This window comes from Cannabis sativa, chromosome 6 (genome assembly GCF_029168945.1).
Source record: "Cannabis sativa cultivar Pink pepper isolate KNU-18-1 chromosome 6, ASM2916894v1, whole genome shotgun sequence".
Classification (NCBI taxonomy): Eukaryota; Viridiplantae; Streptophyta; class Magnoliopsida; order Rosales; family Cannabaceae; genus Cannabis; species Cannabis sativa.
In genome coordinates this window covers 13800400-13872488 of record NC_083606.1, presented here as the reverse complement: position 1 = coordinate 13872488, position 72089 = coordinate 13800400, and the positions used below count along the sequence as shown (strand labels likewise).

General features: G+C 33.9%; 5 protein-coding genes and 1 long non-coding RNA gene across 10 annotated transcripts in view; 1 reads left to right on the top strand and 5 right to left on the bottom strand.

Annotated features, from left to right (window-relative positions):
* The window catches only part of LOC115724852 (RNA-directed DNA methylation 4), an 8180-nt gene extending 5433 nt beyond the window's left edge, over positions 1-2747 (bottom strand). For 2 of the 4 annotated variants that reach the window (XM_061117105.1, XM_061117104.1), the window contains exon 1: positions 2124-2725. The gene's annotated coding sequence lies outside the window, so the exon portion shown is untranslated. Of the gene's footprint in view, positions 1-2123 lie in introns of all 4 variants that reach the window. The other 2 variants (XM_061117103.1, XM_030654213.2) reach the window with 2 other exon arrangements.
* On the top strand, positions 694-1495 carry LOC133038791 (uncharacterized). The gene is made up of 2 exons (XR_009688303.1): positions 694-963; positions 1084-1495. It is a non-coding gene; the product is annotated as an uncharacterized LOC133038791 (long non-coding RNA).
* A 21289-nt stretch (positions 2748-24036) lies between the features above and the next one.
* On the bottom strand, positions 24037-24867 carry LOC115694944 (uncharacterized). Its single transcript, XM_030622046.1, has one exon. It carries the CDS (start codon positions 24865-24867, stop codon positions 24037-24039), a length of 831 nt encoding a protein of 276 aa, XP_030477906.1.
* Positions 24868-38250: 13383 nt separating this feature from the next.
* LOC115724853 (uncharacterized) lies at positions 38251-40383 on the bottom strand. Its single transcript, XM_030654215.2, has 3 exons — positions 39582-40383; positions 38778-39075; positions 38251-38508 (listed from the first exon to the last, which is right to left on the bottom strand). Exons 1-3 carry the CDS (start codon positions 40236-40238, stop codon positions 38432-38434), a joined length of 1032 nt encoding a protein of 343 aa, XP_030510075.1. The 5' UTR covers positions 40239-40383; the 3' UTR covers positions 38251-38431.
* Positions 40384-40805: 422 nt separating this feature from the next.
* LOC115724848 (uncharacterized) lies at positions 40806-44161 on the bottom strand. Its single transcript, XM_030654207.2, has 3 exons — positions 43224-44161; positions 41946-42130; positions 40806-41483 (listed from the first exon to the last, which is right to left on the bottom strand). Exons 1-3 carry the CDS (start codon positions 43717-43719, stop codon positions 40998-41000), a joined length of 1167 nt encoding a protein of 388 aa, XP_030510067.1. The 5' UTR covers positions 43720-44161; the 3' UTR covers positions 40806-40997.
* A 3995-nt stretch (positions 44162-48156) lies between these two features.
* Positions 48157-53666, bottom strand: LOC115724839 (putative clathrin assembly protein At5g35200). Of its 2 annotated transcripts, none has more exons than XM_030654195.2 (16): positions 53349-53666; positions 52675-52802; positions 52531-52600; positions 52297-52394; positions 51924-52065; positions 51733-51833; positions 51394-51477; positions 51224-51274; positions 51046-51111; positions 50900-50965; positions 50709-50789; positions 50532-50609; positions 49665-49820; positions 49476-49551; positions 49180-49292; positions 48157-49012 (listed from the first exon to the last, which is right to left on the bottom strand). In XM_030654195.2, exons 2-16 carry the CDS (start codon positions 52771-52773, stop codon positions 48632-48634), a joined length of 1662 nt encoding a protein of 553 aa, XP_030510055.1. In that variant the 5' UTR covers positions 52774-52802; positions 53349-53666; the 3' UTR covers positions 48157-48631. The 2 variants fall into 2 exon arrangements, with proteins under 2 accessions (XP_030510055.1, XP_030510056.1); XM_030654196.2 differs by having other exon boundaries at positions 53275-53601.
* Between the last annotated feature and the right edge of the window lie 18423 nt (positions 53667-72089).

Here is a 72089-nt window from a genome sequence, read left to right as displayed (position 1 = left end):
CTTAATAAAAGATATATCCAGCCCCCCTCAAGGCCACTAGAGGCCAAAAAGATTAAACAAGGAAAAGACCTTTTTTGCCCCCATCACCAATTAAAGTAATTAAAACATCTCAAGGGTAAAATGGTCATTAACTAAACCCCGAAAATACCAATACCGCTAAAACTTAACAATGATATCCCGAAAATATTCCAAACCATATAAAATGCGACTCTCTAAAGGCCCAACGTCGCTTCCCACAGCTTCCGAACACAGTCACAGAAATTGAGAAATTACATAAATAGCATGATAAATATATATATGCACTCAAATAAATTCCCATAATCACAATATTATTGATAATAATAAAATCTCATACATAAACTTTAATTATTAAATAATTCAACGTATTATTCATATGCGGTCTTTACAACTTTGTTGTGTATTTAACACTTTGTTGTGCTCGGGAAATTTAATTTTCTATACTTAAAAATTTTTTAAAAAAAAATTCTAAATCAATACATTTTACACTACAAAAAATATGATACTTTTTTCAAAATCTCAAACCCCCTTCTATCTACTTTGTCTCTCTCTCGGACCGAACAAACAAAAAATACACATGGTCTGATGGGGTCCGACCAATCGGACCCATCGAACCATATGCTTTTTTTTTTATTTCTGTTCTGTCCGAGAGAGAGACGAAGAGAGTGAGGTTACTGTCCCTCGTTTTCTTCCACCAAATCTCTTCCCGTTCATTGAGTTTCAATTTTTCGGTCTGATTTTATCTGGGTTGTTCTCCTTATAGGCTGAGGTTGCTGTTTTATTTTTCTTGATCGAGTTATAAAAAAAAAAAAGGAGATGTTTTTGGTTGATTGGTTTTATGGGGTTCTAGCATCACTTGGTCTTTGACAAAAGGAAGCTAAAATCTTGTTTTTGGGGCTTGATAATGCTGGAAAGACCACCTTGCTTCACATGTTAAAGGATGAGGTATTCATTTTTAACCTTTTTTTTTTTTTGTATTCCATGTAAAATCTAAGTAGAAGAAGGAGCATAATATGTTGTTTTGATTGAATATAAGATTAATAGTTTTTCTTTTTTTAAACACAGAGATTAGTTCAGCATCAACCAACGCAATACCCAACTTCAGAAGAATTGAGTATTGGGCAAATCAAGTTCAAAGCTTTTGATTTGGGTGGTCATCAGATCGCTCACAGAGTGTGGAAGGACTATTACGCTAAGGTATATAATCAAACTCTATGAGGTTGATCAATGGTGGTGGTGGTGACACTTGTGGGTTTTACTTATAAAATTCTAACTCTAGTTTTGCTGTTTTTTTTTTTTTTTTTTTCAATTTTAGGAAAACGAAGAGAGAGAGGCACATTGGTCCGATGGTCGAACCACATGGTCTGATGGGGTCCGACCCGATGGTCGGACACATGGTCCGACCATCGGACCATGTGCATTTTTTTTTTGTTCGGTCCGAGAGAGAGAGACAAAGTAGATAGAGGAGGTATTTTTGGGGTTTTGAAAAAAAGGTCATATTTTCTGTAGTGTAAAATGTATTGGTTTAAAAAAAAAATTAAAATTTTTAAGTATAGAAAATCAAATTTTCCTTGTACTTTTAACAGAATATTCCCAGTGAAAAAGTAAATTTTAACAGAAGTCTGTTAATACAAAAGAATTGTATTGCATCTGTTCATTGCATCCGGTCATATGAATAGACACCCATAAAAAAATAAATTACATCTGTTCTAAAAGTTGTCATTAAGCACATTAATACGGGTAACAATTTACAGTAAGAGGGGAGGCATATCGATCTCCACTCAAATTAAATTAGACTTTTATTGATCCAGCCTATGAATTTCTAGAAGAAAGAATGTAATTTGTATCAACAATGATTATGATTTTTGCCAATTGCAGTGGCAATCTATTCTGATTCCATTATCTCCCAACTCCCATTCTGCATTTTCCCTTTCTATTAAGCATTTATGTATCAATCTCATTTAGCAAATTGGTCACACTCACCATTATAGAAATTTCCTCACTCCGGCAGTCTTCTTTTTTTTTCAGTAATTTTTATCTGTAAAATTACTTTTTGTTTAATTTTACTTTGATAGTATCAATGAGCAAATGAGTAAAAGATTTACCCTGAGTTGTTGCCGTTTGCTGTCTTCGATCGTCTGCGAGTGGGGAGTTTCCGTCTTCTTCGATCGCCGTCGACAGCGAGCAGGGCGGCTACGACTTAGGCTTCAACTTCAACAGAGTATAAGAGAGAGAGAGAGAGAGAGATGACTATTTCTAGCTAGGTTTAAATAACAAGTATCCAACTTTACTTCCTCATGCTTGGAGTAAAGTGTTTATATAAGACTATCTAACGTTAACAGTTGCATCAATTTCATGTAAATGTCAAAATAAGAAATTCTTGTCAATTGGTTCGACTCTGAATAAAAGATGATTACATCATTACACCATAAAAAAAATCAAATCAGTATATTTCAAAAACTACTAACTATTATCACCTAATGCTGTTCTTCTCAATTATATAGGTTGATTTAATAATAATCATAATAATAAGATTAAAGAAAGACCTGTTGTTACCTAACCACTCCTCAAAATCCTAAAACCCATTCCCGTGAGAATAACAGTGAGACTCAAAAGACCAACTGAGACAAAAGTCGAAAGATCTTACCAATGCGAACAGGAACAGGACAGCTGAGTGAGAGAGAGAAAGAGAGAGGAAAGGCGAGGAGGTGAGCCAACCACACTTTAATGGGTTTCAGTTTCAGGGTTCAGAGAGAGAGAAAGTTAATTAGGTTTGAGAAATTTACAAAAAAAAAATACTGGAATTTAGGTTAATTTTTACAAAAATACTGTCATACGGAAATCTTTACAAAAATACTGTGTTTTTATAAAACACTAGTAAAACACAAAGCAGAACAGCTCAAAATAACAGTTGAACACCAGTAAAACACCAGTAGAACACCAGTAAAAATATAACACAGGATACTGCAGTATGAAACTTATAAAAAAATACAGTAAAAAAGTAAAAAATACTGTCTGGCAGTATTTTTGTAAAAAAATGACAAAAGTTAATATACCATGTAAATTTTCCTTAGGTTTTTGGGGAAGATGAGTGGACTAGGGGCCTGGGCTTGGTGTCTAAAGCCCATTAATAGTATAGCCCAATTCTGAACCTATTTAAATGGGTTGGTATTTTTATAAACCCATGACTTTTTCGCACAATAATTTTAGGAATTATTTCACAAATACATAAAAATAATTACAAAAATTACAAAAATACCAATTTTAAATATTTTTGCGATTTTTATGATTTTATTTACAAAAAAAAATACAGTTTTTTGATATAATTTTATGTTGTACTCTTGTTAATTTATTGTTGATTTTTTGTTATTTATATGTTATTTTTGTTTAATTTTTATAGAACACTGTAAAAATATAGAAAAAATATTTAAATGTAAAAATGTAAATTTTTTTTTTAAAAAAAATAATGTTTTATGCAATTATTTCGTAAATTACGAGTTCATTGCATATTTTCGTGCTGATCAGTTTTTGAGGTAAATGTGTATAACAAATATTAGATGGGAGAAACCTATTCAACTAAAACTTTCTATATATATGTATAGAAAGGGATTCTAAGGCCTAAAACCCAAATAATTAGGATTAATTCTACTTCCATCTACCAAAAGACTCAACTTTTATTATTGTTGAATCAAAAACTAAATCTTCAAAACTCAAAACAATAAACCCAAAACAATTGAATCAAATTGAACAAACCCAATACAGAAATAAACCTCTACTTCACAACCCCATAATCATATTACAACCAAGAAACTCTGATAAAAAGTTCAAGACAAATCAAGAATAAAGCATCAAACTTAGAGCAAAACTACACTTAAATTACTAAGTAAATGAATAAAGAAGACTTACCCAAGTCAAGGTGAGGCGACAAAACGCGGCGAAAGGCGATGAGTCACGGCGGAGAATCTATGAGACACAACGAGAAAAAGAAAGAGAAGAGAGATATGAGGAGAAAGGGGCTTAGGGTTTAAGATCTTACCCGTAAACTCATCCCCGAAACTACGTCGTTTTAAATATGCAAAATCATTATTACTTTATTTGTTTTTCTAAAAGAAGATTGATTATTACTTTCCTTATAATAAAAAGAATGCTAATTAGTAATTTTTCCCTTGAACTTTGACATGTAGTAAATCATGCCCCTGAACTTTTTTCGCCGTTATAAATTTCCCCTGAACTATTGAAATTGTTAATTTAAGGACTTTTGTCTAATGTCATTCAATTTTATTGTTTCAGTGATTGTTTATGTACTAAACCATGCTCCCCAGACTTTGATATCTACCAAATCATGCCCCTCAAACTTTGATATGTACTAAATCATCCCCTTGAACTTTCATCCATATTAGAATTTTTTTACTAAAATTAGACAAAAGTCCTTAAATTTAACAATCTCAATAGTTTGGGGGGAATTTTTAACGGCCAAAAAGTTCAGGTGACACGATTTACTACATGTGAAAGTTTAAGAGGAAAAATTATTAATTAGCCTAAAAACAATACTACTTTCTTAAAAAAAAAAATACTACTTTCCTTAGTTAAAACAAATACCAATTTATCATTCTACTCCATAAAAGAAAGTATGAAAAAAAATGCCAACTTAAAAAAAAAATAGAGATAAAAAATTATTAGATTTTTCTTTGTGTTATTCTTCATCATTTATTTTATTTATTGAGATTTTTAGAAACCAAAAATACACAAACTTTCCCCTTATCAACAACTCTGATCAGCACCATAAACATAAATCAAAACATGTTCTTGTTATAATAAATAATCTTAAATTAATCGCAAATTCCATACTTAATCAATAGTAAAAATAGAGAGCTTTTTCGTAAAGTAGTAATAATCATCAATAAAATAACGATCATATCATCATCAACATCGTATTCAGGGATAATATATATAAAATAAAATAAAGAACGAATCCCTAAATAGTTATTTAAATAAGATGATCATAATAAAAAAAAAACAAATGAAAAAATGAATTCAAAGGAAGAATCAGATGATGATCAAAAGAAAGAAAGAGAGAAACCTGAATTGGAATTGGTAGGGTTTTCAGTAATGAAATCAAACAGAGAAAGCCAAAGCGTTCGAAGGAAATAAACCTTACTGATTTGTTACAATCATAACTATCTCGCTCTCTATATATATATACACACATATATATATACACTCTTTCACTCTTACACACGTGGCAGTGTAATGTATGCCCATGCAGATACCAAAGTCTTTTTTCTTTATATTTTTTAATGTTATTTTAAATTGGAAAAAAATTAGGGCTTCTCTTTCTTAAATTTATAGCTACGTTTCGTTTAGGTCTGCAAGATTTAGGTGTAGCTTGGTCGAAGTTGTATTTTGCTATTGCGATTTAATTTTCGCAACTGACATAGTTTTAGATGTTTCGGTCTTATCTCTGTGACGTTGTTTTGAGTGTTTTAGTTTTGTTTAGATGATATGGTTTTGTTTTATTTTGTTTTGTTTCGTTGTTGCTTTTTTTTTTTTTTTTGATGATTCGCCATCAAATCGTTGTTTGTGGTTAGGAATAACAAGCTCTTTACGATTGAATGAGTTATTAATAGTGCAGTTACGTACCTTGCATAATAGTTGAGTGTTCAAGCTACGAGGTTGAATGAAACTGCTGCAACAGTTTTTACTGTTGCGTAGTCTGAGCTGTGGATGAAACTAAATATAGATGTTCTTAAGGTTGATTGTGATGCTGCAATATTTTTCATCTGATTTTATTTTAGTTTTTTTTGTCAATAAATTTGGGAATCAGACGTCTGATTATTTGACTCATTTTTTTAGAGCCCAAATCAAAGAATTTTCGAACGAATGTGAGAGGATCAAAAGGAGACTCGAGCAAAAATACAAGTTTCCTATATCGAAAGCGAAAGAACCCTTTATCTAGGCCTAGGTCAAGGAATCAGAAACCAACTCTAGAGTGAAACCATTTGTTGACTCTCGAGCTTCTCGCAAACACACATCGATGCGATGTAAAACACATTACATCTGACTTGAGATGTTTTGAATAGATTGTATGCTATTATTTTAAAAAATACGAAGGGGTCGGGACACCTTATAGTGCTTGGTACCAAGTGTCATATTGTTATTGATACAAATTAATATCAGGTTCTTCATAATTTGATCGCTACACATTGATATGGTGATGGACACTATTATTTTAACTTATTGCTATTAATAATATTACATGATTTATTAAAAAAATAATAATAAATTCCAAACTACGTCGTTTTGATAATATATTTCTTCATCTTTTTCGTCTATTTTTTTCTGGTTCAAAATCGAGACGAGAGGGGACACTTTGATTCGATTTCACTCTAGTATTACAATAGTGCCACTGTGTTTGATATACAATAGAATTTTTTCGGTTCAATCCTCTCAATTATCATTTCACCTGTACTTAACTTTTAAGTTTAAATTTTGGTAGTAAAAATTTCGAAATTATTAAACTGTTAGTAAATTTAAATTCTCATTTATTTTCCACACTTAACTGCTAACATGAACTACTTATGCGTACACTCTTGTCAACCTAGGCACCTAGAGTTTCACCTAGCACCCAGGTTAATATCCTCAACTAGAGTGTCAGTTTTTGAAACCGTCTTAGTACAAATGAGTCAAACTTTACATTGAAACATGAACTAGACATACCACTGATATATTTGAGGCATCAAAATCATATTCGAAGAAAGTTCATTTTTGAGCACCCACTGCCCAGGTTGAGAATCTGTCAATCTGGGCGACGTACAAGTATCAATTCGGCAATCCGACTTTTGCATCTTCTTTGTATTCATAAAAAATGAGAAAGTAGGTATTTTTAAGGAAGCAACAACATTTCCTGGGTGCTAGAAGTAAGGCCCAGTGCCAAGGTTAACACTTGGGGCTGGCCTAGTGCCGAGGTTATATTTTGTCAAACTGGGCCAATTTCGAGGATGTTTTTTGAGAGCTCTTCTGCTTTTGTAAACTCCTTCAGTTGCTGTGGAAGTCCCTATCGCCCACAGGAGAGAAAGCGACATATTCTTATTTTTCATCAAAGATTAAGAGTCAACTATTTCTGGGAAATAAACGGAACTTCCAGGAAGCCAAAATTGGGACCCAACGCGCATGTTGACACCTGGCACTGGGTCCAGCGCCCAAGTTGATGTCAACATGGGCTAGGTCCAATCAGTTTCTTGAAAAAGTGTTCCAATTTTTTTTCCTGTCATTAGAAATAATGAAGATGCAAGCAAACTTAAGGGCCTCAAAGCTGAGCCCAGCTCTCAAGTTGACAATCAACCTGGTGCGCTAGTATGAATATAAAAATGAATATGAGTTTGGTTTGTTTATCATAAGTTTAAGAAAGAAGGAAGTCGAGTTGTTTTGCTGAATATTTTGAGACAAATGAATGAACGTATAAACTAAAACTAAACACAATGAGAACAATGGCGATAAGAACGCTGATAAGAACAATGGGAGGTTGAAGGCAAACTCAAAGCGGAAGTCGAAGACGAAACCGAGGTTAGTCGAAGTCGAAACAGAGGAGAGCCAAAGCAGATTTCAGCGGAAGTCGAAGCAGAGGTTGTTAGGTTTTATGCCCTAAATAAAACTCCATTTCAATGTAATCTATTTTATTCAACATCAATAAAGAAACAGAAGTATTTTTCATTCATTTCTGTATGTTTTGGTTCACTTTATCAATTGCTTGTCTATTTGATTTATTAATTCATCTTAAACCCTTTTCACATACGTGATCCTGTTTATTGTGTTGTCATCACATTGGAAAGTAAACATGACTATGTGAATAAAGTTTCCTAGATTTATTAGACACAGGGTTTTACTGATATGATAATCTACAACGAGAGTTTACTTGCATTTTGAGAAATGCTATGTTCTTTCCAGAACATTGGTTAAAGTAAAGCTCAGGTTGGATGCATGGAGTATGCATCGGAAGGGACCGATATTGAACTTTGACTTAGATTTAATTAAACTTACCGTAAAATCTATTCAAGTCAATATCGCCAAGTTGATCCTAGATCAAATGTTCTTAATCCTGTTATGATTAGGCTCAATCTTGAAAGGCTATTCGTGTTCTTTGATTTGTTAGTTAAGCCTACTTTTAGGTCAGGGTGATACGTACATTTTGGGAACACGGTAGTGCAATTGAGTGGGAGCGCTAGCATAAACATGGAATATATAGCTTCTATCTGGTGAATAGTAAGCAAAGGATGATCTCCTTTTAGCCTTACCAAACGAACATAAATGGTGGAGTACTCATTTCACATAAGCTGAAATATCATTTATACTGGGTCAAGTGTTTTAAGGATAAAATACATAGTAGGGTGTTATGGTAATCTAATCCATTTACAGTGTAGATCATTCATATAGAGGATCATTGATCACATTAGGATTATAACAATGGATAACTAATGATGCGTCTATATGGTGGAACATATAGAGCATTCTATATACTGAGAGTGCAATTCTGAGTTCTATGCGTGGATTCAACGAAGAATTAATAAGTTAGTGAATTTTAGTGCTCAATTCTTGATCTACTTATTGGAAGCTCGGTTATATAGACCCATGGTCCCCACACTAGTTGAGTTAATATTGTTTGTAAGACTCATGTAATTGGTTTTGATTAATCAATTATAATTCACAAATTAGACAATGTCTATTTGTGAAATTTTCACTAAGTAAGGACGAAATTGTAAAGAAAGAGTTAATAGGGGCATATTTGTTAATTATGATACTTTGTATGGTTCAATTAATAAATATGATAAATGACAATATTATTTAATAATTATTTATAGTTATTAAATAGTTAGAATTGGCATTTAAATGGTTGAATTAGAAAATTGGCATTTTTGAGAAAATTAGATACAAAAGTGTTAAAATTGCAAAATTGCAAAAAGCAAGGCCCAAATCCACCAAGCCATGGCCGGCCACTTTTGTAGGCATTTTAAACTGATATTTTCATTATTTTAATGCCAAATAATTCAAACCTAACCCTAGTGGAATGCTATAAATAGATAGTGAAGGCTTCAGGAAAATTACACTTCTGAATCAGAAAACCTGAGCCTTCTCTCTCTTCCTTGGCCGCCACTCTCTCTCTCTCGTCTTCCTTCATATTTCGAAATTACCTTAGTGATTAGAGTAGTGCCCACACACAGCAAGCAATACCTCAATCATAGTGAGGAAGATCGTGAAGAAAGATCATCAGCAAAGGAGTTTCAGCATGAAGGATTCAGAGAAAGAGATCCAGGTTCAGATCTTGATAATACTCTGTTACAGAAAGGATACAAGGGTTAGAGATCTGAACGGAAGGAGTCATTTAATTCCGCTGCACCCAATGTAAGGTTTCTTAAACTTTATACGTGTTTACTTCATCGTTTTAGAAAGTTCTTATTTAGGATGTTAATAAACATACTTGTGAGTAGATCTAAGATCCTGGTAAAATAAATTCCAACAACTAGTATCAGAGCCAGGTTAATTGATTTACTTGCAAGAAATTTGGACTTTAAAACGATTGTTTGTTTGTTTGTTTTTGGATGGTATCATGTTGCATTGTGTGTTATTTGATGATTGATTGGTGTTTCTGAATTTTCGTGAAAAATAATTGAATATCTATTTCTTGAATTATTTTTATTGGATAGTATGGAAAAAATTAAGCAATTTACTTTTTTACAGAACTCAATTTTGATTTAATTTGAATCAGTTATGATTTTTTGAAGTTTCGAAAAAATCGGGGTTGAGCTAAAACCCCCGTGCGCGCGCGGAAATCCTGCCAGAACCCACCAGCGCCGAGTTTTCAGCCCCATGCACCCCTCATGCGCGCGCGGACGGGTATGCACACCATCCCGTCCGTACAGCTCGCAATTTTTTCGTTTTTCTTCGTTTTTTCATGGAATTAACTTCCGATTTTTTGTGCAGTTCTGTATTTATACTATTACTATTCCTAATTCAATTCTAATTATCATTATGAATTAATTTAATATTTTTTAAATTTAATTCAAGATATTAGTGTAATTTGAATTTAAAAATAGTTAGTATCTATCTTTTTTGCTTAATAATCTATCTTATTTTTAAATTTGATTATATCTTATCTTATTTTTAAATTTAAGGTTAGATTTTAAATTTTTTAAATTAAATCTTTTTTTAAATAATTTGACCTTATTTAAAATTTAAAATAAGATAACTATAATCATGTAATTTTAAAAAGATGTAAGATATTTTGCTAACTTTTAAATTTTGTTATTTTATTTATTTAAATTACATTTAAAATCTGAAAAAGATATTCATTTATCTTTTTTTAATTTTTTATTTAATTTTTATTTATAAAATAACATTTAAATTTTAAAAGTAGTTAGCAAATTTTGAAATGATATTTAGGTTGGTTGAAACCTAATTTTTCAAAATTGTAGGTTTAATTTTAAATTTAAATTTTAATTTAATTTCGAATTTTTTTATTTCAATTTTTTTTTTTAAATTTTCGAAAATTATTTTTTTTAATTAATTATTTAATTTCAAAATTAATTATTTAATTTAAAATTAAATAAATCCTACATCCAACTATCCAGCTAACCTTGTTGCAGGAGTGTGTGTTTTGCCAGATCTAATGATCTGACGGCTCCCTTGGTCAAGTAAATAATTTGTAACAGGTATATTTACAATCTTCTTTCATCTGCGTATGACCTAGCAACATGATAGGACCCATCCAAAGTGTGCCTGTGTGAGCCTATGTGTTTAATTTCATTATAGATGCATATAGGTTAATGTTGCTAAAATAAATGTCATAGTTCTTGATAGATTTTATTTAGGCCAATTTAGTTTTTGGGCTTATTCAATTAATAACAGTTGTTCATTTTAAGGTTAAATTCCTCTCTTTTGGGCCTTGTGTGAGAGTTGGGAGCCATAGAAGTGGGTACGACATACTGAACCCAGCACCCCCTCACATGAACCACCCCAATTGTGAAGGCCCATTTGCCTGATTTGAACAACTGTACTAGGTTAATTACACTAGTTTAACCTAATAAAATTGATTAACAACATAATTAATTTCATTTATTTTGAAATTAATTTAAGAAAACCATAGTTTAAAGAATTTTATATTCTAAGCTAAACTATATGTATTTTCTTGTATTTAATTAAATATAGAATTATAACCATCTAGATTCTTTCTGAAGCTTAATTTAAATTTTTCATTAAATATTCCTATTTAAGTTGATATTTAGTTATCTACAACTAACCAACTTAACTCTGAATATCTTTTGGATTTAAAATTTCAAAATTAAGTTGAGGAATTTTAGGCATTGGTTATTAAGATTCTTTAAGATATTTTTTTAAGTTAATATCTTTTCGAATATTAAATAAAATAGAATATTTTAGATATTTTTTAGGTTAATATCTTTTCGAATATTAACTTAAAATGGAATATAGTAAAATTAAGTGGTTACAACTTAATTTTAATTTAATTAAATCTGATTTGAAAGATATTTAAGTTGAATTTTTAGATTCTTCTAAAACAACTTAAACAAGATATTTTCAAATTTGTTCCATTTAAATATTCGAATTTATTTTTTGAATTTAATTAATAATTGAAAATTAATTAAAGTTGATTTTTTATTTAAACCAACTTTGATTTGTAATTTTTCATTATTATATTATGGAACTTGTTCGATATTTATTTGAATTTATTTTTCAAATTTAAATAATAATTGAAAATTAATTAAAGTTGATTTTTTTTATTTAAACCAACTTTAGTTTGTAATTTTTCATTATTATAATATCGAATTAAAATGATTATACAAAATACATATAATATTTTCAAATAATGAGCTTTTAATCAAGAGACATTCGATCTCCATTGTGGGTTTTACACCGCGTTTGTTTTAGTGAGTAATCCTCCCTAATGGAGGAACGTTCATTAGCAATTTTGCACCGTTTAACCTCGCATGATAAGTAGTTTGTAAGTGTTTTGTATGGTATGGATCACCCTAATGGTGGCGACCATACTTGACTTGCAAATTATGAAACAATGGTAGAAGCTCATAAGATAGAATTGCCTTGACTCTCGCCTAAACGAGACAACGCTGAATTCCAATCTTAATCGAATAAAAGGTTGCTAGAATGGTTATCATTTTAGATGAGCTGACAACTCTATTCAATGGATGATGCTTTGACTCTCGCCTAAACGGGACACTGTATCAGTTTGTTGAAATACCTTGGAAAATAAACTATGTTAGATTTAGTATTTCTATAACATATGTCATTACTTGTTATTTTCTGAACTGTGTATGAATTTATGAGCCAAAACCTTACTTCTATTTTATTGATGTGTTGTAGTGTCATTATGAATAACCCTCACCCCGATCCTCTCCTAGTTATTATCTTAGCAAAAGAACTCTATAGTGTGAAAATGCATCCTGGTAGTTGCATTAACTCGCACCTGTTGATGATGAATCTGAAGTTCCAAAAGGAAAATCTACTAGGAATTGATTTATCAAGAGAACAATGGGTCCAACTCATCCTTAATAGTCTTCCTCCGGAGTATAATGAATTTGTTATCTCTTACATGATCAAGAATTCTAACTCCTCCGACATGGACAAGCTCGAAGCAGAATTACGAGCCCATGAACGGAATTTAATTGCAATGGGTCCCCCTGGGTTTGCAATCCATAATCGAAGGAAAAGGACTAGGTATGAAGGATCTAGCAAAGCTGCTTCTTCAAGTACAATTATCAGACATGATCTTCTATGTTTGAATTGTAATGAAAAGGGACATCATGAAGAACGATGTCCCAGGCTTCTAAACAATTCAAACGAAGGTAATGCTTTTGTCTTTGAATCATGTGTTTTAGAGAACGACAAATCCATCTGGATTGTTGATTCTGGGCCTACTAACCATGTATGTTCTTCACTGCAGTTGCTTGAAACTTGGGAAAATCTGCTTCCAGGAGAGTTAAAGCTTAAAGTTGGCAATGGCGAATTAGTGTCGGTCAAAGCTAGAGGAAAAGCCCGCATCAAGTTTCAACAAAGATTTTTAATTTTAGAAAATGTTTTATTTATTCCAAACTTTAGTAGAAACTTGATTAGTGTCTCATGTTTGCAAACACAATCTTATATATTGAATTTTTCGAGTACAAATTGTACAATTTCTCGTAATGGATTTCAAATATGTGTTGCTATAATGGAACAAGGGCTTTATGTTTTAAGACCGAGTACTCAAATCTCACTAAATAGTGAACTTTTCAGTGTAGCTAGACCTAGAAACCTCAAAAGAAAAGAGATTGATAATGATGATCAAACATATCTATGGCATTTACGTTTAGGTCATATAGGCTTTGATAGACTCAATAGGCTAACCAAAGGCGGTCCATTGAAAAATTTCGTCTTAGGTGAACTGCCAGTATGTGAGTCCTGCCTAGAAGGAAAAATGACTAAACGTTCTTTCTCTGCAAAGGGAGAGCGTGCCAAAATCTCTCTAGGGTTAGTGCATTCCGATGTCTGCGGACCTTTGAATGTCAAAGCCCGAGGTGGTTATGAGTATTTTGTCACTTTCATTGACGATTTCTCTAGATATAGTTTTCTTTACCTAATGCAAAAGTAATCTGAAATGTTTGAAAAGTTTTAGGAGTTTCATGCTTTGGCCAAAACCAATTAGGTAAATCATTAAAGATCTTGCGAACTGATAGGGGTGGAGAATATATGGATATGCAGTTCAAAGATCATTTAATTGAACTTGGAATTGAATCCCAATACACTGCCCCAGCAATTCCACAACAAAATGGAGTTGCAGAAAGAAGAAATCGCACTCTTTTGGAAATGGTTAGGTCTATGCTGAGTTATTCAACTCTGTCTACGTCCTTCTGGGGATATGCTATACAGATGGCAAATGACATTTTAAATGTTGTTCCATCTAAAGCAGTCCCTAAGACACCCGTCGAACTTTGGAATGGTCGCACACCTAGTTTACGCCATTACAGAATTTGGGGGTGCCCTGCTCATGTCTTAAGAAAGAAAGAAGGCAAACTTGAATCACGTACCGAAGTATGTATGTTTGTCGAAAATTCCAAAGAGACTAGGGGTGGACTATTTTATAGTCACAAGGATAACAAAGTGTTTGTTTCTACAAATGCTACTTTCCTTGAAGAGAACTATATTAAAGACTACAAACCAAAAAGTAAAGTTGTTCTAGAGGAATTGCTATCAGATATAAGTCCTTTCAATGTTCCGTCTTCTTCCACTCGTGAAGAAGACAATCCCACTCCCTCAGTTGAACAAACTGAGAAATCTACTACTAAAGTTTCTGTTCAGAAGACCACCGTACCTCGTCGTAGTGGGAGGGTTTCAACAAAACCTGCTCGTTATGGCTTGGATGGTGAAATCAATATGGTCGTAGGTGACGGTATTGATGACGATCGATTAACCTATAAACAGGAAATGGCTAGTCCGCAACGGAAACGATGGTCAGCCGGCATGGATTCAGAAATGGATTCCATGAAAAAGAACAAAGTCTGGGAATATGTAGACGCACCTGACGACTATCATCCGATAGGATGCAAGTGGGTTTACAAGAAGAAAAGAGGAGCTGGAGGCGAAGTCAAAACTTTTAAAGCTAGACTTGTAGCCAAGGGTTATACCCAAAGAGAAGGTGTGGACTATGAGGAAACTTTTAGTCCAGTTGCCATGCTCAAATCCATCCGAATTCTTCTTTCCATAGCTGCTGCTTTCGATTATGAAATCTGGCAAATGGATGTCAAGACTGCCTTCCTTAATGGGGTGCTTGAAGAAACCATCTATATGGAGCAACCAGAAGGTTATGTTCTTCCTGGGCAGGAAAAGAAAGTTTGCAAATTAAATAGGTCTATCTATGGACTTAAGCAAGCTTCTCGCTCATGGAACAAAAGGTTTGATGAAATCATCAAGACCTACGGCTTTCTTCAGAATGAAGATGAACCTTGTGTTTACCAACTCAAGGAAGACCAAATAGTAGTATTCTCGGTCCTTTATGTTGATGACATTTTGATTATTGGAAACAATGTTAAGAAAATGACTCACATCAAGGAATGGCTCAACACTCAATTCGATATGAAAGATTCGGGTGAAGCAGCCTATGTTCTTGGTATTCAAATTATTAGAAACCGGAAGAACAGATCTCTTGCTCTCTCTCAAACAACCTACATAGACAAAGTCTTAGAGAGATTCTCCATGAACAACACCAATGGGGCAAACATGCCTTCTAGATTTGGTATTCGTCTATCTAAGGAACAGTCTCCGACTGATCCTCAAGAGATAGAGGACATGGCGAAAATTCCCTATGCCTCTGCAGTTGGAAGTCTAATGTATGCAATGTTATGCACTAGACCTGACATCTGTTATGTAGTTGGAATCATGAGCAGGTATCAGTCTAATCGAGGACATGAACATTGGAATGCAGTTAAGTATATTCTGAAATACTTGAAGAGTACAAGGAATCTTGTGTTAGTCTACAAGGGTGGTGCTTTAAATCCCATAGGCTACACTGATTCAGATTTCCAGGCAAGTCTTGAAGACAGGAAATCTACATCTAGGATGGTGTTTACCCTTGGGGGTGGAGCAGTGGTTTGGAGAAGTGCTAAACAAACCGCGATATCGGACTCAACTATGGAAGCTGAATACATAGCTGCAGCCGAAGCTGCTAAAGAACTTGTCTGGCTAAGAAAGTTCTTCACTAGTATAGGTGTTGTTCCTGGAATGGAAAAGCCTCTGGTCTTACTTTGTGATAACAATGGAGCAATAGCAAACAGTAAAGAACCTCGAAGACACAAGAGAAGCAAACACATTGAAAGGAAGTATCACATTATCAGAGAATACGTGGCAAGAGGGGATGTACTAGTTGAGAAAGTTGACACAGAGGACAACCTAGCTGATCCATTTACCAAAGTCCTGGCCGTGAGAGCCTTTGAAAAGCACCGTCAGAATTTAGGATTAATTGATATGTACTATTTAGTTTTATATTAGTGCAAGTGGGAGTTTGTTAGGTTTTATGCCCTAAATAAAACTCCATTTCAATGTAATCTATTTTATTCAACATCAATAAAGAAACAGAAGTATTTTTCATTCATTTCTGTATGTTTTGGTTCACTTTATCAATTGCTTGTCTATTTGATTTATAAATTCATCTTAAACCCTTTTCACATACTTGATCCTGTTTATTGTGTTGTCATCACATTGGAAAGTAAACATGACTATGTGAATAAAGTTTCCTAGATTTATCAGACACAGGGTTTTACTGTTATGACAATCTACAACGAGAGTTTACTTGCATTTGGAGAAATGCTATGTTCTTTCCAGAACATTGGTTAAAGTAAAGCTCAGGTTGGATGCATGGAGTGTGCATCGGAAGGGACCGATATTGAACTTTGACTTAGATTTAATTAAACTTACCGTAAAATCTATTCAAGTCAATATCGTCAAGTTGATCATAAATCAAATGTTCTTAATCCTGTTATGATTAGGCTCAATCTTGAAAGGCTATTCATGTTCTTTGATTTGTTAGTTAAGCCTGCTTTTAAGTCAGGGTGATACGTACATTTTAGGAACACGGTAGTGCAATTGAGTGGGAGCGCTAGCATAAACATGGAATCTATACCTTCTATCTGGCGAATAGTAAGCAAAGGATGATCTCCTTCGAGCTTGACCAAACGAACATAAATGGTGGAGCACTCATTTCACATAAGCTGAAATATCATTTATACGGGGTCAAGTGTTTTAAGGATAAAATACATAGTAGGGTGTTACGGTAATCTAATCCATTTACAGTGTAGATCATTCATATAGAGGATCATTGATCACATTAGGATTATAACAATGGATAACTAATGATGCGTCTATATGGTGGAACATATAGAGCATTCTATATACTGAGAGTGCAATTCTGAGTTCTATGCATGGATTCAACGAAGAATTAATAAGTTAGTGAATTTTAGTGCTCAATTCTTGATCTACTTATTGGAAGCTCGGTTATATAGACCCATGGTCCCCACACTAGTTGAGTTAATATTGTTTGTAAGACTCATGTAATTGGTTTTGATTAATCAATTATAATTCACAAATTAGACAATGTCTATTTGTGAAATTTTCACTAAGTAAGGACGAAATTGTAAAGAAAGAGTTAATAGGGGCATATTTGTTAATTATGATACTTTGTATGGTTCAATTAATAAATATGATAAATGACAATATTATTTAATAATTATTTATAGTTATTAAATAGTCAGAATTGGCATTTAAATGGTTGAATTAGAAAATTGGCATTTTTGAGAAAATTAGATACAAAAGTGTTAAAATTGCAAAATTGCAAAAAGCAAGGCCCAAATCCACCAAGCCATGGCCGGCCACTTTTGTAGGCATTTTAAACTGATATTTTCATTATTTTAATGCCAAATAATTCAAACCTAACCCTAGTGGAATGCTATAAATAGATAGTGAATGCTTCAGGAAAATTACACTTCTGAATCAGAAAACCTGAGCCTTCTCTCTCTTCCTTGGCCGCCACTCTCTCTCTCTCTCTCTCTCTCTCTCTCTCTCTCTCTCTCTCTCTCTCTCTCTCTCTCTCTCTCTCTCTCTCTCTCTCTCTCTCTCTCTCTCTCGTCTTCCTTCATATTTCGAAATTACCTTAGTGATTAGAGTAGTGCTCACACACAGCAAGCAATACCTCAATCATAGTGAGGAAGATCGTGAAGAAAGATCATCAGCAAAGGAGTTTCAGCATGAAGGATTCAGAGAAAGAGATCCAGGTTCAGATCTTGATAATACTCTGCTACAGAAAGGATACAAGAGTTAGAGATCTGAACGAAAAGAGTCATTTAATTTTGCTGCACCCAATGTAAGGTTTCTTAAACTTTATACGTGTTTATTTCATCGTTTTAGAAAGTTCTTATTTAGGATGTTAATAAACATACTTGTGAGTAGATCTAAGATCCTGGTAAAATAAATTCCAACAGAGGTTGGTCAGCAGAGGTCAGTCGTAGTCGGAGAGGAAATCGGCAGAGGTGAAGATGAGAATCGTGAAGAAATTAGGGTTAAATTGAAAAATCTAATAGAAAGTTATTTATGGAAAATATGATTTGTAAAATTGAAAATGTGAAAACTAAAACGTATAATTGCAAATCATGCTCCCTAGACTTTGATATCTAATTTCATTCAATTTTACTGTTTCAGGTACTAAATCATGCTCCCCAGACTTTGATATCTACTAAATTATGTCCCTCAAACTTTTATATGTATTAAATCATGCCCCCTGAACTTTCATCCACGTTACAATTTTTTAACTAAAAGTAGACAAAAGTCCTTAAATTTAACAATCTTAATAGTCAGGGGGAATTTTTAATGGCTAAAAAAGTTCAGGGGGCATGATTTAGTACATGTCAAAGTTCAGGGGAAAAAATTACTAATTAGCCTAATTTAAACATGGAAGTAATATAATAAATTAGCTATTATCAAAATAAATCCTTGATCTTGATTATATGTTCCAGTTTAGATTTACTGTTGTAGTTAATGATACCATTAAAGTTCTTTGATAATGTATCACAATACCTTAGTTGAGTGGGAGAATATTAAAATTCTTTACCCATCTTCGTTTGGTTCATGTTTGTGATAGGAACTTAAGAACATCACTGATAAAACAAATCTAACCATTCACATGGATAGAAATAACTTATCAGAATTATGAGAGTAAGATAGAAGAATTCTTGCATAGTCTATTCGAATGACTTGAGTCAAGATTTCTAATCCTCATAACATTTTATGGTATCTTGATTTGATTGCTTAATCTCTAGCAAGTATTTTACACTTCAAATACTAGACTGCTATGTTGTTGACCTAGTCTTAGAGAAACTTACAGTTTCAGACTAAGACAATAAGTCACAACGAGATATCCCTCCAAACAATAATAAGAGGTTAAAAGTATTATTTAACCAGACATCTACTATTGAGTGGGAGCCATCTGAGATGTAATCAAATGGGGAACATTAGGGGACAATCAAGAAAGATTTATGAAAGTGACCTATATGTTAGATATTAAGGAACTATGCATTAGTGATCCTAATATCCACACCAACTCATAATGAATTTTGAGCTGGTGGTTACTCTGGGGGTGGAGGAATCATTGTAGAAACACATCTATAATAATTCAAGCTTCATCAGAGAAGATATAACTTTGTAAATTCTAAATTACCAGAAAGTTATTTTACTGAAGAAAATTCTACACTGCATTATCTCAATTCCAAATTTTAAAATTTGAGAGATGTGTCTTCTGTTTGTTCAGATGTACTTAATGGGCAGTAAGGATTTCAGTATCCCTTGATGAGTAAAGCATATAGTTAAGGATGTTTCATAAGTTTTATGAACCTGGTTCCAGAAATATGGGTGGATTCAAATATACTACACTTGATCAGAGGATCGAAACGAAAGATTGATTGTAATGCACAACTTGTTTTATGTTAGTGCAAGTGGGAGTTTGTTGAGTTTTGTGCCCTAAATAAAATCCATTACAATCTGGTTAGTTATCAATTTAGAATTTTGAAGTGATTTATGTTTACATGTATATTACATGTTTATGGTTTAATATATATATTTAATATATGCACAAAATCAGTTAAATCCAGAACATATAGTCATTCACAATTACAGTATTGTCAATACAGCGGAATGTGATTGTGATTATATGATTCAAAAGATTTAGTCCCTGTTCATCAGTGTTTTGGATTTACACTGATGTTATAATCAGCGATAAAGTATATGTACACTTGGAGTAAGTGTTATGTTCTTTCCAGGACATTGGTAAAGTATACTAGTTTCGAATGTATGGAGTATACATTGGACTGGACCGATATTGAACTTAGATAAGATATTATAAATTTACCGTTGTATCTTTCCAAGTCAATATCAGAAGTTGCTCTTAGATTAAGAGAATCTAAACCCTGATATGCTTAGGCTCAATCTCAGGAGTGCTATTCATGTTCTTTGATTTATTAGTTAAGCCTACTTTTGGGTCAGTGTGATACGTATATTTTGGGAACATGATAGCATAACTAAGTGGGAGTGCTGAACATAAATATGGAATCTATAGCTTCTACTGGTGTATACAAGTAAAGTGATGATTCCCTTCGAGCTTAGTTAAATAGAAGTAAATGGATGAGCTCTTATTTCAGTGACTATATTTTAGATCACTAAAACATCATTTACAGGTAACTAAGTGTTCTAAGGGGCAAAATACATTGAGGGGTGTAAACGGTAAATTTGTCCCATCTCGATGTAAATCATCTATATAGAGGATCTTTTAATCACATTAAGATTATAACAATGGTTAAATGAGATAGCATATGGATATCGTGAAACATATAATATGCTCTATATAAGTCTGAGAGTGCAATTCCAAGTTCTAAGAGTGGATTCAACAAGGAATTAATAAGTTAGGGATTTACTTGGTAAATCGGTTCAACTTATTGGAAGCTCAGCAATATAGATCTATGGTCCCCATTCTAGTTGAGACTATACTGTTTGTAAGACTCTATAATTGATTTATGATTAATCAATTATAATTCTAAAAATTAGACTATGTCTAATTTGTGAATTCTCACAGTTTAAGGATGAAATTGTAAATAAAAGGGTTTCTAGATTTAATTATTAATTAAGAGACTTTTTATGTCTAATTAATAATTATTTTAAAGGACAATATTATTTAATAATCTATTTTAGTTATTAAATAATTAGTTTTGGCATTTAAATGGTTAGAATTGGAAAAATGGCATTTTTAGAGAAATAGAAATAAAATTAAGGAAACTGCAAAATTCAAGTGAGGCCCATAACACACCATGGTTGGCCACTCCCTTTGCATGTTTCCCAATTATTATTTTCAATTTTAATTGCCATGTAATTGCTAATCAAAGCCTAGCAATAATAGGAAAGTGGTGGATCACACTAAATAAGGCAGTTAATCAATTACACAGTAAAAGAGGAAACTGCTTATTTAAAAAGTTGAGCTCTCCCTTTTCCCTATATATAGCAGCCCTTGTTCTCTTCTCTTGCATGCATAATAACCCACGAATTTAAGCGAGAAAAGAAGAGAGAAATTTCGAAATCCTTGTGAGAGAGAAGTTCCCACACACATCATTCAGTACCTCAATCATAGTTTGAAAGACTGTGAAGGATCACATACAACTGAAGGACATTCGGGCTCAGATCTTGATTATACTCTGCTACACACAGGAATCAAGGTTTAGAGATCTGAGTGGAAGGAGACACTTAATTCCGCTGCCATCACCGTAAGTTATTCTTAACTTTTATGTGTTTTGTTTATCGTTTTAGAAGTTCATATTTAGGTTGTTAAATCAACATACTTGTAAGTAGATCTAAGATCCTGGTAAAATTAATTCCAACACTATGAACCTCGGTGACAAACCAATTCAACCAGTTTTCCCAATCATGAATATTGAGGTCACCGGTTCAAACCTGCCAGCTGCACCCGAACCAGACTACACGAGCATAGGGGCAGTCCCAAAATAGATGAAAAGAGAGTTCAACCGTCGAACCACACAATGGACAGCTTGTATCTGGGAGCGAGAGCATAGGCCCTAGTTTTCCTCTAGTCAGTAGGATGTCAGAGAGAATTTTCCACCAGAACATTTTGAGTCTATTGTGTATCTTAGCACCCCAAATGGCTTTCCATTTCCTAGAACCATCATCGGTCGAGTTGAAGTTCTTGATCGTTCTGTAGGCCGACTTAATGGAGAAATTGCCATTTGATTCAGGCATCCAGAGCCAAGAGTCTTGAACAGGCCTACTCGAAAGAGTAATGTTGATAATTCTCCTTGCATCGTCTTCATGGAACCACCTATTGATAAGGTTCTCATCCCAAGCATTATTGTTGATAAAGTTGCTAACCAAACTCACTCCACCTGCATCCTCCACCCCAGGAGTGGGAAGGGGGTTCGTCCCTGGCACCCACGGATCAAACCAAATGGACGTAGCATTCCCGTTCCCAATCCTACGGCAAAGGCCCTTCGAGAGATGAACTCGAGCTTTAAGGATAGCTTTCCATAATAGAGAGTCCGACGATTTTGTCTCGATATCTAAAAATTGATCATTGGAGAAGTACTTTGCCTCCATTGTTTTGTACCAGAGGCATTCATCGCTAGTTAAGAGCTTCCAAGCCCACTTCATGAGAAAAGCCTTATTGGTAGCCTCTGTAGTTCGAAATCCTAGACCACCTGAGACTTTTGGCTTGCAGAGCGTTTCCCAAGCAACCGTGTGCATCCTTCGTTTTAGCTCCGAATCTCCCCACCAGAAGTCTCTCAAAATTCGGTCAATTTTATTGGAAATCGTGGTTGGGATTACATCAGAGGCAGCCACATAGTTTGAGATTGTCGATCCCACAGACTTGATAAGGCAGGCTTTACCGGCACTGGACAGGAGTTTGGATTTCCAACCTTGCACCCTTCTAGAAACGCGGTCAACCAAATACTGAGTATCATTAGTGCGCTTCAGCGATCTAAACAGGCGGAGGCCAAGGTAGGTGGCCTGTCTAGACATTCTTTTCATCCCCAAACATTGAGTAATGGCTTGTGCGTCTCTGCTAGTGACTCCTTTGGAGAAGTAGATTGAAGATTTCTGGATGTTGACAGATTGTCCCGAGCATAGGCAGTAGGTGTTTAGACATTCTAGGAACTCTTTGGCCTCACGAAGGGAGGCTTGACCAAACAGAACTAGATCATCAACGAACATAAGGTGACTTAAAGATATCCCTCTTCGACCCATCTTGAACCCCTTGATTAACCTCAGCTGTTCTTTGAGAAGGATGAGGCGAGAGAGGGTTTCGGCTGCCATAATAAAGAGGGAGGGCGACAAGGGGTCTCCTTGTCTAAGGCCTCTTTCAGGTTTGAATTGTCCCACCGTAGCCCCATTAAGTAATAGCTTGATCCATTGAACAAACTTATCAGGCAAGCCAAAATGAAGTAACACCGAGAGAATGAAGTCCCAATCCAATTTGTCATAGGCCTTCTCCATGTCGATCTTGATCATCATAAAGCCCCTCTTCCCTCTTCTTCGGTTCATAGAGTGCACAATTTTCCCTAGCAATCATCGTATTTTCCGCAATATGTCTTCCTTTTACGAAAGCGGCCTGGTTCGGGATATAATTTGAGGTAGGAAGCCTCTCAATCTGTTAGCAATTGTCTTGGAGATGATCTTATAGGCCACATTGCATAGCACAATGGGTCTATAGTCATTGGTAAAAGCAGGGCCATCCTTCTTCGGCACAAGAACAAAGGAAGTGTCGTTTATGAACTTTGGGAGTTCACAAGTTCTGAAGAAGTGTATGACCATCTCGATCAAGTCAGCGTGCACCGTATCCCAATGATGACTGAAAAAACTTGGGGGTAGGCAATCGGGGCCTGGAGCTTTATCTTTACTCATTTCTGCAAGGGCTGAAGTGATCTCATCCCTGTCGGGGATAGCATTAAGTAACTTGCTATCTAGGTCTGAGATCTCAGATTGGAATAAAGTGGCAAGTATGGAAGGATCACAGCTTGAGTTCTTTTTGAATAGATCTTCAAACTTCCTAAGAAAGCAAGATGCAATCTTATTCGGGTCACTGATCCAATCTTCCCCAGGGCCTGGTTTAATACTCTGAATAAAGTTCCTTCGTCTCCTTACAATCGTGGAAGCCATAAAGAACTTGGTGCACTTATCCCCTTCGGCCATCCATTGGACTCTCGATTTTTGTTTCCAATGAATCTCTTCTCTAAGAAGTGCTTCCGAGAGTTTATTCTTAGCAGCTTCAATCTCCATGGCATTATCGGGGTGATGACTTTCGGTGAACCTCAGCTTAGTTGTGGCCTCTTGAACCTAGTTTTTGAGGTGACAGAATTGAGATTTGTTCCACTGTTTGAGTTTTCTACTTGTGGCTTTAACCTTTCTGTAGAAATTGATCATCTAATTGGCATGGAGACATTTTGACCAAGCTTCTTTAACAACCCAAAAACAACGAGGATCTCGAGCCCACATATTCTCATATTTAAACGAACGCCCTCTGCCATTCACTCCCCCCGAGGTGTCAAGGAGAATGGGGCGGTGATCCGAACCCGAAGCAGCCAGATGATGAACAATAGAATTAGGAAACAGGATACGCCACTCAATGGAAGCAAGCCCACGATCCAATCTAGCCCTCTTAACACCCCCACCTTGGGACGATCTGTTTCTACCTTTAGACCATGTATAACCAGGCCCTTGGAATCCCAAGTCAACTAACCCCACCCGATTAACCATCTGACAAAAATCAAAAGCGTAACGGGAAGAGTTACCTTGATTGGCATAGTTGAAACATTCAGAGTCTTTTAACGTACCATTCATATCGCCAATCATAAGAAGAGGGTCCTGGCAATTGAGCGTGAAGTCTCCAACTTTGAGCCAAAAGGCTTCTTTATCAGAATTATGAGGGGGGCCATACATGCCTAGTAAGTGCCACGGGTTCCCAGGAGGGTCGGAGGAGATGACACAGGAGATGTTATTCTTATTAGAGTCACGGATGGTGCAGTCGACTCCCTGCAACCAACAAATTCCAAACCCACCCGAGTATCCCAAAGGGGGAACATAATGGAAATTAGCAAATTTAAGTTTGGAACAAGTTCTTACAAATCTATCTTCAGTTAGATGAGTTTCTGAAATCAACACTATCTCGGGATTGTGGTGGCGAACGAGGGCTGCCAAATGTCGAACTGTCGTGGTATTCCCGAGACCACGGCAGTTCCAAGATAAAATCTTCATGGCTCCACTGGAGGCTCTTCCGGGCCAGCCTCCATAGCCCCAAAACGAAAATCTGAATTGGAATTTTCCTCATTACTTCTCTGTTCCTCAGTCACTGTGGGATCTAGCTCAGTAATCGTGCAATTGCCCCTGGGGATGCTCTGTTTCTCCACAATGACAAAGTGGTTACTGAGATCTATCTTAAGATCAAAATCTCTTCCTTCCCAATTGCGATTGACAGTGAATGTGCTTCCACTCGGTCTCGGGTTCTTTTTTGTCTACTTGAAAACTTTTGGAGTGGGGGATAGATCACATTGATTCTTGGGGGGTCGTCCCCTTCTCTTTTGAGGAGTAGGTTCGTTGGAGATAATGTTTTTCCTCCCCCTGGGTCTTCCCCGTTGTTTTGACGATCCTGGCGTAATTAATTCTCCAGAGGAAATATCAACACTGCGCATGAGAGGCTCGTGTTCTTCAGGAATTGTCAAAGAGGGCGAAGAGGGGGGTATGGGAGTCGAAGACTCACCTGGATCCTGAATAATAGGATCTTGTGGACCGTTGAGTTGGGATACAATCCCATTTGAGTTACGGGCCTTAGGAGAGGGGTAGAATGTCAAACCATCACAGGCTTTGCGTTTTCTCGGCCCATTAGAATGTTCCTCAACTCTGAAGTCATCAATGTCTAGAATTGGGTTGAACAACATTGGTTCTCTAAAGAATTTATCCACAGTGAGAGAGCCCATGAGAAGCTTACGGGCTTGAGGCTCGGCCCAACATTGAGTTGAGGGCCAATCTACCAATTGGGCCTGGGTACCAAGTATGGAAGAGGAGTAAGGAATGGATTTACCATTTAAATCTACACTAGGCCCAGCACTTGGTCCACAAATATCCTTGGACTCCGGAGTACAAAGTGGGTCACCCCCAGTTGTCGGTTTCTTGCCCAAATGGTCATTTTGTATGGGTACACTTCCAAGTATCTTATTTGCCTCTCCAAAAGAGGCATTTCCATCAGTGGTCTCTATCTCCAAACGGCTAGCTTTGGTGCTCTCAGAGCCCTCAGCATCACGACTCACAGTAGGTTGTGGCATTCCATTGGTGACATCAGTTGAATTCTCAGGGGCGGCATCCTTCAGGTCTTGGATGACTACCACTTTTGAATTATTACCAAAAGGAGCAATCTCCCCAATACCCGGCAGTCTCACAAGAGGGATTTGGGTAATGACCACCTCTTGTTGGTGTAGCCCAGAATTGGATTCATCTTCGTCGGAGGCAATTCGTTTTTTGGCCGGAAGTTGCAGCCTGCATTCGCGTAGTTCGTCGGAGTCTCCGTGGAGAATGGCCTTGTGGATCTTGAATTGGTTTCTAAGGACCAAGTCATGACCAAGTCGCTTTTGGAGAGTCCAGTCTTGGAACCATTTGGCTAAAGGAGAGGTGAATGTGGATTTTTCTTTGGCTTCATGTTTCAACCAAGTCCCAAACATTGGGTAGAAGTTACCTTTATCGTCTTTAATCACCGTGGGGGCTTTGAAGCAGATACTCTGATCATGGGTTAGCATTCCACATTTGAAGCAAAGTTTGGGTAGACGCTCATACCTGTATTGGATCCACAGGTCTTTAAGCTTTTGTCTGCGAAGGAAGAAGCCTGAGAAGATTGGCTTGTTGAGGTCGATTGTAGCCCAGAATCTCAGAGTGCTAAGGCCTACGGCGTCCTCAATACCCATAGGCAGTTCATGAACAGGGGAGGCTTTGGATGCCAACTGTTTCAGGTTTGATCGATTCCAATAGAAGGGGGGAATACTTTCTACATTCACCCACAGAGGAGTTTTGTCAAACCTAACTTCGGACGGGGTAAGCCAGACAAGCCACGACATTATGATTAGAAGATATCCACACACAAACCAGGGTCGACGAGAAAGCACGTTCAATGCATCGTTCCGGTTGGCGAACGTGAACTGGATGATACCTCCTTCTATTTCCTTCCATTTCCAGCCTCTAATGGCGTTCCAGGACAGCTTAAGAGACCCTTGTATTGCTGCCTTCCCTAGTTTGTAACGACTCAGAATTTTTCCCAACAAAATCTGGTTTGCTTCTTCAGGTTCATCAACCTCCCCTGGGTTGAGCGTGAGGGTGATATCCTCATGGGATATTTGGACTGAGTCTTTGAATAAATTGCTTACAGTAGATGGATCCATGTCAAATGTTTGCAAGTGAGTGCACTAGAGCAATTGCGTACAATTCTCCGATTACTTCCTTGAAGTGAGCTCCCTCAGAGCATTCTTGTATTAAACTGTAAAGTCCTCTATATTTTGCAAATGAAAGTTTATGTTAGCTTATATGGTGAGAAAAATTATTTGTCATATGGGGATAAAATAGTTAGATTATATTGTTTCAAAATTTAAATAATAAATAATATCTCAAAATAATAAATAAATAAATAAATAATATTAATTTTAATTTTTTGTAAACGAAAAAAGGCCTCATTTCAAATTTTTTCCTAGGCCTCTCCACACCTTGAGACGGCCCTGGTGGTTTTTTAGAGCTTGGTATTAAAAATTTATGGATGTAGAAATTCATTTCGACACAAAAGAAATTCCAACAGCATCTACAAGCCAAGAAGGAAATTTTTTAAACCAACACTGAAATATTTTATACTTAAAGGTTATGAAAATAATCATGAACAAACTTATTACAACAATTAGAAAAAATAAAAAAGGACAAAATAAATAACAAATATATTAAATGTGAGAGATGATAAAGTCATAATATCTTAAATATATAAAAAGTATCTGTTATTTATAATCATCAACGGAAGTGTAGCACTACAGAATTTTTCAATGAACCCTCAATCAATGACAACAACAAGCATAATGGCTTGTTTAAGGAGATGGAGTCTGAGTCGTATCTTGGTTGCGAAAAATTTACCATCAATGCGCTAGTAAAGCTTAAGGTTTTGAATAAGTGGAGTAACACTCTTTTGATATGTTGTTGTCTATCTTGATTGAACTATTTTTGGAAGGGACAAAATTATCGAAGTTTCACTATGAGTTGAAGATGCGATTGCACAATCTAGGTTTGGGTTACGACTCAATAGATTTGTGCAAGTATATAATTGTGCCATTTTTGGGAAGGAGACTGAGAACAAAGAGTTTTGCCCTGTATCTGGCGAATCACATTGGGTGAAAAAAAAAAGTAAGGGAAAAATGTTCCTTACAAAGTTATGCGGTACTTCCCACTCAAACCGAGACTAAAATAATTATATTGCTCAAGACACACCGCTGAGGACATGTGATGGCATTACTCACAGAGACTGAAAGAAGACGGTGTGCTTAGGCATCCTGCAGATGTTAAAGAATAAAAGTGCTTTAACTGGCTTCATCTGTCTTTTGCCACCCTAAAAGTGCATGAGTTCTAAATCGTTGTTATTGACCTTATTGATTCAAGGTCCATCATCTCCTGGAAAATATATGGATATGTTTATGAGACCGTTAATTGATTAAATGAAACAGTTCTGGGAGATGAGTGTTGAAGCCCGAGATGCCTACAACGGAACTGTATTTTCAATGCATGCGGCAGTGTTGTGGACAATCAATAATTTTCCTGCTTATGCTCTAATGTTTGGTTGGAGCACGAAAGGGTATATGGCGCGTCCCACTTGCAATAAAGACACTCCTTCCATTGGCCTAAACAGTAAGATTGGATATGTTGGCCACAAACATTTTCTTGAAATTGAATGATCCAAGAAGGAGAAGCAAAAAATACGAGGGTAAGCCTGAGAAGAGAGCCCCACCTCCTGTATTGACAGGGGATGATATTTTATCTCAATTGGACTGAATTCAATTTTGTTTGCCTGAAAAACACAAACAGTTCAGGGGTGTGAAACGGAAGCATTCTACTGAAGAGCTAAATTGGTCAAAAAGGAGTATATTTTTTGAACTTGAGTACTAAAAGAATTTGTCCTTGCCACATAATCTCGATGTAATGCACATTGAGAAAAATGTGTGTGTCAGCTTAGTAGGTACTCTTCTAAGTATCGATGGAAAGTCAAAGGATACCAAGAAGGCGAGAATGGATTTGTAAGACTTGCAAATATGACGTGAGTTGTGGTTGTATGAAGATCGAAATGGGAAGTGGAAAAAGACTCTAGCTAGTTACACACTTATTGTTCAAGAATGGACTAAAGTAGCAGATTTTATAAATTCTATACGATTTTCAGAAGGTTTTGCAGAAAACTTAGACAAAAATTTAAACTTGGACACCAGACAGATTTTTGGGCTCGAATCCCATGATTGTCATGTGTTGTTACAACGTTTATTACCGACAGGTATCCTTAAGTACTTGAAAAAAGAAATCTGAGACACAATCATTGAGTTGTGTGTGTATTTCAAACAATTATGTTCAAGAACACTTAATGTTTCTGATTTGGAAAAAATACAAAAAAAAAATGTTCTAACTATTTAATGCAAGTTAGAAACTATTTTCCCACCAGCTTTCTTTGACATAATGGTTCACGTAGTTATGCATCTCCCTAAATAAGCCATACTAGGTGAACCAGTGCAGTACAGGTGGATGTATCCCATTGAGCAGTCAATGTCTATGTACAAGTAATATGTCAAGATTCGTGCCCGTCCGGAAGGCTCTAATGTTGAGTCTTTTGTGGTTAATGAGGCATCAAATTTTGTTCTATGTACTTCTGAGAAGTGGAAACTTGATTCAACCGTCCTGAACGGAAATGACATCATCCCAAACATGTCAACTCGACAATTTTCTTTATTCAAGCATGTTGGCCGACCACTGGGTATGAGGACAGTCGACACATTACCAATGATAAGCAAGCGTAAGGCAAAGTGGTACATATTGAAAAATTGCACAAAGGTTGAGTCGTATATCAAGTAAATATAAATTTCATTAACAATAAGTAATAATATTTGACTTCATCTCAAAAAATCTTAACTTACCAAGTGCGTTTTGATGTAGTGAGCACAAGGAGTTGCTTCAAACAAGGGGCATAGGCAATATTAAAAATGTGCAAAAGATTGAGTTTCCTGAAAGGTTTAAAACTTGAGTAAGCATTGTTGCCTCTAAATATTCATAATCTTGTTCACCCTAACTCTTGAATTTTCCTTAATAACTGTCATTTTTTTTGAATTATAGATTAATAAACTATGGTTGAGCTATCATGTTACAGTATCAGATGAGTTGTATATTATTGCAAACCCAGTGAATCTAACAATTTATTTTAATCCTGGGTGCATAGTGAACGGCATTAAATTTTTGGTGAAGGAAAGAGATGATAACCGCAAAACACAAAATAGCGGTGTTATGGTGCCCGGTGAAGATGGACAAAATTTCTATGGCACACTTGAAAAAATTATTGAGTTCACTTATTTAAAGGAATGCAGTGTTCTCTTATTTATGTGTAAGTGGTTTGACACTAATGGGAGTAGAATGAATAGTGATGGTGTTCTTACTAGCATTTGTGTCAACCGAGAGTAGTACCAAAGTGAACCGTTCATACTTGCATCTCAAGCAAAATTGATACATTACATTCCTGATCTTAAGAACAGTAAAGACTAGCTGATTGTGAACGAGTACATCCCACAGAATGTCTGGGATTTCCCTAACGATGATGGGGATACATCCTTTATACAAGAAAATAATTCAGTTGAAACTCAGTTAGTTATTCAACTTTCACAGTTGGATGATGTTGACTACTTTCACCATGATGTGAACCCAACTGAAGTTGCAAATATCCATTGTGTGAATTCTGAGCCTCAACAGTTAGATGATTTCATTGTCGATGACAACAACGAGGGTCTAAATGACCAAGACAATAATTGCTTAGAATCGGAGAGTGATAGTATAATAATGTTGTATATGTAGCTGATGATGATGATGAATTGTAATTGTAATGATGTTTTAATATGAATAACAATTTCATATGTTCTTCTTTAATATGTTGTGAATATAGTTATTCATTTTAAATCTGAAAATAAGTGTTGTATATATAGTATGTCTACACCAAGTGGCAGCTCTTCGAAAAAGAAAGGGGTAAGAGGTAAATACAAAGGCAAAAGTGTTGAGAAAGCGCTTTCCAAAATACCGGCTGCCAAACTACACAATGAATTGCATGAAGAAACGGGCACCCCAGTCGGCAAAAACAGAAAAAAGTTCAACAACATGTGTAAATGGATGGTTCGTATGTCCATCTCCATAAATAAATTCAAATGGAAAGATGTTTCTAGAGATGAAATAAATGCATTGTGGGACAGACTTGAGTTATTTCGTAATTTATTTCTAAATTTATAATTTCGTATATTATTCTTAAATTTCTAATTAATGTACTAATGTAAATGTGTAACTTTTTTGTAGATAAAGTTTATGCTCCCGCGAGATTATCTTGCGTTCGTAGACTATGGTGAGTACAAGATGTCAAAAGATTTACATGACTGACGGTCTGATTATAAGAAGAAATAAATCGAAAATATTGAGGAGCTTGGACAGGAGAGGGCAGACATGTTACCTCCTGATGGAGTAACTCAGGAGGTGTGAAGTGATTGTAATGCTTACAGGAACACAAACAAACAAAAGGTACTTAATAAAATTATTAATTTTAGTAATATTTTACGTTATATAATCAATAATAAATAATTAGTTGTAAGAAAAAATATTAATTTCAGGCAAGAGCAGCAAAAAATAAATAAATTCGAGGTAAGATGAAACTTCAAGAAGGCTGGGGATTAAAGCCTATTGTTTCACATGTTGTCGCTGGGGTAACTTCATATAATATATTGTCATTGATAAGTCTTATTTTTTTTGCAAAAATACAATAATAACACTTTTTTTTTCTAAAATATAGGTTAACCCCGGGACAGAAGAACTTTCAACTGTTGTGGAAACTTTTCAAATGTTCTACCATAAAGATAACAATTAGCGCAACGAATATACGCAACAAGCTTATGTAAGTTTACCTTTATATTGATTTCTAACAGTTTATTTCAATTTTTTGTATTTTAACTAACTATTTAATTTATTTATTTGTTTTAGGAGCAAATGGTTGAATTGGTTGCAAGTCAACCAGTGCCCACTGAGGATCAGCCTGATGAGACCGCTGTAGACCCGACAAAGATAGTACCCCCGAGACTTGCCTGTTATGACACAAGTACTCGGGGAGCGATCTCGACATCTAAGAGGCTTTGGCCATCTCCCAAGATTGAAGGCAGTTGGGGCCAAAAGAGCACATGCCATGAATTCTTATGCTCATCCGACTGTTACTATGGAACAATACGAGGCCTTACAGAAGAAAATGGAGGAAGTAGAGCAGACAACTCAGTATACAAGGCAGCAATATAAAACACAACAACTCTACCTCAAACGATTCCAAGATCAGTTTGAGTATCTCTCTCGGGCTGTGCCAGGTTTCAACTTGCCTCTGATGGTTCTTCCACCATTCCCCACTGCTCCTAGTGCTGGATTGTCATCGTATCCTCCCGAGACTCAGAGCAACAACGACGATGACATTACTTGTCTTTAGAATATTACATATTTTATATCACAGTTAGAACTTTACTTTTTTCTTTCCGAACATCTTTTAATATTTTGTTTATTTACTGTTAGTTTTAAAAATTTTTATTACTTATTAATTTTAGTACAAAACTAATATTTTTGTATATTAGTTCGATCGAAAAAACTTATAATTATCAATGTAAATACTGTTTGTTTTTTTTTTCTAGTTATGCTTCTATAAAATATAATTTTATATTTATAATTAATTTAATTATTATTATATTTAATTTATTAATTTAAAACAAAATGTTTTACCGATGCATTAACTTACCCCTAAATCACTCGTGCTTTTTCCCACATTGGCGCAAAATGTTTTCCCGGCGCAATATGTGCACCGGCAAAACCTTTCGTGCCAAATGTGGGGAAAAGGCGATGCGCCAACAAAAAGGATTCTAAGCTGGCTTAAGGAGGACTAGGGTATTCGTTTATCCAGGCGTTGAAGTTGTCGCAGTGCTAATTAGCGCCGACAAAAGCTAGTTTTGTTGGCACAATTCACCTATGCCCCGGTAAAAGCTCTTTTACCAACCAAGTATCGTTGACTTCTTTTGCCAGCGTAATTATGCACTGGCAAAGGTGTTAGCCCAAGATATGTTTCCAAGAGGGGGGTGAATTGGAAATTTAAACTAATTTCGGTAAATTAAAACTTTTAACACAAAATTAAGCAATTAGTCACTTAATCAAATAAAAGCAAGTAATATATTATGACAAATAATCAAACCTGTAAAGTAAAGAGTTTAAGGATTAAAAAATGCAAACTCTCGATTTTTACAAGGTTCGGTAGAGCTATGCCACCTACGTCCTTGGTCTTCAAAGCTATGGACCTAGCTTTGAGTTCCAATATCGAGCCAAGTTAACGGGCTTGACTAACCCTTATAACTGGGAAATTTTCACCAAGGTATTTCCAAACCTCTTACAATAGTTTCGCACCCCCGAGGACTATTAACCTCTTTCTCAGATTGTTGAAGTGCCAATCTCACTATAACCGGGTTGTTTACAATACCGGTGCCAACCTCACCTCAATCACAATATGAAAATGTGTTTGATATTACAAGCAAAATCACTCTAGAAATATGATGATACAATGGAAACCTAGAGTGAAAAGAAAGCACACTCAAGATGAATAAACACAAATTTTGGCTCAAGGTGTGTGAAAAGTGTTTGTTGGATTTCAAACTTGGAAGCTCTTTAATCTCACTTAGATAGGTTAGATATTTGAAATAAATGCTCAACCAACTTATTTTTTGAAAGAAAAATCAAGTTTATATAGTGTTTAAGAGAAAAATAGCCGTTTATAGCCGTTAGCGAATGGGAATCGGAATTCTGGATGGCTAACAGAGGCAAAAATGCCATTTTTTGGGACTAAAACGCGCATAACTTCTTACTCGATTATCTGATTTCAGAAATTCCAACTTTGTTCTCTTAGTTAAACAAAATGTGATTTAGAAATTCAATCAAAAAAAATTTTGAACTATCGTGTGAGAAAACTTGTTGCACAAGTTAGTGAATGGGCCAAAATTTAAATTTATAAAACTTAGTGTGCTATGCAAATCACTTTAACAAGACTAAAGTAAATTTATACCATTTGATTTTGAGTAGTCTTAATGTAGATGAGTCTCCTAGCTTGATTTGCATATTTTTGATCCCATGTTGACTTTTCCCGAGAGTTGACTTTTGACTTTGACTTTCGGGTTGACTTTTGACTTTGGACTTTTGAAGACCTCTTTTGAATAGGGTCTTGAGTTGTTGATCCCTTGATGAATCTTTTGCTCTTGATATGCTTGTTGAATCCATTTTGGGTTGCTTTCAAAAGTTCGGTAAAAATACCAATTTATCATGAAAGATTTATTTTCTCTTTTAATTTTGCTACAAAATCAACAAATCATTAGTAACAAATAGTAATCAAATATTTGTTAATCATCAAAACAAGGAGACCTAAAAATTTGAGTTAACAAAAGGTTTGTCGGTGCATTTAGTGTACTTTTATTGGTGCAAAAATTTATCGGTAAAAGTACGATTTCTTGTAGTGATACTATTAAGGTCGCGGGTATAAAATAAATTGAAGGGCCTTTTACCTCTTTCCAAGGTACTAGCTCCAAGAATACCCACATCTGGGTATGTAATGACAAACCTCTCTGCGAGTTCTTCTTCAATCAAGGGGTTGGGATGGCAGAATGCCCAATCTGCCATCGAACGTTCATCCTCTTGTAAGGCCCCCTTCAAAATTTTAAAGACCTCAATGACAATTTTTTCCTTAACCTCCAAAGAAATATAGCCAATGCCCTTATTGTTGATGTTATCAACACTTTGGAATCACGCTATGAGCCCATATTTGTGGAGCAGCTTCGTAGTAACCAGGTTACTCACGTTCAACGCACTGTCCAGAATTGGGGCGTAAAAGGCCAATCTTGTCTCTAGCTCCTCGTTCACAGGAGTCTGAGGCAGAGGTGCTGTCGCAAATGGAAAAATTCCATTAGTCATGAACTAGGCAACATAGCCGCCCTTCGTGCGGTGAATGTAAATATTATATATATTAATTATTTTTATTATTTATTAATTTTTATTTTATGTTTATTAAGTTGATATAATGAATGAAATATTGTGTTGTTAAAAAATCAATAAAATATTGTGAAAATTAAAATTATAAAATGAAAATATAAATTTAAATAAATTTTGAAACCACAACCATGATTCTTGATATATTAAAATTGTATTGATCACTACAAACCACAAAATTTATGTCACGTGATTAAAATTATTACAATACAATTATGACAAATTATATTTTAGCTGTGTAGATTGAAAAAAAAAGTTTAAAATTGTTGTCATTACCGTATCTTACTCGGTGTCGTCACTATATTCAAAATCATAATCATCATTGCATTTCACTTGTAGTCGTCACTATATTCAAAACCAACATCATCAGTACCGTATCTCACTTATAATCATCACTACATCAAACCTATTATCAATACTGTATCTCACAATATTTAAAATCGATATCATCACCACATAAAAAATTTACCAAATATTACCAAAATCAATAAAAGAAAGAAATTTATAAAATCGTTTGAATCAATTTTTTATTATGTATAAATACTATAATAATTTTACCAGAAGTATTGATTACTGTATTTATATTTGTTTATTTCAACAAATAAATGATTTAAACAAACAAATAATTAAAAATTCAAATTCAAAACTAAAATTATTTAAAAAAATAAAAAATAATTAAAAAACTTATAGCTAAAAAAGTAATTAAAAGATTTATTAAATTTAAATTCAAATTATACATATTGTTAAGATAAAATAAATTGTTGTTAACTTTTAAATAAATCTCCTTAGAGAAATAGATTAGAATTTTGATCCTTAGATAGTATATACTATATAGAGTGTCATATCTCACCTTTATATATATTTATATAGATTTATCAACAACCATTATAAATTTTAATGTTTTTTCTCTTAGAAAATAAATTCTTATAATAAAAAGTTAAAAATATTAAAGAATTAAGGAGAGAACAAATATTACTATTTAGAGAGATTATAATGTGTTATGTCACCGTTTCATATCTCTTATTTGTATATATATATATATATATATATATATAGATAGATTCTAAACAAGGAAAGAATACCGAATAGAGATAAAAAGAAAATCTTACTAGGAGTTTTGAAGTCTACAGGAAGATTTAGTACCCTCTTCACTGGGAACCCAGTGGAGAAGAACCAGTATTCTCAGAGGTCATAGGAGTGTGATGTTATGTTAATGGGGCACTGCACGTCCAGATACTTTTCCAATTTATAAAATCTAATCTTGTGTTTGTTAGCACACATGGGTTGAGGTTTGAGAGCATAGCAATACAAGATCTCTTCTGGACTTTGGGGTTCAACTTTCCCCATCTTAAAAAGTACATACCACCCAGACAATAACTTATAAGATGGTGGAATCAACTGAAAAGGTGCAATTCCAACCTTCGCAGAAAACCTCGCAAAGTAAGTTCTCAGGGGTAAGTGTGCCCCACTTGAGATATGGGCCCAACTCCAAGCGTTGAACGCTCTAGGAAGCAGATTCTCCCGCGACTGATAGCTTGTTCCACACCAGTTCGGGAATATTACAGACTGCCCCCTCAGTAGACAAGTTCTCCATCATCCCGCATGACCTGAACTTGTTAGTGTTTTGGTCCATCTCCCAGACAGAATCATTATAAACAAGGGGAGATGAAGACGAGACCTTTGCTTTGCCATTTGCTGTAGTTATTCTCATTTTCCCCTTTCGGGCAGTCTCAAGGGCAAGGTCTTACTGAGGCCCCTTCGCGGGTACCTCAACCCTTAGTTCCTCAATGTGTCCTGCACCAACAATGGTCCCCACTGTACGGATGATTTGACACACGAGAAAGAACCATCTTGGGGACCTAATAGTCAGATATTTTATGTATTTTATCCCAATAGTAAGTGGGCTTTTTACAGAAACCTTAGGCTGGTCATGGGTATGTCTATGCCCGTACATTAACCTGTAAATACTCATTTATTTTTATGCAAAAGAGGGATCGAAAAAGAGATAGCCAAAGCTCTATCAAAATCTCTCTAAGTTTTCTTGTTCTTCAAGAGAAACCAATAGAGCAAAATTAGAGTTTTTTTTACTGTAAACACCATTGTAATACATTAAACAAGCCTTCTAAGGCTCATATACTCACACAAGGACTAAGAATAATTAACACCCAAACCACATAAAAATCTTTGTCTACTTTATTTATTGATTTTATTACTTTGTAAGCTTTTATTTAATTAGTTTTTGAAAATCTCGATAAATACTATTAGAACACATTTTTTTCACTAAGTCTATATTGTAATATTGCATTACTTGCTCTTAGCCATTCGATCAGTTGTGTTTAATGGGAAACTGCGTTCCTAGATAGGATTTTTGGAATTTTTATCAAGAATGAGAACGGAAAAGATAGAACCCAGTTCAGTTATTGTGCTGAACTTGTTGAGATCAAGTGCTGATTTGAAGATGAAGTCAGTAAAATGTTTCATCTATTATTATATACCAAAACTTGGAGCTGGAATTCAAGGATGATAAAGACAAAAATTCAAAAAATAAGCTCTAAATAATGTTGTTTAGTTTACTGCAGTAGTTTCTAATCTTTACGAAGAAAAACACTGAAGCTGAAATCGAAAGAAAAGCCTCTAATTAGTTTTCACTTTTATGTCCAAAAACTAGGAGCTTCAACCAAGACAATGAGCATTTTTGGCTAGTAACAAAAATCCAACCCAAGAGATCACCAAATTTCCTCCCACAAAATCTATATTATGGGTATCTTCGTAGCCCTAAAGCAGTATTTGCTATAAATTTTCCATTTTCACATATTTTAAGGCTAGGTGGATATGCAAAAGAAACACACTAAAGGGCCTAAACCAAGAAGAATCACTACTAGGTATATAAGTTTAACAAGACCAACAAGCACTGCTATTAAGCATCTTAGAGTATCCCTAGGGCATGACATATCACCATGACTGCATTAATTTAAAATAAATTTAAATTCAGATATGTAAGACCTATATTCATCTGTACGAACAGTGGTATAGGATGCTCATTATTATTAAACTATTGGAAAAATGCTCTGGTTTCAATAAGCACCTTCAATTTCCACTTCCTACTTTCTTGTAATAGTCAATGATGAAACACTAAAAATATATAAGATTGAGAAATATTATTTTTTTTCCCTTTTTCTAAGAATCAATAACATTGTTTTGATAAAAACACTAACCAGAGATTGGAAGATGCAGACCCACAACAATGCTTTGATCCCCAAACTGTCAATATAATGCTAATGGACCACAACGAGAAAGAAGGAAATAATACACTAAATTTTAATTCAAATAGATATATAGGCAAAATTGATATGTTGAATCACAAGAACCAACATTTTTTAGTGACAAAACTCAACTCATTGCGGTTCCTTGGCAATATATACCATGATTCATATAAAGACCTTACAAGGAGTTTTCAAACTAGCCATATTTATCATGTCATGTCTTCTGTAGCAACACCATCATTTTCTCCTCCTGGTACACTGCTTCCAAGTCGTAGCCTTTTCGTTGCTAAACAAGAAGAAAAAAACAAAGAACAATATAATAAATAACTTGATAAACCTCGTGAAGAAGATGGAGATTTTGTAAGTAAATACAAGCATTTTTTTCTCTTATATGACATCATAACTGATAATACATTTTCCAGTTTGCTCTGTTACTCCATTTCAAATGGTTGCATTACAAGTTTAGCTATTAAAATAAATTCTAGCACTTGACACTAAAAAAAAATCTACTCAATTTGTTTTATAAGGGTATATGGCGGCAGTAACAAAACTTACATTTAAGAGAAGATCCAGCAAGACAAGTTATTCTTGAGTTTGTATTGGCCTCGGCTAATGGATTTGGCTTTTCATTAACAGCCATACGAACATCCCAAACTCGTATAACCCCATCCGATGATGCAGAAGCTATTAAGTAAGGGTCGTCATCAGCAACAGCACCCGCATTCCTAGTGAGCACAACAATTCCTTTTACACGAGAAGAATGTGCATCTTCAATGTTGTACGCAACCTTCCCACTGTTTGTATCCCATGCTACAATACTCCGGTCCTCACCACCAGTAAAAAGAAGACCACTCTACAATAAATCAGGTTTAATATTGATTAAAAGAGCCAAAATGACACACACAAACCTACAAACAATCTTCTCTTTTTTTTTTGACAAAACCTACATACAAAGTCCTAATTGCAGTTCTTCTAAGTTTTGCTTTTGTAGTATATTACAGTTGCGTATCTTAAGAAATAAGGGTAAGAAAAAAAACATTATACAACACTTTTGAATAAAATAATCCATTTTCCAGGAAGCTTAAATTCAATATGAACCAGAAACAGAAAAGAATTACTTTCTTCATGACCAAACGCATAAAGAATAATCCATTTTACAGACCCTTTACAAATGGTATCACAAATTCAATGTCCTAAAGCTCTGCGGAATTTACTATGAACTATCAAATCAAACCATTACATAGCCCACTATAAATACCAGAAACTTCAACATGAAGTGAGCAAATACAAAATAAACTTGCAATACAAAATTGAATCCAAGAGCAATGACAGAAACAAAGAACCAAAAAAATAACTAACCTCGCCGGAGGCAGCGCAGAGAACCCGCTTCTGGTTCTCCAATTCGGAGACAATCCTGGCATCCTCAGTCTCATGAATCGAAATCTTGTCATCCATAACCATAAAGAACTTGTCCCCAGTAGAATCAAATCCCACCATGCTAGCCTCCCTGCCCATCCGGCAAAAAAAGCTCCTCCTACCCCTCAACAAGTTGAGCATCCCAAGACACTCGTCTCGCCCCACCGTCAGCGCCAACCTTCCCGAAGGGTGCACGGAGAGGTCGTTGATTCCCTTCTTATGGACCTTAACCGTCTTAAGGAGGACAAAGGGGTCCGCGTCGTAGATGCAGACGGTGCCATCAGAGGCCGCAGAGATGAGGTTGCGAGGGAAAGAGATGCTGGGAGGGGTGAAGAACGAGAGGGAAGTAATGGTGGCAGTGTGATCGTTGAGTGAGCCGAGAGATGAGGCTGCGGCGAAGTCGTAGAGATGAATGGTGTCGTCGGAGCCACCAGAAGCTGCGGCGGGTCCGGCAGCGGCTACGGTGGTGATGGAGGAAACGTGGGAAGGGTAAGAGAATAAAGGGGTTAGGGTTAGTGTTTTTCCGTCGGAGCTTTGTTTAAGGGGTTTGAGCTTGAATCCCCATATGAATCGCTCGTATGAACCTGCGATTAGACTCATGGTGACGATTTCGATTCTTCTACGACAGGTGATGGGTCAATGGAGAAGGAAAGATGGTGAGCAACGTCGGCTAGTGCTGTCTTCCAAAGATTTTAGAATATTGATTTCGAGGGTTTTTAGTTTTCAAGGGTTTATGATGAGAATGAGTATAGGATCAAACGACATGTCGTTTTAGTTATAAAATCGTCTTGACGTTTTTAACCCCATAAGTTTTACTTCTTCCCACATTTGCCCATATTTGTTATATGTTAACATTCTACATTTCGATAATATTTTAGGTTCAGTATTTGAGTAGAGAATTAAATAAAAATCTTATATGTTGTATAATTTATAATTTAAAATTATAATTCACTACCATTTCAAAAAAAAAAAAATGAAAAAAAGTAGTAGAATAGATTTTTGTGTATGAATATTTACAACACCACTCCTAATTCACTATTACCAATATTTGAGCAATACGAGTCCCTAGTAATCTGAGAATATGCAACACATAGACATATAAGATGGATCGAATTTCAATTTCAACAAACAACAATTTCAACTAATGTACACTAAGATCGTTTCCTCGACTTAAATAGCACGGTATCTAATCAATGCCATTAATAGTAGAAGAGTTTGGAAGTAAACATGATTCAATTATTTATTTAACACTTTTATGTAAAACAAAAAAAAAAAAGAATTGATTCTTTGCAGAGTAGATTAAGAGGGGAAAAAAACACTTTACAAGAATTTGGGATATTTATACAAGTACCGGATCAGTTAATCAAAGTCGTCAACATTAAGCCAGTCACTTGACTCCTCACCTTCTGAATCTTTCTCCCTTGATTGGGTGGAATTTTTTCGAGCCTCTGGACTTTTACTAAGTTGAACCCAATCATTAGATTCATTAGCCGAAGAACTTCTGCCGTCTTGACCTCGCTTGTCTTCCGATAATTTACGAGAAACTTCACTGTCATCATCCTCTAGATCACTGAATGAAATGTCATCTTCAGTTTCAAACTTTAAAGAGGTAGAATCTGCTGCTGAGCCGCTCGAGTGGACAATTTCCTTGTCCTCTGGCTGTTCTTTTGGCAAAACTTCAAACTTTTCATTGACATTTGATGATGGATTCTCCTTCCCTTCTTTTTTGCTAACTTGGATAGGACCTTGAGATGCATTCGGGACCTCAGAGTTCTCAGAGGTCTCTGATTGTGCTTCTCTGTTTTTTTGAAGCTTCTGCAGAAGTACATCTCTTGCTTCAACAATCTGCAAAGAAACGGTACATTTCTTTACTAAAAGAAAAACAAAATCACAAAAAAAATAAAAAGTTTAAAATTTTTTCCATAAAGCTGCAACATGGGACCTAAATAAACATGATGCAGTATTCCAGTGACAACTAAATAACTTCTATAAAAATGACATTCATTATTTCACTTGTTCAACAAATTCCAGAAAATGAAAGCCATGGCATTTATTGATAAAAGGCCCTCCAAACTTGTTGGTCAATCCTAGAGCAGGAAAGCTCATAGCCTTCAAAATCCAAGAAGAAAAGATAAATGCCTGCATGAAGTTGTAAAGTTGCAAACACAACTCATATGTGGAGATGAACACATATAATGAGCACGCTATGATTGAAAAGCATTAAGCATATATAGATCAGCTACCACAGGACCTACACATTAGTAAAAGTCAATCTTTACTGAAAACATGTGAAGCAAAATCTCTAACCTTGGGAGTGGAAAGAAGCTCAAAATCATGTCCGCTCAGTCTAGGAACGAGCAATATAAAATAGACCATCCAAAAAATTTCTTGGCTCATTGAACGGCAAAGCCTTAACCTAAGTGCAGCAAACTCAGGAATATACTGTTCAATTGTTGAGGCATGTTCTCTCTGTGCATCAGACATGCCGAATTCTGCATTAAAAAAAAACAGAAATAAAAAACCTAAAGACCACAGTTGTACTATTTGTACAAGTGCCAATTTCTTCAGTGAAAAGATAAATCTGCACGAAAAGTCAGCTACACAAATATAAATATCTTTCATCATCTTGTGTTTTAAACTCTAGCCCAACTTTCTTTAAGGCAAAGCAAGAGAGGATACATGAAATAACGCGGCAGCTGTAACAGAAAATTTTAAGATAACAAAGAGCATTTAGATTCAAATGCAGAAATGCTACATTATTATATTTCCTGAACAAAGCTCCTCAATAGTCCATGATAAATCTAATATTTATGCTCAGGTCTTAATACCCTTTGAACAAATCCTTCCATTGATTTAACATACAAACCCCATAGAAAACAATAGCAAAACGCTCTTGGTTTTTATACTGGGTAACTCAGAGGAATAATTACTTCTACGATTATGCATTACCTTCTTCCCTTTTTTTCTTCTTTGCATGCTATCATTTGCTATAGGTTTTTGCTCCTGAAATGTCAGTGAGCAAGAACCAACAACAATAAAACCAATAGATGATTCAGTGAATGAGATAAACTCAAACTGAATGCAGAAAACTGACAGATCCAAACCCACAAAAGAGATAAGAAATCTCATAGAATGAATGAACTATAAAAAATAAAATAAAAAAGACACCCAACACATCATAAGTTAGCAACTCTCTCTCTCTCTGAGTACATAAATGTGTATATGGCAAGTACAATAATAATAAACGCTCAAAGAATTATGCATTATTATCAGTGTACCACTTGACCAGGCCACATAACTAAATATTCTTCCATCACAGCTCCCAATTCCCAAATTCATATACTCCATTCTGCTCACTGATAACCCAATTATGCCCAATTCCCAAATTCATATACTCCATTTTGTCCACTGATAACCCAATTATGCCTAAAAATATGCAGTTATTAAATTTTTTTTTTTAGAAAAAAAAGAAAGACAGAACAAAGAGTCAAAGAAAATTCTTTGAATGTTTGACTTCCACAGCTACAAAAATCAACCAGCATTGCAGTTAAGCATTGATTATATTTATATTGTTGTAATTATTACCATGATCGAGTCTTAGAGGAAAATCGTTCCAACATTCGGGTCGCTTCGATATCTCAGTCACGAATTGAAGAACTTCGTCAGTAATCCCAGGCACACCACCACCATGTTCATCATCATCATCATCTTCATCTTCTGATTCTGCTTTATCCTGAAACTGCAACAAGTTCGAAGCAAACTTAGAGATCCCACTGACCGCTCTGTTACTATTACTAGACAGAAGATTAAGGCCACTCTTGAAGCTCCCGCCGATCTCCGCCAGATCGTTCCGTATTCCGACCAAATCCAGCGACTCATTCTCTGATTCTGGCAAACTCTGGGCACCGGTGGTTGGTTGTGAAGCAGGAGGAGGAGCAAGAAACGCCGCCACGCCGCGGAGTTGCCGGCCAATGGTATGGCCGATCACCGATAACTCACCCGTTAAAGGATTCTCCTCCGATGGAGATGACGTGGCATCTTGTGGATCGTCTGATCGGAGAGTTTTGATGAGCCAAGACATTTGGATAATCTCTCGGCTCCCTTTTCCTTTCTAATTTATTTTTATTTCTGGGTTTGTAAATCATAGAAGTTTATGGAGGATAGGATATCATGAAATCATATTTAGCGATTTGGGTTTTTTTGGGATGAAGAATTAATTCACTAAGAACATGAGAAAGAGTAAGAAAAACTTCTGTGTTCTGTTGTGTCTAATCTGCCTCAATGAATTTGTTTATAAATTTAATTATTAAAAAATATATACAGTTTAATTTTTTGGAAGGGGTGTAATGTTCCTAATAATTCCAATTAAGTGTGTATGCTTTTGGAATTGGGTAATTTTTCTTTTAATTCCTTCCGTTGCTTTTCGACTATGGTAGTAGTGTTTTTGTTGGGAATGTTTTCATTTTGATTAAGATTTTCTCTTTTACATTTTTCTCTCTTTTTTTAAGAAGATTTTTCTTTAGCCCTTGATTATATTGAGAAAATGTGATAATAATAGTGAAACCTACCTAGTAGGGGTGTACGTCGGTTTTAGTCGGGTTATAGCATATTTTTATCAACCCAATATAAATATCGGGTTGTAAATATTTAATCGTAACCCATCCAATCAAAAATTAGAGAAAGTTCAACCCGCCCAATGATTTCGTCGGTTTGATCGGGTTAACCCGTCCAAACCGTTCTTCATTTTTTTTTATAATTATTATTGTTAGTTTCTACTATTCAAATAATTAGATTTTTAAAAAAATAAAAATATATTATTTATATTTCAAGTTAAAAAATACTATTATTTAAATTAATTTTAAGAACTTTAATATAAGATAAATATAATTGAGTAAACATAAAATAATTAAATAAAATAATTAAAAAAAAGTAATAAAATATAGTAGAGATTTTAAACTTTAACTTCAATATCCAAATACAATAAAAATTATTAACTATAAAGTCTAAGTTTTAAATTAAATACTAAAATGTCTAAACTTTAAATACAAAATAGTTTAACTAATAAATGTAATTAATGTGATATAATATATACACTTCTATAAAAATATATAAATCGGTTTAATTCGGTTTATTCGGGTTAATTGGGCGGTTTAGAATAATTTGTAAACCACCCAATATATTCATTGGGCGGTTTGGATTTTCATTGTATTATTTCGGGTTGTATTTTTTATCGGTTTATTCGGTTTGGTTTGGGCGGCTTATTCGGGTTGGGCGGTTTGTAAATTTTGTTAAACATCCCTACTACCTAGTAATATTTTTACACTTTTTTTTGTCTTTACACTATTGTCTTTTTAATTTTTATTTTTTATTTTTTTCCTAAGAAACTAAATTTAATGGTTATTTTATTTTATTTTTTAGTACACTTAATTAGTAATTTTTATTTTTTCATATTCTTCGAAAAATATTTTTTTCTTAGTATGTTACTTTCAAAATATATTTATTTTAATATGCTTGTTAAGGATTAACCGTTTTTAAAATATATTTTCTAAAGATTATATTTTATGTCTTTCTTAAATTTATTTTCTTTTATAAATTTAATTAGTACAATAATTCATTATAAAATATAAATTAATATGTATATATCAACGCATATTTAAATAAGCATAGAATTAAGTAACTCATATTTAAATTAATGTATCGTGTTCGTGTTGTGCTGAAGTCTTAAATTTATTAAAAAGTTGCTGGCACGAACACAACACGTGACACGAAAAAATTAAAAAATACAGACACGAACACAACTCGAATAAGTTCGTGTCGTGTCGAACCCTTAAAATTGCATATCGTGTTGGCGGGTTATAAACTAAATTGTTAATTTTAATGTCATCATGGTGTTATGTTCAATTTTGAAATTTATTTTAGATGACAGACAGGAACACAACCCGTAACATAAGAAATTGATAAAAGACAAATACAAGTAGCAAAATTTTCGTGTCGTCGTGTCAAACTCATAAAATCTCGAGTCTTGTTCATGTCAAATATGCGTATCGTGACCTAAATTGCTTCCCTACTTTACGGCTTAACTTGCATTTTTCTTGTATAGATGTTTTGAAGTCATTGATGAACAATTTTCATTTTTTTTAAAAAAAACATATCTTAAATAAAAAAATTATAAAGTTGTAAAAATTTATCTACAGTATATATTCTTTCCAATAAAAAGAAGGGGAATTACCCCATATACTATTTTTTTTAACTTTTTTTTCAAATTTGCGGTTTGGGTTTCTAAAGTGGTTACAGCGCTAGTTGCAGTAGGGGTTTCTATACGATTTGTTGTTACAATTTAGGTTGCAGCGCTAGTTGCAATAGAGGTTTCTATGTAGAATTCTGTAAAAAATATATATATAAAAAAACTGTTTTGAAGTGTAAAAATGAAGAAGTTCTTAAAAAAAATTATATTAAAAGCTTAATTTTTTTTATTTTTTTAATTATTTTGAGGATTAATAATAATTTAGTTATTTTTCTTAAAACTCTCAGGTATTAAAATAATTTCTTATTCAAAATTTAATTATTTAATTTATTTTATATTAGTATATATTGTTATTGTTGGGAATTATTTATCAGGATCTAGATTTAATACCATGTATATTATTTATTATCCTAAATATGAATTTATAAAACAATGTAATTTAATCACATGAAGTTCAAGAAACCTTACATTGGTTGCAGCGGAATTAAATGACTCCTTCCGCTCAAGTCTCTAACCCTTGTATCCTTTCTGTAGCAGAGTATCACCAAGATCTGAGCCCGATTCTCCTTCACTTGAATGGATTCTTTACAGTCTTACACACTATGATTGAGTACCAACTTGCTATGGGTGGGCATGTACTCTATCACTATACGATTCGAAATTGAAGAGAGAAAGAGAGAGAGAGAAGGATTCGAATATGAGAGAGAGGAGTGAAGGCTCAAATTTTGACTGAAAGGCTTGAGTGCATCCTCTTTCAATTTGAGACCATCACTATTTATTTATAGGAATCCATCTAGGTTTAGGTTTGAATTATTTGGCATTAAAAAACTAATAAATAAATGGTAAAATCATGCATATGTGGCTGGCCATAGGATGTGGGCCCACCACTTGCAATTTTACCATTTTTCAACTATTTATCTTATTTTTCTCACACATGCCATATTTTCCAATTCAACCACTTAAACGCCAAAACTATTTATTTAATAATTAAAATTAATTATCAAATAAAATTGCCATTTAACATATTTATTAATTAGACTTAACAAAGTCTCTTAATTAACAAATAAACCCTAGAATTTCTGTTCTTCACAATTAAGCCCTAGCTTAGTGAAAATTCATAAATAAGACATAGTCTAATTTTGGAATTATAATTGATTAATCAAAATCAATTAAGTGAGTCTTACAAGCAATATTGTCTCAACTAGTGTGGGGACCATGAGCCTATATAACCGAGCTTCCAATAAGCCGATCTAAAATTTACCAAGTAAATTCTCTAACTTATTAATTCCTCATTGCACCACTATAGAACTTGAAATTGCACTCTTAGTTATATAGAACGCTCTATATGTTTCACGATATAGATACGCTATAAATTTAACCATCGTTCTAATCCCAATAATCAAAGATCCTCTATAGATGATCCTCTATAAACAACTGTTAAAAATATGAGTTCAAAAATTTGTGCTGTCATTTACATTATATTATTAATTTTGTACAATAATTTAGCAACTTGCGAAAATTTAAAATTATTGTAAAAAGCTGAACAAAGCGCAAATTAGTTTCCTATTGTAACTCTAAAGTAATTATTTTTGGGGTTTTTTCATTTTTACACCTTAAAATAGTTTTTTTTTTTTTTTTACGAAATTCTAAATAGAAACTCCCATTGCAACTAGCGCTGCAACCTATATTGCAACAAAAAATCTTATAGAAACTCCTATTGCGACTAGCGCTGCAACCACTTTAAAAACTCAAACCGTAAATTTCAAAAAAAGTTAAAAAAAAAAACAGTATATAAGGTAATTCCATTTTTTTAACTTTTTAACTATGAATTTCATCCAAGAAAGTTCTAATCTCATTAATTGAAGTGGGTTTTTAATACGTTAATATTATTCTTTTAAGAAAAGACATTGGTAACAAAACGTTACAATCATCTTTAATGTCCTTTCTTTAATAATTAACTTTTATTTTAATTCTACTAATGACCAATAAATAATGGATTTGTTTTATTTATTTTATTGATTAACAACCTACTTTATTGCTAGAACTAGTTTCAACTTAAAATAAATTACACAATTAATTTGATTTTATTTTCTTGGGACATTTAATTTAAGACGGTATCCAGGATATTTCACCATGAATGTTAGTTAAACCAACTCCACATCAATTTTGAAGATAATTCCAATGAAACTTGACAATGGCAACTAATGATAATTAATTTATTAAAAAAGACACTAATGATAATATTGCAAAATATTGTCCAAAATAGAAATCTCATTAATCAAACTAGTATTCTATATAAACTGGACAAATCAAACTTTAATATCTCATTACATAAATGTGTATCAAACAATCACTTAGTACAAATATTTTTCTATTATTTATATGAAGCCTTATAATAAAAGATTATAAAAAATAATAAAAACACCAAGAAAGAGGGAGGGAAATTAAGGAAAAACATTAGAAATGTAATAAAAAGATTCCCTACTTATAAAAACAACAAGAATAAAGCAGGGTCTGGTCTAAAAAAAATTTAGTCTCAAAAACATCATTACCAACCTCAAATGTAACTATAAAATAATTGCTATTCCTCCCCCTATGGTTATTTATTGAGAAAGAATCTTGATCCTAGCTAACAACTGCACATGCACAAGATATGGTACACATCTCTCTTCATCCAATATCCCATTTTTGAATAATCTGCACATCATTTTTGATCCTTGATAACGAAAACGTTCCTCGAAGAAAACCTCTAGATAAGGCCTGTATACGGATTGTAAGCTTGAACAGGCATACCTGAGCCATAGGGATGGACAGTGGCTGCTCCATAAGGATTTCCGAAAGGGTTTGAAGATTGTTGTGGTTGTGGACCCATCATCATCATTTGCTGCTGCTGCTGCTGTTGTTGCTGTAGCATGAAAGCCTGCTGTTGGTTGGCCATGGTGGCCATTTGCACGTTATGTGGTGCAGCCACTGCACTGGAGGCGAAAAATGGATCGTGTACTGGATGTTGTAACATGGGAGCAGCTCCGGCTGGAGCAGGCTCCCAAGGGTTGTAGCTTACATTCTGGTTGTTTCTTCTGATTGCATCGTCGTAAAGGCTGTCTAGTGTAAGCAAGTCGAATCCTCCCGCCTTATAATACAATAAGAAGTGTCAGTATAGCTAAGTAAGGTTCGCAAGCTGACTTCAGTACCTTTTATATATATCTATATATCTATATATCTATATATCTATATATACGAGCCTATTGCATAATTTTATAACAAGCTACAACTCAACAGAAATGTTGGAATACGTACCAGTTTGCTAGCAGCTGTGGCAGTTTCATTGGAGCTTGGAGCCGTAACAAGAGCCAATTCCCAGCCTGAAGTTCCATTTGCATAAGTTGGAGCAGTTGATGGTTGTTGATCAGCTGCAAATATTATCACGACGTCTTTAGTTTTACAAGATTCAATGAAAGCAATTATAAAAACATCCTTTTGTGGAATAGAACAAGTACAAGTTTACTTGAAAAGGACTGGAGTTACCAACAAATGCAAGCATTAATCTATACACATTTCATAAAAAAATAAAAAAGTTAGTTAAGAAGACTTACTGACTGGCACAATGGCCAAAGCCATAGCATTCTTCTCATCTAATTCTTTAGTATCTGGTACAGGATCATTCAACCCCTAGTAACAGAAGAAGAAAAAATTAAGCACCTTTACAAAGAACTTCAACAAATTGCGAAGTTACCGTGATAGAATAAAACTATTAGAAAGGACAAACAAACATTTGATTTTACCAGCAGATCTGGTGGCTCAGCTACAGGAGCTTCTACTTTTTCTGGTTCTGCTGGAGGTGGTGGTGGGGGAGGTGATGGTGATGGTGATGGTGAGCGTGCCTCCTCTACCTCTGGTTTCTTGTCCTCTATTGCCAACACCTTGGGGGCAGCGATATCCTGATTGGTTAAATATAAAGCCAAGGGATACTTTTTCAATTGTTGAATTATAAACTTAAAAGGATTATTAAGCATAATAGAAGAAAAAAGAACATAACAAAATGTTTAATGCATTTCAAAAGCTTCCTAGTCTATAAAATCATTAAGAAAGAAAAAGAAAAAAAAGATTATCAGAAAGGTTCAAGGGTCTCAATTAGTGTACTTTGTACCAAGAAAGAAATCAAGTCAAACTATAAATTTGAGTAATGATTACTTTTCTAAGCATCAGTAGCATACAAAACTTACAACAATGTCAAAGCCAAATCTAGTACTCTATAGTGGCATTCTTGTTCAAATAGGAATCAATGATAGCTACTGGTTCTTGGTTAGAAAATAAAGTCATTGCAATTAATTTTCAAAGTAATATTCATCGGTGATAACGAAAATCTAAAGTGCCCCTCCATAAATTAAAAATTCCACAGAAGAATCTGGACAGACCAAGCAGGAGGTAAGTCTACCCCAGATTACTTTGTAAAGAGACAAGCCATAAATCATGGGAAAGAAGCTGCCTACAATTTGTAGATATTTAGTTTTCTTTTCCTGATTAGTAGACCCACAATGCTCTGCTTGTATGTTTTATTTCTTCCAATGATTGTATAAAATCTGTGTACTGTTCTAGGTTTTATTAATACTCAATGAAAAATATAGCAGTATGCTCCTTTGGTATCACACCTGATCCTTGCGAACTGTTGAAAACCGGGGAGCTTCTCCAACATACTCTTCCATGGCTTGTAAAAATGATGCCGGGGGCTACATCAAGAAAATACTAGCTCAATAAACCTGCTTTTAAGGAATTAAGAAGCCCATGCAATGAAATAGAAGCCATGAAGAAATTGTAAGACAACTAACCTGCTCAATCTTGATGAACTTTTCTCCTCGTCCAATATCAAGACTTTTACATATCTCGTAAAACTCTGAGAGTCTCTCCGCCTGAAATTGCATACATTTTTAAACGCAAATATGATACTTCTTTTCGCCTAAACCAACAGTCAGTTAAAAACTCTAGATGAACACTAGACAAATATTCCTCAAGGAATTACCTGTGGGCCAGCCTTCCTATATATATCAAGAGCCTTCACAGCATTGTGGCGTTCCATCTCAAAGAACTGTCAGAAATACAGTATCACATGTAAGTTTTATAGTACACAAGCTTCTTATCTTAAAAGGAGAATATCATGTCTCCTACCTTGTCAACAAGATTTACTGTGCCATCACTAATAGCTTGATATATCCTGACACTTTCTGAGGCAACCTATTTAGCACATTAGAAGACAATCATAAGACAATAGATCGATAATGTCCAAATGATAGATCATGAGTGTTAAAAAAACATACATAAAAGAACAGTTACAAGTGTTCCCTACCATTGAAAGTGCTAACTGAATCACAAAATTATGGATTGCTGCTCCTTGTGGCTGTAGAAAAATGAAACAGCAGTTAATGATAATCAGTAACTCATTCAGGAGCTCAGGAATAGTAAAAAAAAACAATTTGAACTGGCTGTGTGCCTCTGACTACTTAAAAGAAAACTTACCTGACAACCAAGAACACGAAAAAGAAGCTGTTGTAGAGCAGGCAATTGCTCAAGCAGCTCAGCAGTCTCCAACTCCTTGGTTCTCTGCGCCAAAAGATACTATGAAATGTCTACAAAATCTAATTTCTTGAGAATAATAAACAAGAAACAGAGACCTAGTTACTTCTAACAGCATCCTTGATTCAGAAATAATTTTTGATAAGTTCTGAGATGAAATTCTCTGGAACTAACAGAGGGTGATACAAGGAAATAAATCTAAGTCTAACAAGAAGCGCCATATTTCACTAAAATAATGAGACATAAGAAAGAAGCAACAAGGAAAATCCAGTGTCTTCTTACTGGACGATCTGTCTCAATGTCGTATTTAAGAACACGAAAGCATTCAAGTCTCTCCTCCAAGAATAAGGCATACGTACGGACCCAAGCAGAATAATCCCATGCTGGCAGCATACATCACAGTAATTTAGTAATAATTAAAGCATTCTCAAGGAAAAGCTTGTTTAGCAAATACATGGTGCAAGAAAATATACCATTTGCGCTGGAGTCATCCTTGAAATGAGCTAAGTTTAGCATGTGACTTCTGCTTCTGCCATAATTGATTAGCTCTTCATGAAATGTAGGATCTACTTCCCTCAGAGCACGATGAATAACAACTAGAGTTTTCAAAGCTACCTACATTCATACCATCAAATAGTTAAACCAACATTCAGTTTTTTTTGGACATGTACAAACAGAAACAGCATTTACAATATTGTACTGGTAAGCATTAAAGCTAGTGCCCAAAACCAAAAACAGTTTCACTGATCTTAAATGTACAATAACCTTCTTATAGATCACAAAGATAAAAAACCCTGTCCTAATATCCTTTTACAAACACAAAATAATAACAGCACAATATCGTACCGCCCAATTATGTGTTTTTGACAACCTTCTGGCTAGAGCATGGATACAGTAAGCAACATCAGCTCGAGGTCTGGTAGCTGAAATAGCAGCAAAAATAGCTGCAAAGCAAAAGAGGAATAAACTGGATCAGTAATTGAATTCCAATCTACCAACTTCTTACTCTAAAGCCATTATAGAAACAATAACTATACACTAGCCTATCCAACTATACGAGATAGAGAGAAGGAGATCTACCTCTGATGTGTTTTTCCTTTGCAGGGCGCTCAACATGATTTGTGGCTTTGACTATAGCTATGTCCAATTCCTGCAAGAAATTATTACCAAGTGATGAAAACCCATTATAGTTTTAGTTTGTAACAAAAGAAAAAATGCTAATACCTTGTAATCACTATTGACTTTTGCCAATGAAACTGTAGTGGTGTCCTTAATTGCTCCAAGTGCTTTTCGGAAACTCTTCTGTGTACCACCTCCTGACATCCTCCCTTCTCTCTCTCAATAACAAAATCCTATATAAAAAAAAAAAACACCAAATTGTGAGCATTTTTCAACTCAAAATCAAATTTCAATAACGAAAAACTCAAAATCAGATCAAAATTTAATACAAATTTACAGAATTCTATGTTCTGAGTTGATAATTCAGATCTGATCAATAACATTTAATCACTAACCACACACAGTTTTAAAATAAAAATAAAAAACCAAAGCTCTAACGAAGACTTAAGAGTTGACTCAAATCATCACTCGAAAAAAAAAATCAAAATTCCCTAAATACCATAAAAGCTCCAAAAGAAACGCCACCATAATTCAGCACCCAAAAAAAGAATTAAAAAAAACATATTTCAAGTTTCACCAAAAAACAAATGGCTTTAATATAAAGCGGAAGAAGAAAAAAAATTGAGAATCGACAACAAAAGGAAGCAACAGTAACATTAGCTAGAAAATCCAACGAAGATTAGGATCTAAACAAAACTTAATCACCTGAACCACAAAAAAAGAATAGGATAACAGGAGAAAATAGCAGAAGCATATACAGATCAAAGAGCTCGATTCACCTGAACCCAAATCGAAGAGAGAGAGAAAGAGAGAGAAAGTTAGTAAAAGCTGGCAATGGTTAGCTGGGGGGTCGAGACCAGAGAAAAGTCGACCAGAAAATGAGCTCGGTTTGGTTTTTCGTTGGGTCGTCGGCGTCTATACCCAATTATTTTTATTTTTAAATTAAATAATTTTTTCTTTTGGAATTTTTTATTTTATTATTATTATTATTATTTTTGTAATATTCTCTTTCCTATTTTCTCCCTGTCAGAACATAATACGGCTTGTAAGAATTTGTACTATTGCAACTTTACACACTACTCATAAAAAATGTTATTTATCTGATCTGTAGTCGCATTTTTTTTTTATTTTATAATTACGCTTTCTTCAATTGCCACGTGGCAGTTGAAAAGTATATTTCTTTTTTATTATTTCACATAAAAGGGTGTCATTCAATACTTATGAATTTGTTTATTTTTTAAAAAAATACTTATGGAATTTGTTGTTCAAAAAATGAAATTATAATTCAATTATAATTTGCTTGTTCATGAAAAAAATATTTTTGAATTTGTTCACATTAACCATTAACATATTTTTAAAAGGGCATCGTAATTAATGTGTGGTATTAATTATATTTATAATTGTTTATTTGCTTACTAAATTATTTAATGGGAGAATTAGTAAAAAAGATTTTTTTTCATTTTTATAAGGAATGTTATTTCTTTCCTAAGTTATTTTACTTTAATTTTAATTTTCTTAATCAAAATTAAAAAGATAAATATGTGTTATATAAATTAACAATTAACCCAAGATCTATTTGTATATAACATAGAACACAATAATAAGATATAATAATTAGGTATGTGTACCTGATTGATCCATAGCAATTATGTCTGATTGATCCACAGCAGTTACTCCAATTTGATAGTGCAATACTATCAACTAAGTCTTCCTCCCTAGATCTCTAAATCAGAAGCAGTTTATTTTATCTGATTATCAAAAGGTATACAATTGTGATGAGACAATATGTATTTATAGAGTTAGGGAGGGGACTTAGCTACAAAACCCTAGTTGGGCTGGGCCTGCTCATCAAAGGCTTCAGTCAACTAGAAAAGCCCACACTTCTGCTTCACCTAGACTTTACTCACAGATACTAAACCCATTAACTGATCACCAACAACATGGGCTAACACAGCAAAGAACTATCCAATCAACCTAAGTTTTAATAAAACCAATAAAATTTAATGTAAGCCTAAATAAAAGTCTAACATTCTCCCACTTGGGCTACATTGATTTTAATACATATATATTATATATCAAAATAATTTTATTTGAAAACGACTCATGGGTTGAACAACAGGAAAACATTTGTGGCCACTTTAAAAAATGATAGTTCTCTGATAGCATCTCAACATACCGGTCCAATTTAACCTTTGATAATGACGACAGTCATATTGTTTTTAGCTCAACAAAAGACATTCATAATCACAAATACCAAAGTATTAAATCGACATGGTCAATAAGTCTAGTAGTGTGGTAAGGAATTATGTTCAACATGTGATCAATTTAAAATAACATAATATCCTTATCAGTCCTCAATTTCACTGATACCGTGATGCTTAATAAATAAGCCAGTGAAATTAAACATACACCACTTAAAATAAGTAAGTGTCACTAAACTTGCTTAAAGAATTAAGCCAACAACATATCATTGTCAATAAGCAAATAAATTTAAAAGACAATGATCACAACAATATGAACCACATGCTTTCAATTCAATCATTCTCGAGAATATAACAAAACATAATTGAAAACATATCCATTCAATAATAAAAAATATTGAAACATAAAATGTAGTTCATAACTTTATTCAGAAAATTATAAATAATAATTTCTAAAAACAAACAGAAAACAAAACTCCCACTAACCCAAAAGATCAAAAGATTCTAAAATGCCCATATTAACAACATGTTTATTAAACAGCACGGCACTTAACCCTTTGGTTAGAGGATCAGCTAACATCGACTCGGTCTTGCAATTTTCAATGACAATGTCTCCTTTCTTGACCAAGTCTCTGACAGTGAGATACTTTATTTCCATATGTTTAGAAGCACTACTAATCTTGTTATTCTTTGAAAAGAAAACAACAGCATCATTATCACAATAGATTAGCATAGGTGTGGACATAGAATCATCCACTCGTATCTCCGAAATAAAATTCTTCAGCCACAAAGATTGCAAAGATGCCCCATAACATGCAACAAACTCGGCATACATAGTAGATGATGTGATCAAAGTCTGTTTGACACTCTTCCAAGAAATAAGAAGACTCGCCAAGGTGAAAATATAGCCAGAAGTGACTTTAAATCATCTACACAACCACCAAAATCTGAATCTGAATAACCAACAACTCGAAGATTGTCAACATGCTTATACACAAGCATAAAACTCTTCGTTCTTTGCAAATATCTCAAAACTTTCTTGGCTGCAACCCAATGATCAAGGCCGGGATCAGATAAATATCTCCCAAGAACATTGACTACGAAAGCTATGTCAGGTCGAGTGCAAACCTGAGCATACATCAAACTCCCTACTACACTTGCATAAGGGATGTTCTTCATTGCTCCTCTTTCCAAGTCGTTCTTAGGACATTGCTGCTTAGTGAACTTGTCCCCTTTCAGAATAGGAACAGAACCAGCTTTACAAAAATCCATGTTGAACCTTTTGAGCACACGATTAATGTAAGCTTCTTGAGATAAGCCAAGAACTTTTCGATTCCTGTCACGATGGATCTCAATCCCCAAAACATAGGATGCCTCTCCAAGATCTTTCATATCAAAATTGGAAGACAGAAAATTTTTGGTCTCATTTAGTAGTGACAAATCACTGCTGGCAAGTAAAATGTCATCTACGTAAAGAACAAGAAAAATATAACGACTCCCACTGATCTTCATATAAATACACTGATCAAACTTGTTCTCTACGAAACCAAACGATATCACAACCTTGTCAAACTTCAAGTACCACTGGCGAGATGCCTGTTTGAGACCATAAATGGATCGTTTCAACTTGCAAACTAAGTGTTCTTTTCCTTTCTCCTTGTAGCCTTCAGGTTGAGACATATAGACTTCCTCATTCAATTCTCCATTCAGAAAAGCAGTTTTAACATCCATCTGATACAACTCTAAATCAAAATGCGCAACTAAGGCCATAATAATTCTGAATGAATCTTTAGTGGAAACAGGTGAGAAAGTTTCAGTGTAATCAATACCTTCTCTTTGAGTAAAGCCTTTAGCCACCAAACGTGCTTTAAACCTTTCAATCTGTCCCTTTTTATCCCTTTTAGCCTTTAAAATCCACTTACAACCTATTGGTTTAAAACCATCAGGTAATAAAACTAGCTCCCATACACCATTTTTCTTCATGGAGTCGATCTCATCATCCGTAGTCCGCTAACCATTTTGAAGATTGTGGACTATTAAGTGCTTCACTAAAAGTGACAGGATCCACAAAATGATCAATATCATATTCTCCTTCTCCAAGATAAACAAAATTATCATGACACTTTGTTGACTTCTTTTGTCTCTGAGATCTTCTTAGAGGAGGTACTTCTGGAATAACTTCTCTTTGTTGATCATTGTTTTGAATAACATCTTCCACAACTGGAATTTCTTCAATAACAGGATTCTCATTAACAATAGGAGCTTCATCATTAATAGGCCCTTCATCAATAATAGGACCTTCATCATCTTCGATATCGGGAGCAATGTATTCATCAACAATGGGAGTATTACCAACTGGAGTATGATTGAGACTACTATTATCATCTCTTGAAAATGACATAGGAATACAAATTCCTTTAGATGACTCCCCCATTTCAAGAGATGTTGAAGGAATTTTTTCAGCAACATCAAATTTCAGAAATTTAGCAGTCTGAGATTCAACAATTCGCGTACCACGAGTAGGACAGTAAAAGCGATAGCCTTTCGAGCGCATTGGATAACCAATGAAATAACAGCGATTTGTTCTCGGATCTAACTTTTTCAAATTAGGATCATAAATCTTTACTTCGACTGGACAACCCCATACACGAAGATGATTTAGACTAGGCTTCCGCCAGGTCCACAACTCAAAAGGGGTCTTGGGAGCATTTACCGGGAACACGATTTAAAATATAAGTTGCAGTCATAAGTGCTTCACCCCATAAAAACTCTGGAAGATTTGTTCTACTCATCATACTTCTAACCATATCCATGAGAGTGCGATTTCTCCTTTCAAAGCAACGCCATTTTGCTCAGTGAACCGGGCATAGTGTATTGAGCAACTATACCATTTTCTTGTAAGTACTGCAAAAAGCCCCATGTGTTGTCCATTACGTATAACGACCAGATTATTCTCCTCCACGATCAGAATGAACAACTTTGATGACTCTTCCTAATTGTTTCTCAACCTCATTTCGAAAAATTTTGAGTTTATCAAGGGCGTCAGATTTTTCTTTAATTAAATAGGTGAATCCATAACGAGAAAAATCATCGATAAAAGTGATAAAATACTTATTTCTGCACAACGTGGTGGAATAAGGACCACTGATGTTCGTGTGGATAATTTCCAATAAAGATTGACTGCGGTTTGCAGTCTTCTTTCTTGTTTTAGTCAATTTTCCACGAGTACAATCAACACAAGTATCCCAATCAGAAGCATTAAGAGGAGGAAGTATTTCAGATTTAATTAAACGATCAACCCTTTCTCTGGAAATATGACCCAATCTTTTGTGCCATAACAATAAGGATGTTTCCTTAATATGAGGTCTTTTACCCACGTATTCACAACAGTAAAAGAGGAATCTAAAGGAGCCAATGACAACTTGTAAAGACCATCGAATAAAAGCAATTTCCAATAATTCGAGAGTCAAGCATAATGTCAACATTATCATTTGCAAAATGAAAAGAATATCCTTGTTTAACCAAAAGCGGAAGCGAAACTAAATTCCTTTTAAAAGTAGGAACATAAAAGGTATTGTTCAGAATAATCTTATCACGAGACTGTAATTCAAGAATAAATGTTCCAACATAGATAACGTCAACTCCAACATCATTTCCCACTTTAAGCTTGGACTCCCTCTCACTTGGCTTCCTGAGATCCCTTAGCCCCTGTAAGGAAGCAGAAACATGAACAGTAGCACCACTGTCTAACCACCAAGAATCAATAGGAACATCAACTAGATTAGATTCAAAACAAACACATGCTAATGGATTACCTGATTGTGCTTGCTTCTTTTCTAACCAAGTCTTAAATTTGTGACAGTCCGTTCTCCGATGCCCCAATTTTTCACAAAAGTAACACTTCACATTAGAGTATTTGGACTTTCCATTGTTATTCTTCTGTTTATTCTTATGCTCCTTACCATTACCATTCTGTTTAGTAGCACCATCATTTTTATTCTTGAATTTTCCTTTTCCTTTGTTGGGCTTGAGGTGAGAAACATAGTTAGCAGATTCATTCTTTTCCCTTTTAAGCTTGCTTTCTTCAGCTACACACTGAGAAATTAGGTCACTGATAGTCCATGTTTGATTGTAAGTGTTGTAGGCTGTCTTGATAAGGCTGAAAGAGGCAGGAAGAGCATGAAGAGCTCGATGAATAATGAAAGAGTCCGGAAGAGGAATATTATGATCTTTCAACTTGGACTGAACATTCACCAATTTCAGAATAAAATATCGCACTCCTTTTAATTCATCATACTTAATGGTTGTCATTTCATCCATAAGATGTCCAGCTTCAGCGTTTTCACCAGTGTCGTATAATTTTTCTACAGCATTGAAAAACTCTTTGGCATTTGTAGTGTCTGGCAAACCACTCAATAGATGTTCAGGAATGGATCTTTTCATAGTAAGAAGACTAAGACGACTTTTCCCATTGTGCATGATGAGTTCTCTCAAGTACCGTACTTGAGTCAGTAAGATCAGCAGGTTTTTCTTCTCGTAGGCACAAGTCCAAATCCATTATGCCTAAAGTAAATTCCACATCTCGTTTCCATGTCTTGTAGTTGGAAGCATTCAAAATATGGATGGAAGCATTATTGTTGTTCACAGAAAAGGAGACTGAAAAATTCAAAAAATTAAAACTTGAATAAGCAATATGAGCAATGTATTAGAAAATATTGTAGAATCAACTGGTCATTATAAACTCCCCTTTGGGGTGAGAATATAACACACACATGATCTACCTTCATGAAGTTAACAACAAAGAAAAAAATACATATCATTTAAGAATTTTATTACCTTTGGGCAAATAAATTTCTTAAAAATATGTATTAATTCAAGCAAAAATAATAATAAATTTATATATTTAAATTATTACCTTTGGGCAAATAATTAAAATATATACATTTAATATTAACTCACTTCATGGAATGTGAACTAATATATGTAAATACTACCTTTGGGCAAGTAATTACACGTATAGTCAACCAAAAATATAATATTTTCTTCAACATGTGAAATTTGGTGATAAAACAATCATTGAAAATTAATAATTTTCAACCAAATTTCGAAAAGAGATATATAATTGCTTTTATTATATTGATAATCAAAAATAAAGTGTCCACCATTAACACATTATTTTTGTATCAAACAACCAAGTTTTATAACTTTAGAACAACAAATAATCAAAAGATTTGAATATAAGAAAATTGGTGGAGACTACATAGTCAAAATAAATTAATTAAGAGAGTGACTATGTTTTATGGAACGAGAAGAAACTCAAAAAATTTTCTATGATTGACAAATTTCGAAAAATCATCAAAAAATATTTTTAATAATTTTTTTGCTACATAATTATCATTAAAATAATAATAATTATTAAACGGAGTCAAAAAATTAATTAAAAATCATAGAAAAATCAGAAATTAAATTTTAATAACACTGAAAAAAAAAACGTCGAAAAACGACATCCCAGCCGGCCCCACGCGCCCCCACGCGCCACCTGCGCGAGTGGGCTTCGTGGCTGGGAGTCACCTTCAACCTCCAGCGGGTCCAGCAATTCGGGTCACGTGACCCGGTTCGGCCAGTCGGGTCTGCAAGTGTTTTCCGGCCAAAAATTCGACGAAAAGTGGGGATTTTGGATGGGTTTTGCTCGGGATTGAATTTCTAATTGATCTACGCTACTAATTTCGAGTATTAAAGGTTAAATTTCTAGATTTCATGGCAAAAGCAATCCGAAAATTAAGAACTTAAAAAAAAATAGTTTGTGTTATTAATTTTTCATTGAAACCCGAAATAAATTGTGTAAGAACATTGATAAATAATTAATTATGAGAAATCTATTATCAATTTTAGATCAAAAACAATAAAATCAAAATACACAAATTATAATTTCATAATATAATTATATAAACCCTAAAATTTTAAAGTTAAAAATTCTCTTAATATACACAATGATTTCATGCATATAATATATCAATTGAAAGAGAATTTAACGATCAATAAAACCCCTAAAGTTTTAAGATTTATAAACAAAAAATTGCACATAAAATAATAACGAAATTCATATGTAATTATGGATAATTAACATATGCAAATTAATTATACTAATTATAGGTTCTAAATCATATACAATAGGCAATCTGATACCACATGTTATATAAATTAACAATTAACCCAAGATCTATTTGTATATGACATAGAACACAATAATAAGATATAATAATTAGGTATGTGTACCTGATTGATCCATAGCAATTATGTCTGATTGATCCACAGCAGTTACTCCAATTTGATAGTGCAATACTATCAACTAAGTCTTCCTCCCTAGATCTCTAAATCAGAAGCAGTTTTTTTTTATCTGATTATCAAAAGGTATACAATTGTGATGAGACAATATGTATTTATAGAGTTAGGGAGGGGACTTAGCTACAAAACCCTAGTTGGGCTGGGCCTGCTCATCAAAGGCTTCAGTCAACTAGAAAAGCCCACACTTCTGCTTCACCTAGACTTTACTCACAGATGCTAAGCCCATTAACAACTGATCACCAACAACATGGGCTAACACAGCAAAGAACTATCCAATCAACCCAAGTTTTAATAAAACCAATAAAATTTAATGTAAGCCCAAATAAAAGTCTAACAATATGTCCTTCAAAAATCTATAAAAATAAAAAAATAATTAGATACTTCCAACCAAACTCCTTTAATATTTATGTTTGTTACAATATGGTTCCAATTAAAAAAGTGGCAGCAAAACTTCTTTTCTGTTACAATTTCATTAAAATAATGTCCTTTTAGCTGTTAAATGTAAGTTAGATAGGTTAAGTGTCAGCCCAAAAACACGTGTCTTTATATTATTAAACCACTTATTGATAAAATAATTTCTCTTTTAAAAATAATTTTGCTTAATTAAAAAATGTTAAGTTTTTAAAAAAATAAATATTTTCTTAATAAAAAAAATACTTTTATTTTCCTTGGCAACACTTAACAAAAAACATATCTTTTATTAAATAATTTTAAACCTAAACAAAATTAAAGGAAAAAAATATCGTCTTTTCTCCTCCTCAAGCTTCTTCAAACTAATTGAAAAGTTGGTTATGTTCCTGTTTCCTGGTTCAAAAACCAATCGAATGGATTTTTGTTGTTAAGTTTAGTGGACTTGCTATATTATGGAGGAATAAAGAAGAGGGTAAGCTTTTGAATTTTTTCTCAAATCACATGTATATTGAGATAGTATCTTTTGAGTCAAAATTGGATACGAGTCTCTATGGAGAACCCAACAGGATGAGACACTAGCAGACCTAGAATTTGCTCCAAATGTTGACTAACCAGTTGACGTTTCAATGGTGTGTTATGGGTGACATCAACAACATAACTCGACAAGAAGATAAGAGAGGTAGTAGGCCATACCCACAATGGCTTCTAGAGGAATTTAATAAATTAAGTTGTCGATGACTGTGGTCTAGAAGACAGGAGTTGTCTAGTCATCCTTTCACTTGGGAGAAGAGCAGATGTACAAGATCCTGGATAAAAATTTGCTTGGATTGAGCAATGGTCAATTCCTCTGAGAAATAAGTTTTGCCTTTAGCCACTCTCACTAATTTGGGAATCTCTCAGTCTAGTCATTCCCCAATTTATATAGAGCCTATCGTTGTGGATAATTTTATGCCCAATCATCATTTTTAATTTGAAAACACTTTGCTCAAGGAACCAATTTGCTTTTATATAGTGAAGGATTGTTGGGAATTCGATGATGGAAGGAATTTTTTTAAAAAAAGTTGAATTTTGGTGCTGAAAAGCTATCTTTGTGGGGAAAGGAAATCGCTGACACTTTCAAGATGCGTATAAAAAATTGTAGGGTTGAACTAAAGCAGCTTTAAAATTAAAAGGGATGATGAGTCTGTCAATCCTCTCAATGAAGTTAAAAAGAGATTATTTGAAGTGCTCAATTAGCGAGAAATATTATGGAAACAACGTCCAAAATAATTTTAGTTAAAAGAAGGAGATCAAAATAGCAGTTATTTTCATAAAGTTGCAAGTAGTCGTAAGAGGAATAACCAGATCGTGAAGTTGAAAAAAAAAACAAGGTAACTGGGTGTTGGGCTTTGTGCCCTAAATAAAACTCTATTTCAATGTAATATTTTCTATTCATATCAATAAAGAAACACATTTAATTTCATTACTTGTTTAATGTGTTATTTGGTTCATGTGATCATTTATTTACTTATTTGATTAATAAATTCATCCAAACCCTTATCACACTGATATTCTTGTTTATTGTGTTTTCAACACAGTGGAAAGTAAACAAGATTGTGTGATTAAATGTATTCCTAGATTTATCAGTACACAGGATTTAACTGATATGATAATCTCCAACGTAGTTTACTTGCACCTTGGATAGGTGTCATGTCCTTTCCAGGGCATTGGTTAAAGTAAGCTTGGGTTGGATGTATGGAGTATGCATCGGAAGGGACCGATATTGAATTTGAACTAGATATGATAATCTTACCGTAATATCTGTTCAATTCAATATCACCTAGTTGATCCTAGATCAAATGATCTCAATCCTGACATGGTTAGGTTCGATCTCAAGAGTGTTATTTGTGTTCTTTAATTTGTTAGTTAAGCCTACCTTTTGGCCTGGGTGATACGTACATTTTGGGAACACGGTAGTACAATTGAGTGGGAGCGCTAATCATAGATATGGAATCTATAGCTTCTATCTAGACATAGAAGTGAAACAATGATTTCCTTCGAGCTTGGCTAAATAGAGATAAATGATAGAGCGCTCATTTTAGTGATTATATTAGTTCAGTAAAATATCATTTATAGGTGGCTAAGTGTTTTAAGAATAAAATATATTGAAAGGGTGTAACGGTAATTTTATCCCTATGCAATGTAAATTATCTATAGAGGATCATTGATTATTGGGATTATAACAATGGATAATTAATAGCGTTCTATGTAACTGAGAGTGCAATTCCAAGTTCTATAGTGGTTCAACAAGGAATTAATAAGTTAGAGAATTTACTTGGTAAATTCTAGATCTACTTATTGGAAGCTCGGTTATATAGGTCCATGGTCCCCATACTAGTTGAGACAAACTGCTTGTAAGACTCAGTTAATTTATTTTAATTAATCAATTTTAATTTTAAAATTAGACTATGTCTAGTTTGTGAATTTTCACTATGTTATGGCTTGATTGTGAAGATATGGTATTTTAGGGTTAATTTATTAATTAAGAGACTTTGTGGAGTCTAGTTAATAAATATTATAATTGACAATTATATTTGATAATTATTTTAATTATTAAATAAAAAGTTTTGGCATTTATAGGGTTGAAGTTGCAAAAAGTGGTATTTGTGAAAAATAGATAAAATAGTTGAGAAAAATGGCAAAAACCAAACTAATGTAGGGTCCATTAAGTGGCCGACCATTAAGTGCCTATTTTACTATATTTTTATCAATTTTTTATTCCAAATAATTCAACCCTAACCTTATTGGAAATTAGTATAAAAGGAAGGCTATGGTCTCATTATCCAACTAATGCCTCCAAAGCTAAAAACCTAGTTTTCTCTCTAGGTTGATGAGACCTCTTCCTTTTCTTCTCTTAATTTCGAAACATCATAGCTAATCTTCACAAACCAAAATTCAGCCATTAGTGATTGAGTGCATGCCCACACATAACAAGTGAGTCATCATTCATAGTATGTAAGACTGTGAAGAATCCAAATAACAAGAAGGAGAATCGGGCTCAGATCTTGGTGATACTCTGCTACAGAAAGGACACAAGGGTTAGAGATCTGAGCGGAAGGAGTCATTTAATTTCGCTGCAACCACTGTAAGGTTTCTCATATCTTTTATGTGTTTATTTTCATCGTTTTAGAAGTTCATGTTTAGGATGTTAAAAGCATACTTGTTTGTAAATCTAGATCCTGGTAAAATATATTCCAACACTGGGTTCATTAGGATTCTGGTTTATCCATAGTGGTGATTAATTATTTCAACTCCTTTTTCAATGCTTTGAGAAATTTTTGTAATGGAATTGTGGTTGTGTTTCTGTGATCATGCCAAGTATAATTAATGAAGAATTGAGTCTTCTGGTTTCTGAGAAAGAGGTTAAGAGATTTATCTTTTAGATGCATCTCGACAAGAGCTCGAGTCTGGATGGTATGACTCTGGCTTTTTACCAAAGATATTGGCCTATAGTTGGGAGGGATGTGGTGGATTTTGTTCGTGATTTTTTCGATACAGGATAGTTTGAGGAAGGGTGTAATGATGCTAATATTTTGCTAATCCCAAAAAAGAAAAAACTTGAGTTCATAACTGATCTTGGTCCCATTTCCCTTTGCAATGTTCTTTATAAAATAACTAGTAAATGTAGATGCACTTCGCGCGGTTATGTAATAGAGTAAATATAAATTTTGGTTTTGTGTTTTAAAAATTATTGATAGTTCTCTCTATTTAGTTAAATTATAATGTAGATAGTGTGTTTAACAAAATAAACTATAATGATATACTGAGTCAAATTGTAATCAAATATTTTTTTCCTAACTTTCAAATTTTCTCTTCCTAACCCTCAATAATGATTGTGATTCGATCTATGATCTAATTACACTAAACTGATCTAATTACACCGAACCAATCAAATTCAATCTAATTACAAAAAATTAGGCATCCAGTTACAGTTGGATTGGATGTGAGTATTTGTATTTTAATTAGATTGGATGTGAGTATTTGTATTTTAATTAGGATCAGTTATTGGAAGAAACTTTTAATATCCAATTTTAAATCGATCTAATCTAGTTACATGTAATACATATTAAAAACATATTATATTTATTCATATATAATAAAAAATATTTAAAATTTATTTTAATTGTTGTTTATAAATTTTAGATAAACTCTACTACCTAATTAAAAAAATCTCTAAAATAAATCCTAAGAACTCACATATAGTTTTTCTTTTATGTATTTTTTAGTTAATATTAAAAATAAAGTGTTTAATAGAAATAATATTTATGATAACAACTCTAAGTCTAGGTGCATTTATTTTTTATTAAGATTCAGACATCTGAATCTGAATGCATATTTGCATAATAAGATATCATCTCTGAATCTGAATATTGAAATATTAGACTTTTTGTTTTTCACATCTGAACATATATTTTTTAATATTTTTAATAATTGTATAATATTATTAAAAAATAATTATATAATATTATAAATTTATTAATCTTTTTTTAAACCATTCAAATATTTAACTATTTATTCAACTACAAAATAATTAATAATATTATGTATGTACATAAAATAATTTCTTTTGTTTTTAAAGTACATTAATACTATGTTGTAGAAATAATATTATGTAACTAATTTTATATGAATAACTCTCTATCTGTTTCGATATTTAGGAGAACTTTTTAATTCACTTTTTTTCATGATCGTGTGTACATTACAACTATATAAGATCACCTGTAAGTTTTTAAATTTTTTTGAATAATTTACAATGTCAAAAATAATGTTTAAATATTCTACTGCACGCGTGACTCTTATTTATTATACGTGTAATAATTAACTATTTAAATTTTATTTTCGGTTCTGTAAATTATTCTCATAAATTTTTAAAAATTTATAAGTGATCATAAATAGCTACAATATATGCGATCATTGAATTAGAAAAATCTCTTAGATGCCAAAATGAAGAGAAAATCTATCAAAATAACCTCACTACCAATATTTTTATTATTATAGATCACATATATAATATTATTTTTTAGAAAAAAAAACTATCATGTATATATATGTATAAAGCAAACGTCTTTATTATTTAATAAGTTAAGTAAATAATTTCAAATTATTGTTATTATTTTTAAAAGAAATAATATATTATATCAAATCATATATATTTTATATACATACGTATTAGAAAGTGAACACTTTGCATGTACTTAAAAAAAGATTTGATTAGACCGTAAAATAAAAATATAAATAAAATATAATTGAGGTCTTAAAACTTTTAAGAGTCTTTGATAGGTCTAACCGAATAAGTGGTAAAAAAGTGCCAAAAAGTATTTTAAAAAATTAATAAACAAATGAACTTAATGGAGTAAAATCTGACTAATTAAGATTTACAGAAGTATTAAGTGCAAACAAATTCACTCTAAATATGTGAGATTTTTTTTTTACTGGTGTCAAATACCATGTTGTGAATAGTAGTTTTTTTTACAGTTATTATTTTATAATATATTCTTTTCTTAATACAAAAATTTTGATAAAATAATATATAAAAAATTATAACTAATTATGCAAGATTAGATTGAATAATAAAAATATTTTATTCAACTATTATATATAATACAAAAAAATTAATTTTGTGACAAATAAAAGTGAAAATTAATAGACTTATTTATTATTTCTGAATCTCAAAGTACCTTCATCCCAGGTAGACTAATTTTTGGTAAAATTCTAGTTTCCTATTTGAAAAGGAAATGAAAAGGCAAAGATGGTTATATGGAATTGAAGTTGGATATGAGCAAGGTATACGACAAAATTGAATGGAATTTTTTAGAGGCTATACTTCAGAATTCCAGGTTCAATGAAGGTTGGGTTCAACTGTTATTAACTTGTGTTATGTCAACTTGCTATATGGTAACTCATGGTGGCCAAGAAATGGAATCAATAATTCCATCTCAAGAAATTTTCTAGGGTGATCTACTCTCTCCATACTTGTTTAGTTTGTGTGCTGAAGTTTTATCAGTGTTACTTTGAAAGTATCAACGAAGAGGTTGGCTCCATGGTTGTAAGGTAGAAAATGGAGCCCCCTAGAATATCTCACATTCATTCGTTGATGATAGTTATTTGTATTGCAAGGCCACTAAGGTTGAAGCTTTAAAGATTCAAGAAATTCTTCTGAAATGTGAAACTATTTCAGGAGAGAAGGCGAATTTCTCTAAGTCTTCAATCTTTTATTATACTAATAGATTTTGATTTTAAGAACATAACTTGTTTCTTCCAAATCCTTCATTTGAAATTTGTCAGCTAACCGCTTTCTTACATCTAATAATCTTTCTACATTATTTCCAATAAGTAAAATATCATCAACATAAAGAACTAAGAATACCACTACATTACCTTTAATGTATTTGTATACACATGCTTCTTCTTTGTTTAGTTTGAAGCCATACACTTTAATAGTTTAATTAAAGGTGATATTCCATGATCTAGAGGCTTGCTTCAATCCATAAACAGATTTAAGTAACTTGCACACCTTTTGATCATTCCATGGTAACACATACCCTTCTGGTCTGTTCCATATATATGGTTTCATCAAGATTGCCATTTAGAAAGTAGTCTTGATGTCCATTTTCCACATCTCATAATCATATGTGGCGGCTATGGAAAGAAGAATGCGAAAGGATTTAAGCATTGCCACATGAGAGAAGGTATCTTCATAGTCGATGCCTTCTCGCTTTGTGTAGCCTTTGGCCACAAGCCTAGCTTTAAAGATCTATACATTCCCTTCATCATTTTTCATCTTCTTGAAAATTTACTTACACTTAATGGGAGTAATATTCTCAGGTAGAGTTTCATATACCGAGACTTTGTCAGTGCGCATGGAGTCCATCTTTAAATCCATGACATTGTTCTACTTGTCTAAGTCAGGGTCATACATTGCTTATTTGTAAGTCAATGGATCATCCTTGTCTATATCAGAAATAAGAATATGTGCTTCATGTTCATAGTAGACAAGTTGTCTCACAACCCTCCCACTAAGATGATGTATCGGGGTTTCCTTTTTCAAGAACTGTGGTAACCGCTGTCGGTTATTCAATTAATGGTGCTAAAATTGTTGGTTCAAAAATCTCATTTTTTATTTTCTCGATAACCACTTGACTACGTGACTTGTGACTTTTCATATAGTCATGTTTAAGCAAAGTAGCATTTGTAGAAATAAATACTTTATTATCTTAATGACTATAGAAACAGGCACCTCGAGTCTCGTCTAAATATCTTATAAATATACACACTTCAGTCTTAGGAGCAAGCTTCCCAAACATGGGCTTAAGAACATGAGCAGGACAACCCCAAATACAGAAATATGTCAAACTGTGTTTTGTCCCATTCTATAATCCGTTGGAGTATCCTTATGCTCTTCGAGAGTACTACATTCAAAATGTATGTAGCCACCAAAAGTGCGTATCTCCAAAAGTTCAGTGGCAGTGATAATTAACACATCATTGATTTGACCATGTCTAAGAAGGTCCGATTTCTTCTCTCTACAACACCGTTCTGCTGAGGTGTTCCAGGTACAGTTAGCTGGGATAAGATTCCTTCTTCCAGCAAATAGTCTTTGAATTTGAAATCCAAATACTCGCCACCATGATCTAATCGAAGTGTCTTTAATGATTTACCTAATTGCTTTTCAGCCATGACCTTGAATTTATTTAAACTTTTCCAAAAGTTTCAAACTTCTTGGCCATTAGGTAAGTATGACCGTATCTAGAATAATCACAAATTAAAGTAACATAGTATTCATAACTTCCTCGAGCTTGAATATTAATAGGTCTGCACACATCAGTGTGTACATGCTCAAGTTGTTCTTTGGCTCTATTGTCTTTTGTAGAAAGATTTCTTTTCGCCATCTTGCCTTTAAGACAAGACTCGCATACTAAAAGAGTTCCAAATTTTAGTTCTCTCAAAGGACCATCCTTTGTTAATCGATTTATTCTATCTTGGCCAATATGACCTAAACGTAAATGTAATGACCGCATTTATAATAGGGAAATTTGACTTTTTATGCTTACATTTGGTTAAAAAATTTCCCCTAAACACATAATAATTAATATTTGTAGGATATGACAACTTTTATGATATCCCTAAAATACCCCCCATTTACATCACCCCATTTACATAATCGGACCCCATTCATTGGACCCCACATCGGACACAATAAGACCCATCGGACCAATCGGACCCCCCCCCATTGGACCCTGTATCGGACCAATCGGACCCACCCATCCGACCCTTCATCGGACGTACATCTCCTACCTCGCAAACTCACAGTTTCATTCGACCATATCGAACCCTATCAGACCTACATCGGACCCCATTAGACCTTGCTGAAAATCACAGATTTGAGATTCTAAAACCTAAATCTATCTCTAAATCTAACAAAATCTATCTTTAACACTAAAATTACAAACAAAATCAATAAAAAAAAAATAAAAAACAGTGGTGGTGCTTCAGTGGTGGTGCGCCGTGGGTATCAGGGTTTGGCGGTGGTTCTCCTTCGTGCAATTGTCGGTCGGAACGGTGGGTCTCCTCCGTGCCATTGTGATGGTGGAATGGTGGGTGGGTGTGGGTCGGAATGGTGATGGTGATGTGGGCAGATTAGGGTTGCGATGTGGAGTCGGGCAAAGAGGCAGAGAGAGGTTAGAGGGAAGGAGAGAGAAACAGTTTGGGATTTTGAGAGGGGTATTTTTGAGATTTATGTAAAATGGTCATATTTTAACAATTACCCATACTTTTTGTTTTCCTAACCAATTATGCCTTAAAATATGCATAAAAAATCAAATTTCCCTTTATAATATGGATTAGTAAAGGTAATTAGCACTAATAATTTATATTTTTATAGTTATTTGTGAATTAATTAAATTGTGGGTCCCATTATTAGAAATGAGCATTAGAGTTATAATTTCTCAATTTCGGAGATTTTATTAAACTCTAGGAGTATTATTTGTATTATATATATGAATTATGCTATTTTTATAATTTTTGCTCGGCGACAATAGAAAATGTAATGGATGGCTATTTTAATCACATGGGTGAGCCTAGAACCTTATTCTTAGTGGGATATTTATTGGAGAAAAATAGAATACTGAGTTTGGACGGGGTTATGGTTTTTGACCATTTTATTCCTATACCTTAAATTGCCTAAATTTAAGCTTACGAGGTATTTTTGTCATTTTAGGAGGCTTAATGGCTGCCTAAGGGAATGGCAGCTGGCCATTTAGATTGTTTTCAGCCAAGTAATATTTAATTGATTAATTTTTTATTTGGAAAATAAAGAGAAATAAGAAGAAAAAAAATAGAGAACTCATCCTCCTTTCTCTCTCTCCTTGTTCGACCAACCCAAAACCAAAGAAAACCCAACAACTTCATCCTTTTTTTCTGGAAAATTCAACAAGGATTCCAGAACCCTTAATCATGTGTTTTTGAAGTTTTATTTTTGGTTAATTATGCATATAGGAGATTTAGGGACTGTTAGGATTTGGTTTATGTTTGGTTTGAATTTTAAGCTTAATTTGAGTTAGTTTGGTTGTTTTATTGCTGTTTGGAGGTTTGGTAGCATGGATGCACAAGTTTGAGTTTGAAAACTCAAGCTTGGTTCATCCATGACATATTTTGAGTTTGTGTGTTTTCTGGGTTCTATTGATTTGAAATGATTATGTAAGCTCATTATAGGTCTTCTGGAATGTTTGGTGGCAATTGGACATGTTTTGAGTAGGTTGTGAAATGTTTGGGGAAACCTGGTGCAAACCGGTTAACCGGTTTGCCAAGACCTGTAAAACCGGTTAATCGGTTTTGGCAGATTCCCCGAACAACTTATTTTCTCAATTCCTGTCCACTTCAGTGCCTTGGTTGGGTGATTTCATGTTTCCTATGATATTGTGGTTCCATTTAGTAATAGCAGAACCTTAAGTTGTAGGTTCGAGTTTTCCAAATTAGTGTGATTTACCCAATTATGTTATGTGATTAGGGTATCCATCCAGCAGGAGACTTTCTGTTCAGGTCGGCAAACTCACTTGAATTCGAAAAAGAGGTAAGAATAGCGTATAATATGTGATATATATATAGATGTGAATGTGTGTATGTGTGAAATATATATATGCATGCTTGTTGTGATTCATACACTACCAACACTTGTACGGTAGCGGTGCAGAGTGCATTGGTAAAGTGTGTGATGTTTGAAGAGTACATCATGGTGTTACCAACACTAGTACGAGAAGGTACACGGTGTATGTGGTATAACACTTAACAGTACTCGGGGTACGGTTCATACCCTACCTACACTATTACGATGGTGGTACTAAGTGCACGTGGTACAATGGTACATGGTCGTATCTTAGTTAGAACGTTCCTACTCATTTGTTAAGCCTTGTAAATAGGTGTATGGGCACCTAGATACAAGTCGTTATTATGTGATATGTTTTATACTTTTCTTACTGAGTCTGTCGACTCACAGTTCTACTTTCATGTGTAGGTAAAGGAAAGGCG

Bases quoted from the DNA above. Each gene is read 5' to 3' on its own strand.
- LOC115694944 (XM_030622046.1), bottom strand. From the start codon at position 24,867: ATGAAGATTTTATCTTGGAACTGCCGTGGTCTCGGGAATACCACGACA.
- LOC115724848 (XM_030654207.2), bottom strand. From the start codon at position 43,719: ATGTCTTGGCTCATCAAAACTCTCCGATCAGACGATCCACAAGATGCC. The intron at 42,131-43,223 runs GTAATAATTACA...TTTTTAATGCAG, and splicing joins TCCTCTAAGACTCGATCATG to AATTCGGCATGTCTGATGCA. The intron at 41,484-41,945 runs GTTAGAGATTTT...GTTTCTTTGCAG, and splicing joins AGCTTCTTTCCACTCCCAAG to ATTGTTGAAGCAAGAGATGT.
- LOC115724853 (XM_030654215.2), bottom strand. From the start codon at position 40,238: ATGAGTCTAATCGCAGGTTCATACGAGCGATTCATATGGGGATTCAAG. The intron at 39,076-39,581 runs GTTAGTTATTTT...GATTTATTGTAG, and splicing joins TCTGCGCTGCCTCCGGCGAG to AGTGGTCTTCTTTTTACTGG. The intron at 38,509-38,777 runs GTAAGTTTTGTT...CTTCTTGTTTAG, and splicing joins TGCTGGATCTTCTCTTAAAT to CAACGAAAAGGCTACGACTT.
- LOC115724839 (XM_030654195.2), bottom strand. From the start codon at position 52,773: ATGTCAGGAGGTGGTACACAGAAGAGTTTCCGAAAAGCACTTGGAGCA. The intron at 52,601-52,674 runs GTATTAGCATTT...AATTTCTTGCAG, and splicing joins AAGTCAATAGTGATTACAAG to GAATTGGACATAGCTATAGT. The intron at 49,552-49,664 runs GTAAAATCAAAT...TTCTGTTACTAG, and splicing joins CTGAGCCACCAGATCTGCTG to GGGTTGAATGATCCTGTACC.